Below are 70089 nucleotides of genomic sequence, written 5' to 3' on the forward strand. Positions count from 1 at the left end.
TAGTCACTTTGGTATATTTTTTCAGGCTCCATTGCTCACTAATTGTTTCCTGTCTGTTGGTTTTGTGTCCCCAGCTAGACTGTGCGTTCTTTGAGAGCAGAGCGTCTTTATATAACTCTTGTGTCTCCCACAAGGCGGGGCTCATGGTAGCTACTCCATACTCTGTATTGGTCAATCAACTGGCTCTTTCATGGATTGAGTCAGATCCTGGTACTGACTGTTAAACCTTGTCCCTGGGGTGCCACAGAGGTACAGGAAATCATTGTGCTGAGAACTGTCACAGTCGGAAGCACCCTTAGATGGGAGAGTCCACGAGAGTGCAGCTTCTCTTATCCTCCTACTGCATCCTGTCTAGATTGGTGCTTCTGCAGGAATGAACCTCTCTACACCACATTCTATCACTCTGAAGTCTTTGTGGACCCCCAGAATACCTATCCTACAGAAGTCTCTCCTTTGGAAGACACAGATAACACATGTCTTGGGTCCCCAGCTCCTAGAATAGCTGGCTCCTCCAGAGAAATGGAGCACCCAGAGAGAATCTAATGAGACTCACGAAGACCCCCATCCAGTCATATTTCCAGAGATAATGTGACACAGATATGACTCAATCAGCCTTGATTTCTATCAGAAAGACATGAGGGCTGGGCGTGATGGCTCACGCCTGAAATCCCAGCAGTTTGGGTGGCTGAGGCGAGTGAATCGCTTGAGGTCAGGAGTTCGAGACCAGCCTGGCCAACATGGTGAAACCCCCTTCTCTACTAAAATACAAAAAATTAGCCAGATGTGGTAGCACACACCTATAATCACAGCTACTGGGGAGGCTGTGGCGGGAGAATCGCTTGAACCCGGGAGGTGGAGGTTGCAGTGAGCTGAGATCATGCTGCTGCATTCCAGCCTACGTGACAGAGCAAGATCCTGCCTTAAAAAAAAAAAAAAAAAAAAAAAAAGGCATGAGGAAGACTGTCGATTTGGCTCGTGCCTGTAATCAGCGCTTTGGGAGGCCGAGGAGGGCGGATCACCTGAGGTCGGGAGTTCAAGGCCAGCCTGGCCAACATGGAGAAACCCCATCTGTACTAGAAAATACAAAAATTAGCCAGGCGTGGTGGTGCATGCTATTCCCAGCTCCTCGGGAGCTTGAGGCAGGAGAATTGCTTGAACTCAGGAGGCAGAGGTTGCAGTGAGCCTAGATCACGCCACTGGGCAACAGAGCGAGACTGCATCTCCAAAAAAAAAAAAAAAAAAAAAAAAAAAAAAAAAAAAAAAAATTAAAAAAAAGAGAGAGACAAGTATTTATCAGTAACAATCCAACCTTGAGGGTCAAATCTGTTTAGACGTCGACTAAGGATGAGTTGCTGTTCACAAGCAAGTGGCATGTGTGTGCTGATTGGAGGTGCAAAAATCCAGTGGATTTTTTTTTTTTTTTTTTTTGGTCCTTGGTTTACATAACTTTTTCATTAACCCAAATATCCCTCAAGGCCTTGAGCTTATGGCATCTGACTATAGCAGCAGCCCCTAAAGACACCGAGTCCTGCTCCCCTGACACATTCAGTCATGCGCAGAGAGTGAGCACTTCTTTGGTGACAGGCAAAGCAGGTGCTGAGATGGGGGGCCAGCGCCCACCCAGCCTGTGCTCCCCACCCAGTGAAGGAGAGTGATGTGAAGAGAGCTCAGTGTGAGGTGGCAGCAGAGCCCCCGAGCCAGGTGTCAACACTGCGCTCTGTGCGCCAAGAAACAACAGTGACTGACGTGTGCTGGGGAAGACGGAGTGGGGACGGTGAGATCACCAGTGATATCAGAGCTTGATTTCGAGAGGCAAGTGAGAATTTTCCCAGAGAAAGGGGTAGGAGTAAAGGAAGTAGAGCATGTCAAAAGTTAAAAAGATAGAAGACTGGGTGCAGAGGCTCACACCTGTAATCCCAGCGTTTTGGAAGGCCGAGGCAGGCAGATCACTTGAGGTCGGGAGTTCAAGACTAGCTTGGCCAACATGGCAAAACCCTGTCTTTACTGAAAATACAAAAATTAGCGTGGTGTGGTGCAGCACGCCCGTAATCCCAGCTACCTGGGAGGCTGAGGCAGGAGAATCACTTGAAACCGGGAAGGGGAGGTTGCAGTGAGCCAAGATCGTGCCATTGCACTCCAGCCTGGGTGACAGAGCGAGATATGGTCTCAAAAGAAAAAAAAAAAAAAGATAGAAGCACAAAGTATGCAGAGAATGTTCTACAGGATTCAAGGCGGGGGTGGCTGGAAAGACCCTGGACACGTCTAGCTTTGAGAGCAAAGTTAAAGAGTTAATTTTTTCTAGTAGGCAGTAGAAGAAAAAGCAGGTATCTAATCAGGAGAGGAATGTGAACAGATTGAGATTTTTAGAAAGGTGATGGTTTGGAGAGCATTCCATACCAGGGTCCAGCACTGGAGGTGTGGCGACCAGCTGGACAGCCTGCTGTGAGTTTCCAGGCAAGAGTCGTGATAAGAACAGGGAAGATGGAGAGGAGAGCAGACTTGATATTTAGGATGCAGAATCTATCACACTGTGGTCCTGAGTGGTGTACTGGTAGATGGTGGGGGCAAATGGGAGCAAGGATGGTGAATCATGCCAAAAGTTCGATTTAGGGATGCCACTGAAAGATAAGCAATACAGGAGAAGGAGGAGCATGCTCAGGCGGGCAGCCAATGGTTCACTGTTGAGCGTGTAAAACAGGTGGCTCCGTGCAGTGGAAAATCCACATGGACGCTCGGAATGAGAGGCAGAGTGTGTGCAGGAGGCACATAGGTAGGCGGGACCTGCCACAATGGGTAGGTAAAAGGTAACAGAAAAGCAAGGACTTAACATTGGGGAAGATCAACACTTGGGGGCTGGGCCTCAGAGAGATTACAGAGGAGAACCAGGCATGACCAAAGTTCCAGAAGCCAGAGGAATGGGTTTGAAGAAGAGGCATATGGCAGTGTGCGAAGGGCACAGCGTGGATTGAAAACGGGCCCCAGCCGGGTGCGGTGGCTCAAGCCTGTAATCCCAGCACTTTGGGAGGCCGAGGCGGGTGAATCACGAGGTCGAGAGATCGAGACCATCCTGGTCAACATGGTGAAACCCCGTCTCTACTAAAAATACAAAAAATTAGCTGGGCATGGTGGCACGTGCCTGTAATCGCAGCTACTCAGGAGGCTGAGGTAGGAGAATTGCTTGAACCCAGGAGGCGGAGGTTGCGGTGGAGCCGAGATCACGCCATTGCACTCCAGCCTGGGTAACAAGAGCAAAAACTCCGTCTCAAAAAATAAATAAATAAATAAATAAATAAATAAATAAATAAATAAATAAGAAAACGGGCCCCAGGCAGAAATCTGGTGTATGCGAGCACTCAGCATCACTTTGCTCGGTTCCAACATACCGATTTCAAAAGACATGAGCTTGCAGTCCGTTTTGTTTGGGTGGATCAGACCCTGCCACCCTCCCTGAGTTCAGAAGTGGCCATGTGACTGCGGCCTGACCCAGCTGATGATCACTACTTTCTGGCTAAGTTTACAATTTGAGGATACCAGCTCACACCTGCAATTCCAGCACTTTGAAAGGCCCAAGGCAGATGGATAGTTTGAGCCTAGGAGTTCGAGACCAGCCTGGGCAACATGATGAAACCCCATCTCTATGAAAGTATAAAAAATTATGGTCAGGTGCTGTAGCTCATGCCTGTAATCCCAGCACTTTGGGAGGCTGAGGTGGGTGGATTGTTTGAGTCCAGGAATTCAAGACCACCCTGGACCCTGTCTCTACTAAAAGTATGAAACTTAGCGGGGTGTAGTGGCACACGTCTGTGGTCCCAGCTACTTGGAGGCTGAAGTGGGAGATTCATTTGAGGTTTCAGTGAGCTGTGATAGCACCAGAGTACTCCAGCCTGGGTAACAGAGTGAGACCCTGTCTAAAAAAAAAAGAAGTATAAAAATTATAAAAATTTAGCCAGACATGGTGGTGCATGCCTATAGTCTCAGATACTGGGGAGGCTAAAGGGGGAGAATCACCTAAGCCTGGGAGGTTGAGGCTTCAGTGAGCTGTGATTGTGTCACTGCATTCTAGCTTGGGAGACAGAGTAAGACCCTGGCTCCAAAAAAAAAAAAAAAAAAAAAGAATTTAGAGATAAGGATGTGACTCATGACAGGCTAACAGGGGTCAATTCTAGGACTTTTGAAACCACTGGGAAAGAGAAGTGTTCAGTCTTTTGGGGTTGTTGTCCTGTGAAATGCCAGGGCAGAGCTTTCAGAGAGCAATCTGCCACCCCCTGGGGTTCACTGGCTTGAGAATGTCACCAGCACAGGGGAAGGAAGAGCTGAGGGCTTGACATTCCTTGTTGATATTTTCCCCCCTCTGGATCCAGCTGCGCCTGGATGTTTGAATTATTTGGGCCAACACATTTGCTTTGAAGCTTAACTCCATTTGATTTGGGTTCTGTCCCTTGCGACCAAAGGAGTCTTGAGCCATGCATGGCCACGTAGCTGACAGGAGGCTGCTGGCTGGACAAGCAGCATCTGGAGAAGGCCAGAGCCAGCCCTGCGCCTGCACATCACACAAATGACCACGAGCAGGTCAGGGTTATGGCCATGGGAAAAAAAGACTAGAAACGAGTGACTTGGCGGTGTTTCAATACCTGCTAGCGGAAAAACACAATGATTTCCTTTATGTTTTTCAGGGGTTGAGTCATCGAGGTCAGTCCTGGCTTGGCACATTAGCTTATTGTTCCTGCCAAGAGAGATGGCTAAGATGGGAGGGTTGATTTATTTGAGTACATATGTTTCAACATCATCCTGGAAAAAAAAGAAGTAAAATGCAGATATGCTTTGCTGGCATGTGCTGTGACCCAAGAGACCTCTTCTTGGCCTCAAACACCAAAAGCCATGATGTTAGACATTGTTTCAGTCTTGAACTTTTGACGAAGCATGGGCAGGCACCTGGTATGATGGTGACATAGGTAGCCTGGGAGAGGAGAGTCCTCTCCCCATCCCGTGGACAAGGTAGGAGGATTACTTCCTTTTGAGTGGTCTGAGATAAGAGTGGTGAGAAGGAGCCAGTTGTTTGAAGAACCCAGGAAGGAGGGCATAGCAGGTGCTAAGGAGGTGTGAGGAATCATGAGAAGGCTAGTGTGGCTGAAAACGGGTGAGTGAGGGGACAGGGAACTGCCCTACTCTCTCCACCCATTTTGAGTCTTGACTGTCTGGTGTTCTCTAGCACTTAATACATTTAATCTCACCTTTTGTGCGTCAATCCATCTATTCATCCATTCTGCAAACATTTATTACAGCCGACAGTGGGGGCGCTAAGTCCTGAAGGGAGGGTTCACCAAGCAGGAGGGACAAGACCCACCCCCCGACCCCCTCCCCCTCCACCAGGCAGAGAAAGGCCTGTGAGCCAAGTCCTGGAAAGGAAAAAGCTCACCATTCGGGTAGGGCCTGTTGGGCAGGCCTTTGAGTGCCCAGGAGGCACTCCACCAAGTGGAGAGCATAGAAAACCTAAATGCAGAACTCCAAGAAATACTGATATATGAAAAAAATTGTAATGAAATCCATGATTCTGGAATAAATCAGATCTAGTCTTATACTATATTCTAATACAGCTAAGTGGTAGCAGGGACTGACGGTTTAAGAGGAAAATAAGGGGAGAAACACTTAAGATGGAGACTATTCCATCAATCTGCTTCATTTTTTTTTTCTGCCAACCAAGACCAGACCATCATTAGTTAATATTAGTGATGCCCAGCTTGGTTCAACTTAGAGAGCACCTGTTTTCTGCTGAGCATCATTTGAGATCGGCTGGTGTGGGCCCGAGGGAGCTGTTTCATGGCCTCAGTCGGGCAGTGACACGATCAGATTTGTGCTTTGGAAAGGTCACTGAAGCTGCAGGATGAGGAGGGAAGAGATGGGTGGTTGTTAGCAGGCTGCTAGAAAAATCTGCATGATGAGAACCAGAATTTGGGCAGAGACAGTAGAGTTGTAAATTCCCTGAAGGCAAGAGTTTTGCTCTGTTTCATTCTTTTCGCAGCGACTGGCAAGAGATAGGCACAGCCACTGGTAGATTTTTAGAAATGCCTACTGTCTTGAATAGTCTTGTATTAAAAGCTACTGGAGTCCAGACGAAACAAAACTGTTAACCTCTCTCCGGAGTCTTCCTTCTTAGAAGAGGCGTCATAGCTGAAGACAGACCCAGATTGGGAATTTTCTGTTGTTGGAAATACTCAAGGTTTTGAGGAACTATTTGAGGACACAGAACACACAACTCCTGTCACCTGAACCTGGCCTCAAATCTGCCTGTTATGTCAGATCTGTGCAGACAAGACATGAGTTAGGCTTGGGGGCTTTTGCTGCTTGATAAATGAGCAACCATCTGTCTTTCTATAGGTAAGAGGCCAATGTTAAAAGCTGTCTTTGAGACTGTTTAACCCCTTCTTCCACATGAGAATGCACTGCAGACACATCTGGATTCCCAAGCTCCAGAACAAGAATCTTGGAAATGTGCTTAGATTTCCAAGTGTTCAGTTCTCAATACCATGCCATTCTCTTTGGAGTTTATGATGCCTTCCAGGGAGAGCAGAGCCCACAGGAGCTTTCCAACAGCAAGACTACTGTTGTAATAAATGACATTGCCCATTTGTGGAGCACTTACTCTATGCTGAACTCCTATGAGGGCTTCACAAGTCCTGTCTTATTTAAATTGTTTTCACCAAAGGCCACCATGGCTGGCCTGTTGTGCTAACCATCCCCCCTCAGTACCTGAAAAACTGCCTCTGCCCCAGCCATGGCTTGGCTTCATTGGGGTTCCCTTCTGCACTGAATAAGATGACAAGAAAACAATTAAACACTTGTACCCGAAAATGACTTATTGGATTTGTTGGCAAAATGTTAGAAAGGGTATGAAGCCCAAGAAACAGAACAGTGAACCTCGCCAAGCCCGGGGAGTGTTACAGAATCCTCGCCCAGGCCAAGAATGAGACACAGTGAAAGCTTTTAGAATGTAAGACCATCAACCTGGATTTCAATTCCAGGGAAACACATACTTGGCCTTGGCAGAATGCTTAAAAAAAAAAAAAAAAACCAACCAACCAACCAAACAAACAAACAAACAAAAATGGCCAGGTGCAGTGGCTCACGCCTGTAATCCCAGCACTTTGGGAGGCCGAGGCAGGCAGATCACCTGAGGTTAAGAGTTAGAGACCAGCCTGGCCAACATGATGAAAACCCATCTCTACTAAAAATACAAAAAATTAGCCAGGAATGGTGGTGCGCACCTGTAATCCTAGCTACTCGGAAGGCTGAGGCGGGAGAATCACTTGAACCTGGAAGGCGGAGGTTGCAGTGAGCCGAGATTGCTCCATTCCACTCCAGCCTGAGCACCAAGAGCAAAACTCCTTCTCAAAAAAAAAAAAAAAAAAAAAAAAAAAAAAAAAAAAAAAGAAGAAAAGAAAAGAAAATCAAGCTTAAGCCACTTGACAGGAAAATAAAACAGCCAACGAACATTCATATGTAATGATTTGCATCCTTCCCAGCTCCCTTCCAGTGTGGGTCAGGCAGAACACGGACATGGCAGCAGCCAGGGGTGCATGCCCTGTCTGAGCTTCCTCTTCATTAACACTATTTCGGGCACACAAGCCCATACCTAGACACAGCCTAGTTATAGCTGCACGGTGCTACCTTTGGGCTGCTATGCTAGTTTCTTGGATTTTCATGACCTCCCTGCTGTTGGACTCTTGGGTTGCTTGGGGTGGCTGTTTTGGGAATACGAGGATTTTTCTTCCATTATTTATGTGTGCAAGCAGTGTTCATTTGGCTCAAAGAAATGGAAGCTTGATTGATTTCCTAAATGTAAGGATGAGATTGTCCTGTAATAAATATTTAAGACTGACCAGGAAAGGCGACCACCATCTGCTGAAACACAAGACCAGGAATTACTCTGTTAAGCTTCCTGAACGGAGGGAATGAATGAATAACCATCCTATATAACATTTGTTCAGCACCTGGTAGTTTACAAAGCATTTTCACTTATCTTATTTGATCTTCACAATAACCCTAGAGAGGTAGACAGGGCACGGATTACCAGGATTATGAAAAACTCACATTTTTTTTTTTTTCTTTCTTAACAGATAAGGGCTCTAAAGGCTTAAAGTCACTGGAGGGAGGTCAGAGAGGTTGGGGATTCAATTTCGAGTCTCTCATTCACTCATGCACATATTTAAAAAATGTTTATCCCGAGCCTGTTCCCAGCCAGATGAGATGGCAGTGGGTACAAAGATGAATAAAACACGGTCCCTGCGTAGGAAGAAGATCAGGTTCTAGCCTGGGGGAGAGCAGCAGGAAAAGTAAACAAGTCCCCCTGCTTTGCGAGGTGATGAGAGCTAGGGAGATAGAACAGCGTGGAGACCATGTTTCTAATCTGATTCTCCTCCCGACGACCAGCTCAGCTGTTATTTACAAATACCTGTCCCCTGAAGCGAGGAGCGGGGTGGGGACAGGAGGGTGATAGGGGGCTTGGCGGTGAGACTGGGGTCAGAGCTCGCCGCGGGGATCTGCTGCGGTGGTGCGAGGACACAACTCGTCCTTGTGGGCGAATATTTCCCGGGGCGCTGCGCTAAGCACGCGGGCTCCCAGAACGTCCCTCCCCAGGCCTGTGTCTTCGGAGGGGCCGTCCCCGCGCCCCTGCAGGCTCCAGCCCGCCCGGGGGGCTGCCGCTGTCTGCGAGCCCGCGCGGCGGCCGGGCCCCCTGTCGCCCGAACCTTCCACCGCCGCGAGGCGTCCCCGGGCGAGCGCCCTGCCCTCCGCGCAGCGCGGAAGCCAAAGCCGGTCCTCGCCGTGAACCCCGCAGCCCCTGCTCGCGGCTCTCGATTTTCTGTGGGTTTCGTTGTTTGCGTTTCACTTGCCTCAATGGACATATTTTACATTCCTTTTTAGTTGCACAATGAACGCGCGGGAACATTCTCCGTGCGAGAAAAAGCACATGGAGAGGGGGTCGCCAGCGCTTCCCCCGGCCGCCGGGGGTCCCGCCGACGCCCCACGGGTGCTGCAGCCTCCGGGCGAGCCGCGTCTCCCCGGGAGGGCGCCGCTCGGCTTTGCAGGTGCTCAGCACCCGGGAAACACTCGGCACACACACACGTGTGCCAAGTTTGTTCCACGCGGAAACAAAGGACGCGTGGGAGCCGCTTCTGGGGCCGCGGTCCTTTGTTGGAACCCCACGGCGGAGCCCGGGGAGGGGAAGCCCGCCCTGCACAGGCCCGGGGCCCGCACGGCTCTGCGCCCCCGACCCGTTCAGGCCGCGCGCTGGGCCAGGCCCCGGGGCTCGGGCTTCCGTGGCGGAGCGGCCGCCTGTTTCTAGGCCCCTGCTCGACCCAGCCCCGCGGAGCCACCGCCTGAACCCCGCCGACCTGGCCCGGGGCGGCAAGGTGGGGTGCGCAAGGCGCAGGGCCAGGGAGCAGGCAGGAAACAGAGTTTTTCTTGGGGGTTCGTGGGGTGGGAGGTGTCAAAGTTTTCGGGGAACTTTTCCACTTGAGATTCCACGACCCTGCAGTGCCCCCTACAGAAAGCCAGCCCGGGAGGGCGGACGCCCCCGACGCCCCCCGACTGCCGGCGGCGGCGCGGCCAGGCTGCCTGGAGCTCTCGCTTCCTTTTTTTCTTTTCTTCTTCTTTTTTTTTTTTTTTTTTTTTCTCCTGGTTGTTTTTCGGATACATCTTTTTTCAGAGTTTAAAAAAAAAAAAAAAAAAGCGAGCGCCGCCGCCTGCAGTGGAGCGTGCTCGGCCTGCAGAGGCAGTCGTCTCCAACTTTTCCTCTCCCGCTCCAACTCCCAGCGCCCAAAACTTCGGCTCCAGGGGAGCCCAAATTTGCCTGCCGCACAACTTCCACTCTAATGCGGGGGCCAAAAACCCTGGCAAGGGTTTGCAGCGTGGGGGCCACGCTCCCCAGGCTTGGGCCTGCTCGCTGGCCTACTCCTAGTGTCTGGGCCCAGTTGGGGAAGGCGAAATGGGGCGTCCGAGGAGCACCCCGCGAGAGGGCGGAGCACTCCCGCGCCCTGGGGCAGGGGGCAGGGAGCTCCCGCGCCCGGAACGTTGCGAGCAGGGCTTCCGAGCGTCGCAGGGGGGCACTCGCGAGGGACGGACAGGAAGAGGGCCGGGGGGACGCCAGAGCCCGGGACCACAGCACGGAAACGGCCTGGGGCTGAGCTGCAGTCAGATCCGGGGATGGAGGGAGCCGGAGAAGAGGAGTGAGAAGGCCGGGGAGGCAGGCCCTGCTGTCCTCTTGCAGGCCGGCAGCGTGCTGGCAGTGGAGGACCAGGCCGCCCAGGAAAGGAAGGGGTCAGGAGGTCGGGCAGAGCCTCAGCAGGCTCAGACAAGGCCCGGCCCGAGAAGGGAGCTGCAGGCGCCCTGGTGTCCAGGGCCCACGCCTTGCTCCGGTTGTCCAAAGAGGGCCTAGGCCAGGCCTCTGGTCGGGAAACTGAGTCACAGCCAGACCTCAGGGCACGGCCTAGACGCTTACGAGCCAAGTTAGGGGTAGAGAGCAAGGACCTTCGGGGGTCTCAGGGAGTAGGGGGCTTCAGGGCCTCCCAGTCCAGAGCCGGATTGGCGAGTTAGACGCTTGTAGATCCAAGGTTGGATTGGGGTGGGGTCTCTGGGACGTTGGCTCGCTACTCAAGGATTGGGGGGATTCAAGTGCTTAGAGATCGAAGTCTGGCCCTGGGTAGGGGGAGTCAGACAATTGGAAAGCCTAGGTAGTTATTTGGGGAGGGGTCTTTGCGCTTTGGCGAAGCGCAAAGCTGCGCCTCTTTGGCTTGAGGCCTGAGGCCTCGAGAAGCTTCTGTGGAAGGGTGGGCCGGCGGGCCAAGAGAAAGAAAGTGAATAAATCAGGACTAAGTGGGCTGGGGGCCCCTGAGAGGGGGGTCACAAAGGGTGAGACATGGCCACCAGGCGTTTAACCGACGCTTTCTTGTTGTTGCGGAATAATTCCATCCAAAACCGGCAGCTGTTAGCCGAGCAAGTGAGTAGTCACACCACCTCCAGCCCTCTGCATTCACGTAGCATTGCTGCGGTGAGTCTCCCGGCGGCCTCTCCGACACACGCACGGTGTGCACTGCGGCTCTGCCTGTCTGTCTGTCTCTGTCTGTCTCTCTGTTTAAAAAAAAAAAAAAAAAAAAAGGAATGTAAGAATAATAAGATCTCTTGGCTAGACTCAGGGGGCATCTGTAACCCTGGAGGGGGAAGAAGCGGTGCTACGAGGCGAGGCGCAGCTCCACCTCTGCCTGGTCCTCTCCTCACTTCCGCAGCACCCCCACCCCCCCGCAACCCCCGCCTTGGCGTCACTGCGCGACGGGCCGCCTGTAATTTACATATGTTTTAACGCTAACATTGGGAAGCATTGAGGCTTTCTGAAGCCTTTTTGTTTCGTTTTGTTTAAGGCTCCCCTCCCCCCAATAGTGAGCCTCAGTTTGGTCTTAATAGCTGGGTTGCGGGATCGTAGACCCAAATCCTTGCAACTGAACGACTCCCTCCCCCTAAAGAGGAAGGAGTTGTGTTGTTTTGTTTTGTTTTGTTTTGTTTTGTTTTCTGCCCGTTTTCTTTTAACGGCTTCGCAGCCCTCTGTGTGGCCATGTTCCCTATGAATAATTGCTTCACTGTTTTTCCTGGGGGCTTGCGTTTGTGAGACTCAAGGTGCTAGCCTCTTCACTTTCCATTTCCCAGACAGGAAATTCAGCTTTCCTTTCCATTCGAACTTTTTAAAAAAAGCCTCAGGGATATGTGAAAATTAACCCCCTAAAATAGCACTTTCTTTTTTAAAATTAACCAGAACCAAAGCTTAGCAGTAGCGTTTTTTTAAAGGGTGGTCCTGGAAAAACTACTGTTTTTTATTATTCATTTTCCCTTTGTGAGCCTCAGTTTACTGCTCTGTTAAATAAGGGGCGAGTCTAGATGATCTATACAAGACAGTGCTCGTTAGCTCTGTAATGTCTTCAATTGCAAAGGGAAGTTAGGGAACCAGTGGTGGTGCGGGCTACCTGCTGCAGGCAGGCTGGGCGGGAATAGAAGCAGCGTTGGAGCAGGTGGGGAATAGCCCGGGACCATATTCTTGAGGATTAATTATACTTGAAATAGGCAATTTTGGAAACCCCACATTTATTTAACCTCTTAGGGACTATATTGCTAGGTCATTTTTTTTCTTTATTACTTTATCTAAATGCTTAAGAAAAATTATGCCTTATGTCATGATTATCATGTCTACAAAGACACTTTTTCCTTTTTGTAAGTCACAAGTGGAAAATGTCTTTGGCCATATCACTCATAGAAAAGTGATTTTAAGCCATGCGAGCGGTTTCAGGAATAAAAGCATGTACACTCAGGTCAAAAAAGTGTAGAAACAGGGACAGGGCATGTGTGAGATTTCAGTTAAGCTGAAGGTTTTGTTTTTTTTTTTTTCCACTTTTATAAAGGGAAAGGAATGGCATTATATTGAAATAAATGTCAAGATGTCTGGTAGCATAGAAACGGGCTAATTCTAGTGCTGATTTTAAAGAGTATACTGAAATCAGCCAAGAAATAGAGTAGAAATTGGATGAATACAATTCATCAGTGGAACTTGAGTAACGTAAAATAAGAACTGCATGTTCCTGAAATGACTTGATTTTGTGCTGCCTCAAAAACAGCTGAAACTCATTAAGATTTCTAAGGTATCAGTTTTAATTGATTGAAAAACATACTGTTTATTTTTCAATTTTTAATCATTAAGTTTCAGAATACCCTGAACCTTTGGGTAACGTGAGTTTTTTTTTGTTTTTGTTTTTTTAACCATTAAGTCAGACAGTTTAAAAACCTAGTAGCTGAGACTGGAAGCTTCTTAAAAGTGCATCTCTGAATCAAACCACTTTAGAAAATTATTTTCTAAGGCAATTTAAAAAAAAATATTTAAGCTAAACAAAATAATTAAAAATGGGTAGCTAAAGTATACAGTTTGAAAAATATGTCAGGATATATACAGATATATTTAGCTAACTCACAGTTTTTTGAAAATAGATTTCTAAACCCAACTAAAAATACCTTTCCAAGTCAGAACATTAAAAAATGTTTTCTCAATGTCATACCATTGAAAATGTTGATATTAGTCTGACCATTTAAAAATCCTTCTCAGATCATTGAAAGCAGTCATATAAATTTAAAATATCCTTATAGTCAGTTCATACTATCTAAAAAATAGGTATTGCAGTCTAACAAACATAGTTGCCCAAATTAAATTTAAAAAGCAAACACAGATTTATATATTTTAATTGTGTAGATGACATGTCATAAATTACTGAAGTGTTTAGGGGTGAAGTGTTAAATCTTCACTTTGTTTACAGGTGATTATGAAATCTGTTTCTGCACACAATACGGCAAAACGTTAACCGGACCAAGTAGAGGTTACGATTTTTTTTTCAACTTTTCTGGAAGTTGGAAAAGCTTTATAAACATTTTGGAGGAAAAGGCATGTCTAACACAATTTGTAAAAACTGTATTAACTCTTATTCACTGCACATCTAGCTCATAAAAAATTTAAAGCCTCTGTTTCTGACTCGTAAATTTCAAAGCCGTGTAGCAAATCAAACAATACAGTACCTGTCATTTTGAATATGGACTCGGTATTAGGTGACATTAAGGAACTATTAATTAATTATAATAAATTTGCTAATTTTATTAGAGATGCCTACTGAAATGTTTAGTGGTGACGTGGAGGCGTCTTAATCCCTCTAAAAATAGAGGAAGCAGATAAGGCAAATTGTTACTCATTGTTGAGTAGTGATGAGTATGTAAGGGACATTTTACCATTTTATAGGCTTTTCTGCATGTTTGAAAATTGTTAAATAGAAACTTAAATATATTTGTTATAATAAGTTAAAAAGAGACAATTTGTAAATATATTTCTAACACTCGGGCAATTTAAAAGGAAGTAACTAAACCTGAGATTAACTTAATTAAAAAAATAATAACCTGGAATTTTAAGTTTCTAATTGGAAGAAAAGGCTGTAGACTTTGATCTTGATGCATTTGATACAAACTAAAAATATGCCTACAATAAAAGACTTTAAAAAAAAAATTATAATCCTAAATTTTGACATCTTTATTTGAGGAAAAAGCTGCAGAAATTGATTGCAGAGTGGTGTGTATCTCACACCTCAAAGCAAAGCACACCTAAAACCACGTTAGACATGCATTTTTTTGCATCCTAGTTGGAGGGAAAAGATGTTGTTTGCTGTGGTGGAACCTGTGCGTGCATACAGGTTTTTGTAGCATTCAGGCAAATATGTCAAATAAACAGGAATTTAAGGAGGAATACGCAGTGACCAGATAAACACAACGTCTCACGGGCCAGAAGGGACCTAAAGGTCATTTGGCCCAGCGTCTCCATTTGTGATAACCCCTTATGCCTGTCTTCTGTGGCCACATTCTATGACAATGATAGGAAATGTCAACAGCTCCATAATTTTTACAACCAAAAAGTCTTTGCCTGTTAATCCCAACCGTTTGTGTCCTGGGGTCCTGCTTTTAGTCCTGTCCCGTAGGAACTTCTGTCTGGCCATCCCACAGCCTTGTTACCCAGAGTTCTTTCCCGGCTTAGCAGTCACAGCTCAGAGTGGTTCAGTTTCTTTCCTAAAAATGATGTTTAGTTTTTCTGTATCCTTTTTAAAGTTCAGCACCCAGAACTGAAAAAAAATTCTACTTTTTTTGTGTTCTTAGTGGTGTTAATGTTAGTAAAACTAATTGTTAAAAACGGACTGGGGTTTGACTTTATACACTCCTACAAAATGCAGTTATATTTCTCATGCATTTTGCTCTGGCCTCAGTTTTGAGTGCCCTGTCACGTTCATGCCTCAGGGCAGCATGAAATAAAGGAAAGAGCACTGAGAATTGAATCTGAGAATTGAGGCCCAAGTCCTGTTCTGCTGCAGGCTCAGAATGTGTCCTTAGGCAAGCTTTTCATCTTTTTGGACATCTTTTGCCTCATTTGTAAATTGAGGGATTTGAGTTAGATGATTTCTAGCGGCCCTATCAATTCAACAGTATTTTCTCAACTTCTGTTTTAATACGTTGTTTCTCCTGACTTTCACTTTAATTTGAAAAGGAGAAATTCGTAGTCAACAGTGTTGTGGCTGTCAGTCCAAGGTTACTGACAAAACTCCTTAGAAGTAGCCCCAGTACTGTGCAAAAGTAACTTTTACATTATGATACCAGCCAAGGGCAGGTTTTAAGGTAGCAGCTCATTCAAGCAGCTTGGCTTTAGGAAACTGAAATGGATTTATGAAACTAAACAATCATTAAAAAACAAAATACTTGTAAAGTCAGAAATGAATGAAAGATAGATGTTAAGATGCTCCTCTGATCTGATGAAATTCTGTGTGGATTTGTGTGGTTTCCTTCGATTGCCTGGAATGGATCTGATATGGGGTTTGGAGCTACTTTATTAGTGTTTACTGCCTAATCTATACTCTGCTTTAAAATAATGCATAATCCATAATTGGAAGCTAGAGTTAATTGGTCTTAGATTTCTATAATTGGAAGCTAGAGTTAATTGGTCTTAGATTAGTTTGAAACTTAAACACATTATTTTTAATAAAATGTGTGCTTTAGGGAAAAAAAAAAAAAAGAAATTAAGGATTAACTATGGTTATAGGAAACCTGAAGTCCCTATTCAGGCTTGACTACAATATTAGCTAAGATTTATGGAGAATTTACTATGTGCCTGGCTCTGAGCTAACCCCTTTCCATGTGTAAGCTCAGCTCAGCTTCACAGTGCTCTATCAAATAAGTACTATTGTTTTTCTCAGATACAGATAAGAAAACATTTTAGAGGAGGTAGGAAACTGGCCCAGGGTCACCCACCTGATGAGTTGAGGGCTGTGACTGGAACTCTGGCACACCTGGCTTCAGAGCCCCGTGCTCACCTCCTGGGCCATTCTGGTGTTGGCTGCATTTTCAGAACTTGTGCTGCAGATCCTGCAAAATGGAAAGACCTACTGTTTTAAAACAATTTTTTTTTCTTGCAGTAGGCTAGCATCTTTCTTTATCTCACTTTACAACCTTACATAGTCAGTTTTAACTTGCAGATTGAAGGCTGTAAGTTTTAGTCCAAGCTGAGTCTGTTGGAAAATTAGTTCTGTCTTTAGAATCCAAGTATGAAATCATTATATATTTCTCTTTAGATCTACTTGCTTTTCTGCTTTTAAAGATTCCATGGGAGCAGTGAGGCTTACTTTGAGAATAAGGGTACTTTGTTGGATAAAGTGAAGCAAACTTTTATTTTGGCAGTAACGGAAATAAAGTAAATATCACTATAGCATAGACCTGTGTTTCCAACTAATTTTGCTCAACTTTTCCAGACTTCCTGAGTAAACACAGATGGGTTTCCACTTATTTTTCAGTTTTATGTAGAAAGTTCTTTAGACTATAAATTCCACATGCTGCTTGGAGTTTTCAGTATTTGCTTGATTGAATGCCATTGGCAGGTCAGAAACCTAGATTTAGACATTTTGAAGATTTAGAAGGTGATGATGTGGAATAACGTGTTTTCATTTGGCTGTATTTTGGTCTTTCCTGATGGTAATTCTAAATGTTTTAATTCAGGTCTTGACTGAATTTCCTGGTAATTTGGTGGCAGGCAGAGTTTTGAAAGCCTTCTATTTTTAAGTAGCAGAGTGGTGGGGAGGGTCTTTGAAAAGGTGACCTGAATTTAATATTCCTGATGTGGTGGTAGCTGCCTATCACAAGTAATTACCCAAATTGTTAATAAAATTAGAGAGGCTGGAGGGTGGGGTGGAAAGAGACCTGAACCACCTGGGTCTGTCCCCGTTCTGACCATTAACAAGCTCTGTGCCTTCCAGCAATGCAGTTCTGCATTTTGAAGCTTAGTTTTCTTATTTGTAAGAAAAGAGTTATTTCTAGCCCTAGAATCCCATGATTCTGATTTCACCTCTTATCAACTAATAATTGTAGAAATCAGAAGATCAGGGTGGATGTGCTCGGTTCATAATCCAAGAGCACAGGCACATGTGCCGCCGAGATTTTAACGGAGGCTGAATAGTGCATCGTTCACAGATTAAATGCCAAGGAGCCGCTGCAGAATAGGAAGGAGACTGAGATACTCAAGTTAGGGGTTTTGTTGTGCAACATGTTTTATTAATAAAAGATTTCAATGTTCTCTTAATGTTAAGCTTTTAAAAAAATTAAAAAAAAATTCTTTGTAAAGTAACAGGTAATTAAATCAGATTTCCATTTGATACTATCTTTATTAATATCATCTAGTACTACTATTATGGCAGGGTGTGTATATAGATAGAGTTCTTTTTTGCTCTCAGCAAATTATGGAAGGAATGAAGAGGATTTTCAGCTTTCTATAATGTCATCTAATTGAATTTTTACATGGAGTAAAGTTTGATTACATTTTTATTGCTATCATTGTTTAATAATATTTTGACCCTGATAGAGCAGCTTCATTTACACTATTAATTTTTAAATAAGAAAGCTAATTTTTTATTTTCTAAATTTACTGCTAACCATAAAAAAACACAGTTGATTGTTGAATTTCACCACTGATTATTTCAGTGATCAATACTGTACCCAAAAAACCCCTAGTCATTTAGATTATCTGTCATTAGTAAATGTCTGTCCAGAAGATAGAGTTCCGTGCTGATCTGAAAAAGCATCTTTAGTTTTAAATGGAAACTTAACCCCCTGGTGTCATGCTTCTCCCTTCCCACTCCCCTTAAAAGAAGAAAATTATTCTTACCTTTTGTTTTGTCTTGTTTGCTTGCTTTTATAAGAGCTTTATACATAACTGTGCTTTCTAGCTCGTAATAATACATACCAAGAAATGGTAAGAGTTTTTCTTTTATTTTGCCACCTGTGTCTCTCTCCGGGAAAGAGTGGTTTCTCAGCTCTCTTGTTATCGGGGATGGAGCCGTGTCTGCAGGATGTAATTTGCAGAGGCCTTACATATGTGGTCACTCACATGTTATCTGAATACAGCTCAGACAATTTTTGTGGGTTGTTCATTTTTAAAATTTTGTTGCATTTGCAGGTCTGATTTACATGTTAAAATATACATTTATTTGATATGATAAAATTACATTGTAGCTCTGCTCTCTTATTTTCCTAAGGGAAATTTAAAATGTAGTATTGTATATGATATTTGGTATTTATGAAACACATTAACAGCATATTTTAGTGAAACTAAAGCAAGTTTGTTTTATATGTTTTCAGTGTATTTTAATATTTACAACCATTTTTTGCTTGTTTAAATGCTAGCTCATTTTCAAAACAACCACAGTAAATAAAAATAAAAGCATATATTGATTTTTAAGCTTATTTTTAAAAAGGAAGATCAAAAGGAGTTTTTTTTTAATGCCTTGCTTAGTGGATCTTTATATTTAGTCAGCTTAAAATCTCAGTGTTTTCTCAACTGACCATGCCTTGTCTGTCTGTCTGTCTGTCCCATGCTGCTTTCTTTTTGCTTTCCCTAACTGGATGGGACTGATGGGAACAACATGTCTCTTCAGGAGCTGGACGAGGTATTGTGTTTTGAATATTTTTATATGTTGAGTAATTTGAGTTTATAAAATACCTGCTTTTCCTGAAGTCTTTGCTCATATATAAAATGCTAAGGGCTTATGAATATTTTAGCATTTGTTTTCATTACTTTATAATTGTTTTTAACAGTTTAATATTTAGAATTTAATATATTTTCACACCATGTGAACTGATGATTTGGAAAAGGCTTTGGGAACATTGTTTACTACTCTTGGGAAAGTGTCTCAATTTTAGAAGCAGTAAAGGTTGAACACTTTTTTCAAGAAGCCAGAATGTTTTGGGAATTATGTCTGTAGCTTCCTGATTTCTGAGAGATGAGTCGTGCACGTGCTTGTGTAGACAGTATAATAGGTCAGGGTGTCTGTGAAGGCCCTAAATGAGAAGGACTGTAGCCATGGCAACTGCGGGAGGGTCTTCCTGGTCACTCCTGTCTGGAATGAAATGATAGCCTGTGGATGCACCTGGAGCTGTTGTCACTTGGGCCCAGTTCTGCATCTCCTAGCTGAGGGAGCCTTTGGCCTTTTTATTAGCTAGCAGCATCTTACCCAGACGGTGGAGAGAGTATGTATTCAAAGCACTTTATTTTAGTAGCCCTAGTAAAAGCGTTGAGAAAAAATAAGATTAAACTGTTGTTAATGTTTGTGTCTGTTGTCTGTTTCAGCATTGAAGGGGTAAGAATGTGTTTTAATTTAGAAGTGAGAAAAGTAAAGTAGGATTAGGATTACTGTTTTTAAAACCAGTGGGGTCCTAACTAGTAGATTCAGATCTACCTATAAATTCTAAAAACCTTAACTACTAGCCGGGCGTGGTGGCTCACGCCTCTAATCCCAGCACTTTGGGAGGCTGAGGCGGGTGGATCACGAGGTCAGGAGTTCGAGACCAGCCTGGCCAATATGGTGAAACCCTGTCTCTACTAAAAAAATATGAAAATAAATTAGCTGGGCGTGGTGGCGTGTGCCTGTAGTCCCAGCTACTCGGGAGGCTGAGGCAGGAGAATTGCTTGACAACCAGGAGGTGGAAGTTGCAGTGAGCCGAGACTGAGCCACTGCATTCCAGCCTGGGAAACAGAGTGAGACTCTGTCTCAAAAAAAAAATAATAATTCTTGATAATAACAACAAAGTGAGCACAGCCTAAATATCCTTCATTGGGAACTGGTTAAATAAATTGTGTAGCATCTCTGATCCTCTGTAACGGGTACATAGTGAAGCTCACCATGAGAGCTGCAGTGAAAATGAGCCCCAGACACGTGGCGGAGTAGAAAGACCCAGATGCAGAGTAGCATGGATAATGTGATTCCTGTTCCTTTTTGTTTTTTTCAGGAATAATAACTCATATTTATGCTTGCGTGTGCTTAAAAAATTCCTGAAAAGACACATAAGAAACCATTAACAGTGGATACACCCCAAGAAACATCTGGAATAGAAGAGAAAACTTCCTTTCTATTGCAAACCCTTTTCTTAGGGTAGATATATATTTTTAAACATGTGCATGTATACTTTGCCACTGAAAACAATTAGTTTAAATAAAAAACAACCACTTAGCTGGTAGCTGACTGAGCCAGGTGTCATGATCATGCCTGTGTGGGGGTTTCCTGTCCCATTCAGGAACCTCACTACCAGCATACCATCTGGGCACTGGGCCCCGGAGAGGGCCCAGCTCACACACATGAAGGTAGGGATCTCTAGAGTACAATGGAAGTGGATGGATTTGCTGACCAGTCTTTAAAAATGTTAAGGCTTGGGGGCTCGGAGAACAGGCATTCTGTGTTAAAACAGATGTTGCTCCTGGCTGAACAGTTTGAAGATATGGAGCTTATGACCTCAAAAGAAGTGTATAGGGTGCGGGGGAGGGTAACAAATTGTGGAACCACTTAGGCTGAAGAAGTATTTGAATAATGTTCCAAGGAGGGGCACATAAGTGGTCATAATTACTTCGGGTCTGCTGTCTGAACCAATTTCCAGTCTTTTCTACTTCCTTTTTCAGGCAGCAAGTTCTAGAAACTGGCTACACTTGGCAGGCCCTCTTGATTTTCTTATGCTTCACCTCTCGGAGCTTAAAAGGGAGTCTTCAGGCTCCGTGATTAGAGGCCCTTGCGCAGAGAGCACTGTCTCCCCCACACGCAGCCTGGTGCTGTCAGAAATGCAGGCTGCTGCTCAGCGTGGGCGCCCGTGGCCTCCTCATTTCCTTGTGCGTTGCCCCTTTTGCTCTTTTGTCCAGCACCATTATCTTTTTCATGAAGTGTGGCTTCCAGAATTGTCTGTGACGTACATTTTATTTACCTCATTGATTCATTCCACTCGTTTCTTGTCGGCTCACGCAGCTGGTTGTGATTGTGCATTCAGGACTCTGCAGTGCCAGGTACTGGCCTCGGAGCTGGGGGTGTGGTTGGGGACAGTGTCCAGAGGCTTCTTTGAAGCTGAAGCATGCCTTTGCATTGACATCTCCTGGACATAGTAAACACCCAGCTCCAAGAGTGGATTAGATGGTAGCCACCACTTTATAGGTGAGGCTCGTGCAAGTGTCCCTGAGTGTGTATCACTGGCGCCTCCCAGAGTAAAGGCATCTGACGCCCCCACTCGCTTAGAGGCTTCTCGCAGTCCATGTTTGATTGTCATTCTCCTCCTCCAGCCTAAGTACCCTGGAGATGTCACTTTTCCTTCTCAGAAAACACTAAGTAAGCTGTTCCCTGAGGAGGCAGCTGAGCCCACCCTTGGTTCTTTTACCCAGGGAAGTGTCTGGCCCTCTCCTTTGCTCTCTGTCTTTAGTCTATTTCCCATCTTATGACAAAGAAATCCCCCACGTTTGGGAGTTTTTACATTCGAGATAAGAATTATTTTTAAAGTCACAAGATACAAATGTTAAGCCCCCCACACCACACTTCCTGAGGACCAGTGATTGGTGCCCATCTGGGAGAGGCTGGGCCGGGCCCCAGTGTCCGTGTTGGTAAAGTAGAGAGTGGCACACCTCTGAAGGATTGTTATTGGGACTGGCGTGGGCCAGGCCAGTAGCAGTGCTCAGTACAGTGCTCGGAGAAGGCAAGGAGAGACGGGCGGCTCCCTTTTGCTTCTCCCCAAAGAGTATATGTTACTCGAGAAAAAAGGAAAATCCACGCTGACAACAGTATCAGGATGATGTGATTCTCAAGTGTGTTATCTCTGTATTTTTTGTACCATTTTCTTTGTTTATTTTTATTTATTTACTTTTTTGAGACAGTCTTGCTCTCTTGCCCAGGCTAGAGTGCAGTGGTGTGATCTCAGCTTACTGCCACCCCCACCTGCTGGGTTCAAGCAATTCTCCTGCCTCTGCCTCCCAAGTAGCTGGGACTACAGGTGTTGCGCCGCCACGCCTGGCTAGTTGTTTTTTGTATTTTTTAGTAGAGAGGGGGTTTTGCTATGTTGCCCAGGCTGGTCTCAAACTCCTGAGCTCAAAGTGATCTGCCCGCCATTGCCTCCCAGATTGCTAGGATTACAGGTGTGAGCCACCATGCCCATCCTATACCATTTTTAAAGTATTTATTTTTACCATTTATTAATTTCATAATCAGAAAAAGTAAACATTACTTTAAAATTAACACAGGTTTAGAAAAATGTAGTGCTGACATCACTGTTTTCTTTTATCCACTTGCTTGTTCCTTTCTCCAGCAACTGAGATCTCCTAAGCCTAATTGTCTTGTTAGCGAAGTGCTCTGACTTTTTATTACACATTGTCCCAGAGTTTTACCTGGAAGTGTGAGTTGCCAGTCTGTTGATTTTCAGTGTCCCTTCTGGACTTTTTAAATGTTCATTGCCATAGATAGTACAGAATTATCAGTATTGTTCTCAATACCAATGTGTTATGGCTAAGCTTAGTTGATTTTTTTAGATGGGCAGGGGATGTATCTGATTTTTCCAGTCTCCACAGAGCCTTTCCTAGTTCTGTAATCTTAGGCTACACTAAATTAGCCTTCAGGGAAAGGCAGGGTTTTTAACAGTAGAAGGGCCATAGATTTGGAACGGCTATATTTATAAGAGAGAGTATGTATGTTCCTTCCATAGATTGAGAACTTGTTCATACTGGCTAGTACTCTTTAAAGGGACAAATGTCAATATCTAAAGTGGATCAAGAGCAAAAGATCCCTTTAGTGAGCCTGGCAGGAGAGCAACTGGGCTGTGCTGTTTTGAACATCTGTTGAAATTTTTTTGCATTTCTCTCAGGAAGGATGACTCTGGGTTAGGCTAGTGAACCCTAGTAGTTCTTGGAGAGAGGAACTCCGTATCAGAGAGACAAGAATTCTTAATTCTCTTAAGTACAATTTTTATTTTAAAAATATGGAAGGATTTTTTTACTTTAGAAGCATGAATTTATTTATTTTTTATTTTTTTGCGATGGAATTTTACTCTTGTTACCCAGGCTGGAGTGCAATGGTGCAATCTTGGCTCACCACAACCTCTGCCTCCCAGGTTCAAGCAATTCTGCTTCGGCGTCCTGAGTAGCTGGGATTACAGGTGCCTGCAACCACACCTGGCTAATTTTTTGTATGTTTCATAGGGACAGGGTTTCTCCATGTTGGTCAGGCTGGTCTCGAACTCCCGACCTCAGGTGATATGCCCCTCCCACCTCGACCTCCCAAAGTGCTGGAATTAAAAGCATGAGCCACCGTGCCTGGCCACAAAGTTATTTTTAAAGAAGCTTTAGTAACCAACATCATATATTTGGAGGGGCACCATGTTGAAACTCACCAAGAATAAGCAGAAAGAATTAGAAATCTGGCCGTTTTTAAAGATCTAAATGGCATAGGATGGCAACTTGAAAATTGATATGTACATTGGATCTTCAACAAATAAGACATGTTTTTAAATGGGAAGTGATGTTTCTGAAGTTAAAAGTGTACTTACTTTGCACTTAAAATTTTTTTACGTCCATATTTGTTCCCATTTCAAATAGTTGACACTTATCTTCAACAATTGTTTCCCTTCCCAAAACATACTGTCGTCTTTTTTAGTAGTACATAGTGTGATACACATTACAGATCCATACTGATGAAAGAAATGAAACATTTCTCCTCAGTGGGTGGTGTTTCTTTATTATGATGTTACACATATACATAACTATAGCTATAGACTGTATCATAAAGGACACAAATTATTCACTATTTAAAGATTTCATTCCCAAAGAATCAACTGTTCTTTCTTACTGGCAAAACCCTGATACAGTGTGTGGGAATGCTAGTACCAGCTGAGCTGGCCGGCATCTGTGCCGTGTAGGGATCTCTTAATTAGAAAGCTTCCTTAGGACCCTTAACGAAGAGTGTGTTCTCCCCACTTTTGATTTACATCTAATTTGGGGGGAACACATGGCGCAAAATCAAGTACTGCTTCAAAGAATTGTATTTAAAGCAGCACCCACTTTTCATATGTGGTTTATGATTGTTGTTTCAGATAAAATGATACTAATCCCAATGCAGGTCAATTTAGATAGATACCATCTCTCTATCTTCTTTAGTTTAATGTTTATTTGTAAACAGTAAAAACAGTACAAAATAAGATTGTGAGTTTAAAAACTATAAAATCACTATAAATAATTACTGTATTGAAATGTGGGATGATAACAAAATATAGTGGATTCGATAATAAACTGGGTTGGGGGAATTCTAGGACCCACGAAGAGGTACGTCAGCAATTTTAGATTTTACTTTGTATAAACAGCTGGAGTTCAAGTTTTGTTTCAGTCTAGCAATAATTCTGTAGACAGCACCTGATGTGTGGCTGGCAGGGCGCTGGGAACTGGGCCGCTGCGTTTTAGTCAGTGTGTCTTCCACAGAGTTATGTACCTGTTGGTGACTTGGGAGCAGGATTGTTGAAGAATAAGCAAGTCTGCCTCTGATCACTGGATGGAGGCCTCCTCTTTGTCCACAGATGGTCAGCAAGAGAGGACGATCTTTATTCACTGGGACCTATCCTATAGTCCCCTGGTACAGTTGGTGGGCAATGAATCAAACTACTGTATGTTGTTGTTTTAATTGGATGGCTTGTCTTGATTCATTTTCTTAGCAAATAGCAGTGATAGTTCATGGGCCTGCGGAGTGATTGGCACGTTCTAAGGTGGAAGGGGTTTCTGGAGTCAGCCGACCCAGGTTTCAGTCTGTCACATAAGAGCTCTGTGACCTTGGGCAAACGACTTTTCTGGGTTTCCGTTTCCACATTTATATGTTAAAATAATAGTTTCTAGCTCACCTAGTTTTTGTGAGGATTAAAATAATGTAAAGAATATAAAATCCTATTAGTGGACTCTTAAAACCAAACAAAAGGAAGGTGGTGGTGGTTGAGAATGACCACTTCACAGCCTGGGAGCCCCGGACACTGTGGGTTTGGATGACACACTATTTGTTTAAGAACTGAAATGACACTGGGCCTGCAGCATCCGTGCTGCGTTTGAGCACTGTGGGCTTAATCACGGCTCCTGGATGCACTGGGAGCAGTTAATGGGGCTTGGTCCCTCCAGTGTGGTCACTGCACAAGATGCGCTCCCTGAGTGGACACGTGCCCAGACTACACAGACAGCCTGAAGCAGATGGTGGCAGAACCACCCCAGGATGTGTATGCAGAGAGGTTGATGGTGAAGATACTAATTGGCTTTTAAGAGTTTTACTATGAATGCTTTAGGATTTAGGGCCTATCACTTGAAGTGTCCTTTTAATCTAAGTTTTTCTTTATATGATATTTTCCCCTTTTCATTTGTAGATTTTAAAAATTTTGTCTTGTTCCTCTATTGTTAGAAAAGCAAATAAGTACTGAATGATGGAAAAAATAAATTTAGATAAATGCAAGGAAGAGGGAAGAACAATAAAAAATTTTCACCCAACTCTACAGCATGATTTAGAAGATTTCCAAAGTATTACCTATTTTTTTATAGACTATTTTCCATTATATTTTGATCATCATTTGGATCTTTAGAAACTGGCATTTAAAAATTCTGAGCTCTGGAGCCTTTCAACCCATTCACTGCCTGCAGGCAAGAAAACACCTTAACCATGCTAAATCCATGATTTCCCTTCCATTCTTTTTTTTTTTTTTTTTTTTTAAATTTGAAACGGAGTTTTGTTCTTGTCACCCAGGCTGGAGTGGAATGACACAATCTCAGCTCACTGCAATCTCCGCCTCCTGGGTTCAAGCGATTCTCCTGCCTCAGCCTCCCGAATAGCTGGGATTACAGGTGTGAGCCAGCACATCCAGCTAATTTTTGAGTTTTTAGTGGAGACGGGGTTTCACCATATTGGCCAGGCTGGTCTCAAACTCCTGACCTCAGGTCATCTGCCCACCTCATTCTCCCAAAGTGCTGGAATTACAGATGTGAGCCACCATGCCAGGCTGATTTCCCTCCCATTCTTAGAAGCTTTCTACAGCAGTGTCTTATATAGTTAAACAAGAACCATCAGTATCATTTTAAAATAAGGGGAAATGTTGCTTGTCGATACTTAACTGAAGAAAAGAAATGACAGAATAAGATTGCAGTGAGATTTTAAGGATTGCTTTTGCCAAATGGTAGATAATTTGCTAGCCGTAAAGGCAGTTGTTTCACACATTTTAACACATGGTTGATGATCGTGTGACTGAGATAACTGGATCAGCACTATTTCCAAAATAAGCTAAGTGTATTTAAGTAAACCTTGCTACTACTGAGCATTTTGTAGTTGTTTCATTTACCACCTAGTTTTCTTTTTTCACTTGTAACTGATCAGATTAATCATTGAGGTTCATGATATTCTACCACAGTACTAGTTCTAAGAGGTCTTCATTTTAAGGACCTTTTGTTGACTTTTTCATTACATTTCTATAGCCAGATCAAGTCAAATTCATGTTCTCAAGTATGTCCAAGGAAATTAAGAGCTGGTGCATGAAAAGATAGGAAAACAATTCCAAATCGTAGCAGTTATCAAAAGCAAGTTTATAATACAGGCAAGTGCATTCACTCCTTTCTGTATCTTCAGGGAGCAACATTTAAGAGGGATTAAGAGTATTTGTATCTAAATTGGATTGGAATAATTTTTTTTCCTGTCCCTTTACTTTCTTGTAGCTTGCTGATGACCGTATGGCACTGGTGTCAGGCATCAGCTTAGATCCAGAAGCAGCAATTGGTGTGACAAAACGGTCACCTCCTAAATGGGTGGATGGAGTGGATGAAGTAAGTTGCATGATAGTTTCATACCACCTTTTTATTAAGTAATTATGCCAACGTATTTTAAGATGTCTGTCATATAAATGAATTTGGCTACACTTGAATATATATCCCTAGAAGTACTTTAGCTTTAGGTTAAGTTGTCTATGTGCGTTAATTTTTGCTTTAGTTTTAATATTGGTAGTAACTACCTGAATTATAGGAAGAAATGGAAAACCCATGCAACAAGGAAGAGTGCTATGTGATTTTTCTGGTAATTTGAATTAAAAGCTGCTCACACATCAGCAAGCCAACAAGTTTGCTGAAGACTGAACTCTGTGTGCTGAGTGTAGCTGGTTGTCTCAGAGGCAGACCGATAGCCTGCCTGGCATCAGTGGAGTTCTATGACGTCATTTGCTTAGATTCAATATGATGTTGGCCGGATTAAGCAGAAGATGAAAGAATTATCCAGCCTTCATGACAAGCATCTAAACAGACCCACCCTGGATGACAGCAGTGAAGAGGAACACGCCATCGAGATAACTACCCAGGAAATCACTCAGGTGAGGGTGTGTTATTGAGTCCTGGGGAAACCAGCAAGCTGCCTCATGGCAATCTCAAAAACTAGGGTGCTACTCAAAATCAGTCTCCTGGAGTCCACTTCCCAACCTTAATTTCTCAAAGGGACCTCAGGAGGCCCTGACATCCTCCAGCTGTCAGCAGAGGTACCTGTGAGGCCTGGGAGGTGTGGGGGCTGGTTTTCAGTTGTTGGCAGATACTACTGTGGATTAAGTAAAGATGAAATTTCAAACATGATTGAGTTCAATCATTTGATTTTAAAATGTATAATATTGTATACAAGTGTTAAGAAATTTTAATGCTAAAATATAGTCCTTATAATTGAAAAGTAACCTAGACATTTTTTAAATAAAATATTAAATTTGACTAATTTAAAAATAATAGTACTCGTGTTTAAACTTCAGTGTTTACATCTTTTATTTAAGTCTCCTGGGTGCTAATTATCAGAGGAGTATGGTGCTTTGGGAAAAACCCTGGAGTGTTGGAATGTTTGAACCTTGGCTCTTAGCAGTTTAACAGTTGCGTGATTCTCATTTAAGCCTTCTGACTCTAGTGTTCTCTTCTGTAAAATGGGACTAATATTGTACCATCCTCATAAGATGCTTGTTAGGGATTAAATGAGAAGAATGCGATAATAATACGATATGTGATAATATAGGTTGAAGATTTCTAATCTGAAAATCTGAAATCCAAAATGCTCCAAAATTTGAAAGAGTGCCAATATGACACTCAAAGGAAATGCTCATTGGAGCATTTTGGATTTCCAATTTTCAGATTGGGGTGCTCAGCTAGTAGGTATTCTGCAAATACTCCAATCTCTCAAAATTTGAAATCCCAAACATTGCTGATCCCAAGCATTTCAGATGAGGGGTACCCAGCCTATCTAACGTACTGATATGTGCGCAGCTGGGCACACAGCAGGCCCTACACAGCAGGAGTTGAAATCCAGTGAAATCTTTCTGTGTGTATAAATCAAGCCTCAGATTCCTTTTATCTGTTCACCCTTCTCTAAACCAACCTGAGTGAACAGAGTCCCTCACCTCTCACTCTGGGTTGTGATGATGGCAGTGTTAGCGGAGGGGCTTCCCTCTCAGGCTTGCCCTGAGCCTCGGGCTTGTTCTCTTAGCTCTTCCACAGGTGCCAGCGTGCCGTGCAGGCCCTGCCGAGCCGGGCCCGGGCCTGCTCCGAGCAGGAGGGGCGGCTGCTTGGGAACGTGGTGGCCTCGCTGGCGCAGGCCCTGCAGGAACTCTCCACCAGCTTCCGGCACGCACAGTCGGGCTATCTCAAACGTGAGTGCTGCCCGGGCCTAGTGAAGGGATTTTGAGTAAGAAAAGCACTTTCTGTTTTCTCTTTTGCGACTATTTTTCCACGTAGTCCAATACCTTGCATTGTTAGCTTTTGAGCATGTTCACACCTTACACAATAAAGGGAAACCTCTTCCCCACGTGAAACTCCGGCTTGGAATGAAAGCACAGTGTGGAGTACTGATGCAGCATCGGGGAGGGCACGCAGATAGTTCAGCATCTCAGCAAACAAAATTTGTTTTGTTGAAGGTGCAAGAATTTGAAAATCAATCAAGCACATTTGAAAAACCTGTTGTTTTCTAGATGTTCGGGTTTGGGAGAGCTGCTACTAAATAGGTAAAGGCAGTTGTTATTAGGGAAAGCCACATGTTTGCATGACAACCAAAGTATTTGAGAGCACCTGAGAATCCCTCCCCAGGGTCCTCGAAACACTTCCTCTGCTGGCACCACCGGTTTCACTCGACAAATAGCCCAGAGCCCGATTTCAGCTATCTCCGCATTCCAATCACCCTGTAAGCTGGATTTTAAAAATGGCCATTGTAATCAATAAAGTCCCCACAGTCTCCAAAAAAAAAACTTCAGTTCTCCCTCCCTCTTTCTTCCTTCCTCTGACAACTGGCAGATTTGTATTTTAATTTTATTACTTCCAAAATTTGATTAGGGCCATTTGGAATTCTTACTAGAGATGCTTCTAGAGAGAAATATTGATTTTTTAAAATGTTTTGCAACAGCAGTTAGATTAAATATTTCCGTTTCACTTAGAGATTCTCAGATGGTTGTGTCATTTTTGTCTTGGCATCAAGTGAATTGTGCACATTTGCACTGTGACTTTGTCTTGAATCATCCCAAACGCCTGCATATTATTGTGTGTTTGTGATCCTTTCCTTTCCCTCTACCCCCACTGGAGATAGGCTTCTTTAAAGTGGCTAAGAATGTCTCCATTTTGACTGTTGAAGTTTACTCTAGAATTCCCCTTTTTAATGGTAGAACAATAACCAGGGTGGTTTACATATTCAAGTAAAATGAATTCCTATCTGTGGTAGGCATGAAGAATCGAGAGGAAAGATCCCAGCATTTTTTTGACACATCAGTACCACTAATGGATGATGGAGACGACAATACTCTTTACCATCGGGTACGTGAAGGGGCCGCAAAGCCGACTGCTGGGTCCGTGCACCCCGTTCTGCTGCTGCTTTCTCCTCCTAGACCTCGAACGTATCTGCAGTGTCAGTGGATTGGTACAGCTGATTTGTATATTCATCAAGTTGTTTTTGCAGCAGGTGGAAGAACAGCTGTACTGTTTCTTCCTTTGCAAAGGCCACAGGGAAGGAGACCTTGCAATCTGCTTTCCAGAACATTTGGGAAAGTGGTCAACACCCTGCCTTCTTAGGAAGAACACAGAGCAGCAGAGGGCTATTTTGGGGGTTTTGTTCCTGTGCCCTTGCAGAGCTGCAGACGTGGGCTTCTGTCTTCCCTGCTGTGGCCTCAGAGCTTTAGATCCTGCTGAGTTAGGGAGTTTGAATCTTTCCTGTTAGGAAAAGATAAGTGTTTACTTATTATTTATGTGCTTTATAGAAATATTTTCTTTAAATTATATTCATTTTCTTTAACTTATATTTATATCTAGACTAGTACACCATAGCTTTCCTGAGAGGGGGAAAAAATTCTAACCAACAAACTGTACACTGTTTTGCTAGGGTTTTACCGATGACCAGCTAGTGCTGGTGGAGCAGAACACACTGATGGTGGAGGAGAGGGAGCGAGAGATCCGCCAGATTGTACAGTCCATTTCCGACCTGAATGAAATCTTTAGGGACTTAGGAGCCATGATTGTAGAACAGGTACGTGTGCTGGCCTTCCTTGTGAATAGGCTTTCCTGCGATTCTATCTGCTCCTTCTTTTTCCTGTACTCCTTTCAGGGCAAAAAACTGGAGCCATTTCCCCAACGTGTGTGTGTGTGTGTGTGTGTGTGTGTGTGTGCCTGTCCTTTTGTGTTTACAAATGTATATACACACATACACATATGTTTACAAATATATACTTAGCATCCCTAATCAGAAAATACTAAATTCAAAATGCTCCAGAATCGGAAACTTTTTGAGTGCTGACATGATGCCACAAGTGGAAAATACCTACACAAGACCTCATGCAACAGGTGGCAGTTAAAGCTTTGTTTTACGCACAAAACTATTGAAAATGTTGTGGCTGGGCGCGGTGGCTCACGCCTGTAATTCCACCACTTTGGGAGGCTGAGGTGGGTGGATCACTTGAGGTCAGCAGTTCAAGACCAGCTTGGCCAACATGGTGAAACTTCGTCTCTACTAAAAATACAAAAAGTAGCTGGGTGTGGTGGCACATGCCCACAATCCCAGCTAATCGGGAGGCTGAGGCAGGAGAAGCACTCGAACCTGGGAGGTGGAGGTTGCAGTGAGCAGAGATTGCACCATTGCACTCCAGCCTGGGCAACAAGAGTGAAACTCTGTCTCCAAAAAATAAAAAACCAACTCTCTCTCTATATATATAAAATAACTTTTAAGCCATGTATATAAGGTATATGGAAACATAAATGAATTTTGTGTTTAGACTTGGGTCCCATCCGGAATAAGCATTTCAGATAAGGGATACTCAGCCTGTATATGTGTGTATTTACAAATTATATACATAGGCTACTGGCATTCCCTATAAGAATATTAATCTCTTTTAGAAGTTCTAATTTTCTCTTCCTATCTTTCCAGGGTACTTAATGTGAGCACCCTACTTTAGAGACCTAGTTGACTCTGACCAAGCTCAGCAATGATTCTGCCAATATATAAGATTTCCCTTCTAATTTTGGCAGGTTATTGTGTAATGGCAGTTGGAACCACTAGCTTTCAAGTAGAATTAAATTGTTGTTCACTGTTAAAATCTGATTAGGGAATTTTATTATCTTGCCAGCAGGGATTTGGGTCCTGATCCCCCTGAAACCAACTGCAGAATGGAGCGTTCAGGCTCTGAAAGATCCAGTTACATTAATTACTCCAGCAGTTCTCAGTGAACTGCTATCTCTTCTAATCCAGCATGTTTCCAATAAAAGCCCTGTTCTTCCTTATAGCCCAGTGTCCCCTTCTTCTTATTTGTATTAAGAGATTAAACAATTAAACATCTTTTCTTTGAGGCCAAATTTTTAATTTTAGATGGTACATTGTCTGCTCTGACCCGTAGAGATGTGCATTCGCATTTGTAGACGTGAGAGTTTGTGGTCTACTCCTAACAAGGTTGTGCTGCTGTTCTCTGCCTACATGAGTCCAAATGTGTAGGCACAAAATGGGTACAGAGCCTCTCTGCTGTTCAGAGCCTCTTTCCACTGAACTATATATTGTTTGTAAGGCCCAAGTAAGTCTGAATATGGCATGTTGTATGGTAGTGAAAACCAAAAAAAGAAACCCCGGTCTGTCAGTACTTCTTTCTTATGAACTAGACGTGATGGCACCAACCAGCACTCTGCCCTGGAGCTCCTGACCCTGCTTGAGGGGAACTCCAGAGCCCTCCGTGTGTACCTGCAGCACACAGGGAAGGAAAGCATCATCTTCTGGATGATGATGTCTGTAATTTGTATATCTCATTTTTGATGTCCAGTTTTCCCAGTTGCCATTGTTGATCGTCTGTAACTGTCATTTATTATCTAGGGTACAGTCCTCGATAGAATTGACTATAACGTTGAACAGTCCTGTATCAAAACGGAAGATGGCTTGAAACAACTTCACAAGGTAATGACACATCTTTGAAGAATTGGGAATTTTAGGAACTATTTTCAAATAATCAGGAACTGGTAAGAGGATTCTCTTCCACCATAACTGCCTTCAGCATTCTTGCCTGTGTTGTCCACTTTCAGTACGGTAGTGTAAAAAGGGATTCATTTCATTTAAAGCCAGTTGTGGGGGCTGTTGCCATTTTATTGCAGTTAATGATTCCAGGTGTATCTCACACTTAGATCCAAAATTGCTAAGAATTCCTTTTTATGACACTAAATTCTAAAGGGATTGGAGTTTTCTTCCTTTTAGAAAATATCTCATCCTTTTCAGAGGCTTGTTTTAGGAAATCAGTTGAATGGGCATTTGCTAAAATATGTGTTGAAAATCTGCTTGTTGCCACTGACTCAGGCCTCTCTTGTTGTGACACATTTCTGATGAATTGCTGGTGTAAAATCATTCTGGAGAAGATAAAAATCTAATTTTCTCTTTAATTGCCACAGCGTATCTGTAGATTACCTTGAGAAAAGAGAAGTTTGTTGAAGCGAGAGTAGTAGTTCTTCTCTTCTGCACTATTAAGGTAGCTATTTCAGGGTTTTTAAAAATGATATTTGTTCTTTTAGAAAAAATAGATGGAAAGCATCTTGGGAATCTTATAATCAGTTATGAGAAACGCATAAACTGGTGAGTGGCTCTCACATATAATTGGTTACATATTTTCTTTAAAAGGAATATAACAGTACTTCAAAGGTAGTGTCCGTTTTCTTGGATCTTTGAGGCCCAGTGGAATTTCTAGCCATATAATGAGTGTTTTGCCAATTCACTATTGGACTACTCTACCGTTTTTCTAAAACCAGTTGCTTCCTATACCAGAGATCACCCCATCTAACAGCAGCATTGGGGTTTACAAAGAGTCAGCCCTTACCCTCGTCTAACCCAAAACCCTGAGCTGTCTTTTCAGGGTGCTTGTTGCCACGTGCTGGGTGGGTATGAGATTCCAGCCTGTGGGGGGAAAGAGACATCGGATCTCGTCTAAGCAGCGACCCCTTAAGCATTTAGATTAATTTGGTTGCCAAGCCCTATCTATTAAAAGTGAAAACTAACTAGTTTCTCATTCTGTAATACCCAGGTTTTGATGTGCTGCTGAATTATGCATTGGTTTTGAAGTTTCTTAAATAAAAACTAGTGAAACATGTTTTGTAATATAACAGATAAAAGAAAAAGCTTTCTCTGCGGGAGTGAGCAAATCTAGTGGGAACTAAAAATTTTGTTTTAGGTTCTACTTTATAAATCATTTTGAGAGGTTTTACAGTATATTATTTAGTACTGGCTTCCCTGGTGTTCTGGGTTACTTATTAGAAAAGTCAGCGTGCTCCGTCTTCCCTCCAGCCACAGGGCTGTAGGCAGCACCGCGGCTGGCCGGTGCTCAGCAGTCGGTTGGTCTAAGGGTGATTGAGCTTTGGGAGCTGCTCCCCATGGCCCGACTCTCCAGTGGCGTTCCTCCTGGTGGATGAGGGGCTCCCCCGCGGTGGGCGGGCAGGCTCGCTTCGAAAACGAGGGGGATGGAGTAGAAGGAATTGCTATTCTCGCCCGGGCTGCCTTCCCGCTGTCCTTCCTCCTGTGCCGTAGCAAGGTCTGGAAGAGGGCAGCGCATGCTCTCCCTGGACTTGCTTTCCGACTCCCTCTGAACTCTTCTGCCCTCTGGCTCTCCTTTCTCAGTGCTGTGTGTCTTTCACCAGCCAGGCGGGGCCCTTCGGCATTTCTGTACCAGGCATGGTGGAGTTCCCGCGCTCCCGCTGAGCTTCCAGGATGCCGTGTTCGGGTGAAGAGACAGGCGGGGTGCAGCCTTGTCCCCAGGTTGAGCTTGGGAGTGCCTTTGCTGTATTGTGTCTATTTTTATTTCAAAGGATGAGTTCTTGTTTCCAAATTTAGGGGAGGCCGAAATGGGGCCTCTCTGGGGGCATCTTTGCCTACCTGCCATTTAACGCTTCTCCAGCCCGTTGTTTCCTTCCGCGGTGAAGGAGCCGTGCATTCGCTCAAGGAGCCGGGATGAGGAACGGACGGCCTGTGGGAGGAGAAGCGAGGAGAAGCAGGGTGGAGCAGGGAGAAGCAGGCCCAGCGGTATCTGGAAGCATGAGCTTTGACTTCCCTGTCAGCCTTTGTCTTAGCAGTAGCTTCCCAACAAGTCCATTTCCACGCCCAGGGCAAATAAGCAGCTCCGGGATCGTGGGGCTCTTCCGCTCCTGGTGACAGAATTCCCTGGGATTGATGGAGGGATTACGATCATGTAGCCTGTAGCAGAGACCTCAGTCACTGTGCAGACAGATCCAGAAGCCTCAGTCTGGAAATGCGTGGGACCTGATTTGGGATTTTGGGGAAAATGACTGCCTTTTTTCCCCTCCTCTTTTTGTAGGCAGAACAGTATCAAAAGAAGAATCGGAAGATGCTTGTGATTTTAATATTATTTGTCATCATCATTGTGCTCATTGTTGTCCTCGTTGGCGTGAAGTCTCGATAAATGGCATTGGGTTCTCGTGTGTGTCGCACGCATGCATCTCCCGGTGTGAGGGGCTTGGCTTGCGCGGGCCAGCTGCCGTCAGAGGTGCAGCCCCGAGGAATCCGAGGGCGTCGGGGCAGAGAACCTTTCCATCCACGGACTCCTCCTCCACTAGTCCTGCAAGCGGTTCGGGGAATGGGCTTTTGTTTTTCCTTCATTGTTGAGAATTTAAGGACCTTTGATACTGCTGCACAATAGAGATTTGAGTTCTGTGATCAGTTATAAAATATATTTTTCTTAGAGAAAGTGAGCTGAAAGTTTACAGGGACTGCAGAAGCTGTTCAGTGTTATATGTGTATATGCTATTTTTTTAGCAGCCATGTCTGAGCAGAATGTTAAAATAATTTTTGGAAAAATTTTCTTTAAACCATCTGGTTTTTAAGAAATTTGGTACCAAAAATTGATGAGTAGAGGCAAAAATGCCTCTTCATCTTTCTCTATATATTTTCCAGTTGAAAACAACCAAGAAGTCCTTTAAGAATTTATAATCCGTTCCCCATTAACTTAATTTAGCTTTTCCATCACTGTTAATGATCAGAGTAACAAAGTGTGAAAAATAAGAAACCATCATTGATGTTAATTAACACATTTAGATGGGCCAGTTAAAACAGCTTCATAAGTTTAAATTAATTGTAAATGGAATATTCCTTATTTAAAATTTTTGCACTGCATTTTCTACTGTAAACCAAAAGGGGTTACTAAGCAAAACCACCTCAAATTAAGTTGGCGATTTGAATGAATCTCGCATTAAAAGAAAGCTTGGCAGTGTTATAAAAGCCACCAGTCTCAGCCAGTGTGTCCCCGTGGGTATCCCCAGCCTCCTTGCTCAGTCCATTACTTATATGCTAACTACATAATGACCTGTTCAAACCAGACTCTATTTAATGAACTGTGAATTTACACAGAGGCCATTTTAAATGGGTCACCCCATTTAGGATTAGTGGATCTCAAATTATTAACCAAACATCACTCCATTTCAAAGTAAAATATCCCACCAGTGATTTGATTTATTGGCTCTTCCATTGCCACTGAGCAATGCCTAGGAAGCAGGCACATTGCCAAGGACTGTGGGCATCTTGACTAGGACGCTTCTCGTTTGTGTGAGTGTGGGTCAGATCGCCAAAGTAAGACTTCGTCATTTTCCTACCTGTTATAAATATGGTGCTCAAATACATTCCTACAACTGTAGAATCGTGTGGAAAGGGATGGGAAGTTTGAAGTTGTTCATGTTTTATTGGTCTTGTTTTAATTGATACCAGTAGAGTTTTAATGGTCTTTGTGTAATTTTTAATGGCTTTTCCATTGTTTTTGCTTCTCTTACAAAGTGTAAGAAGTGTATGACCTCATTCAATGTACTGCATTTTATTTGGACCAGTCACATAAAATGTCTCTCTAGAGTTGACTTTGAAGTTGTTTCCGAAATTGAAACTCAAGTCCAGAGATCGAAGCTGTCCCAACAGCTCATGGGCTTAACATCCAAACCCCTGCCCCAGCCTTCCCTTTCCAAGTTGGTGCCACCTCTGGCAGCCACTGGTGTCCTTATTACTGATGTAGCTGTGGAATGGTAAAGACCTAGAGCAGGCGTCCCCAAACTACGGTCCGCGGGCAGCATGCGGCCCCCTGAGGCCATTTATCCGCGCGCCCCCCCCCCCCGCCCCCACCGCACTTCAGGAAGGGGCACCTCTTTCATTGGTGGTCAGTGAGAGGAGCACAGTATGTGGCGGCCCTCCAACGGTCTAAGGGACAATGAACTGGCCCCCTGTGTAAAAAGTTTGGGGACCCCTGACCTAGAGGTTTACCTGGCATTTTAGGAAGCAACCCTGGTATTCCCTGACAAGTATTGTTTAGGAAAGAGGGCTGGAAAATAAGAAGCCAGCACCTCATCAGTCACCCCTGAAATGCTGAGGCTTCCATAGCTCTTGAGGTTCACTGGAGGTGTTCTTTCATCTCAGCTGATTTTAACCCATGGTTGAGACGTTCCAAGTTAGACCTGCTCCTTAGGAGTGGGGCTGTCCGAATTAGGGAACTGGCCTCAAAAACGGTCTGCAGTGGCAATACCGGATTCCTGTTCAAGCTTTTTTAAAGTGCTGAGTCTTAGAAACCCTTGAAGGAAACTGACCCTGTAGGAGAAGATCATTTGTTTATATTTATTTTCACCAAATAGGGTGATAAAGGTTGGTTTCTGTCCCCTGCACCTATTTGGGTAAAATAACAGACCTGATTACAGATTGTTTTAAGGATGTCCTCCAAGTTGGGGAACTGTCCCATTCCACCTGAAGCCAGGGCACTCGTGCCGTGACTGTTTTCCCAGGGTGGGAGAGACAGAGACCCAGCCTGGAGCTAGCTGACCCCGGGCCTGCGTGCTGACTTCTTGGGGTCCTCAAACCACTGTATTTTTCTGTTGAGCCTGTACTTGGGGAGAGATCAGCAGCATTTGAGGAAGTAAGAGAAAAGAATCATGGTACCTCAGGGTTTCTTTCCCTTTACTCGCTGACAGCCGGTATCTGTGGGCACCTCATGCTTCTCCGCACTCTGTTGGCCTATGGAAGTAACGATCACCCAGGCCAGTCTCCCCTGCCTGGGATGCACTCTTGGAGAAGGGACTTAGCAGGGCAGGCTCCCTCTGGGCATCCCTGGGTGCAGCCTCTGGACACATGCCTTCTCTTTTTTCTTTTTCTTTTTTTTTGAGATGGAGTCTTGTTCTGTCTCCAGGCTGGAGTGCAGTGGTGTGATCCTGGCTCACTGCAACCTCTGCCTCCCAGGTTCAAGTGATTCCCCTGCCTCAGCCTCCTGAGTAGCAGGGACTACAGGTGCGTGCCACTCCGCCTGACTAGTTTTTTGTATTTTAGTAGAGATGGGGTTTCACCATGTTGGCCAGGTTGGTCTCAATCTCCTGACCTCATGATCCTCCCGCCTCGGCTTCCCAAAGTGCTGGGATTACAGGTATGAGCCACCATGCCCAGCCCACATGCCTCCTCTAAAGTGTCCAGGGGTGGCTCAGGTTGAGTGGAGGTAGAAGGAGAAACAGACATGTTTACCATCAGTTTTCCAAAGCTCCTGATCTTTCCCAAGATTGTAACTGAAAACTGCTGTCTCTTGTGTGCGTTTTTTGGGGGGGGTGGTGGTGCTGGCTGGGCCATGCCTGTGAAGCGGTGTGTGTCTCTGATTCACCCTCTGCTAATTGAGAGAGCGTTATTTACATTATTTATTTGTTTTGACACGAGTGGTTTCAGTGTTTTATCCTAATGGCTCCTTAAAGGTAATAAAACCCTTCCACCCTAATTGGTCAGATAAGACACTTTTTCTTGTATGCTTAAATAAAGCAATTAGTGAAGTGCTTCTATCCAAAATGACTTTTTTTGTCCTTTTTAAAAACCAATTTACTGTTACTGGAAACTTTTTTATACAATAAAGCAATCATGCAGATTAAAGAACACCCTGCAATCCTCGTATTAATCTTGACAGTGGGCTCATGTTTCTTCCAGTGTGCTTGTGTTAGCGGAGGACCCAGCCAGTTTTGTGATCTTGTGGGCCCCTGACTCTCTGTTTTGTGCCTGAGGCCTTTGCCTTGGTGTCTGAAAGTTGATCTATCTATTGGCTGCTTTCAAAGGGACAATCTATTTCCTGTCCAATCTACAAAAAGGAAAACTGCCTAAAAGGCAGATAATTATTTTTCTTATGAAAATATATGCTTTACATACATATCAAAAAACATTTGGAAATCTTCACATAAAACTGTGGTGTGCTTGGTTGAGAAGTAATTCTTACACACAGGCCCTAGGAGACGACTTTCTAAATGACTGTCTCCTACTCTGTTACACCAAAACTTCAGGGACAGTGTTTGCCAGTGGAACTCAAAGCCAAGACTGTTTCCCCTTGATTGTGCCTGTCCTGGGGTCCCCCAAGGAGGACCTTTGTCCTGAAGCTTGACTTTCATGCCTACGTACGCTGGTGGGAGATGTGGACCTGAGTCACAGTAGGGGTATGTGGTTTCATCACCAGAACCTATACATACAAAAGAGAGCAGCTGGCCTGCCAGGTCTCCTTGGTACGCTTGGCGTTTGGTCCTGAGGCGCTGCAGTGACTCACAGCAGTTCCCTTCAGAGCCTGTTGACAAACCACACAAAAGAAACAGCCGCCTCCTCTTGTGCTCTCACCTTGTTTTTTGTTTAGAAATTACATTTCCCCAAGTCGCTTGTTGGCCACTGGCTCTGTCCAAAAATCAAATCCGTTTCCAAAGGAGAGACGTCTGCCATAGGATTTAAGAACACTCTGACCAGCAATGATATTTTAATAGCATTAAAGAATCCTCCATCCCGAAGGAGACCACATAAAGGTGCCAACACCCGTGTGATTGGTGACCTCTTGGGTTATGTTCTCGGCTGAATCTTTGGTGGCCCAGTCTTGAACCGGCACTGCAAGAGCATGCGACACAATCTGAAGAAGCATTGCCGTCAGTGGAGAGCTGCAGGATGCCACCAGTGACTTGGAGGCATGACTTGACAGGAGGCCTGGAAGTGGGGGGCCATTGGGATGTCCCTTTGAACACTCACTTTGACAGTAGGTAAACAGGCTGGATATAGATTCCCTCTGAAATTTAGTGACCATTCTGTAAAAAAATCTGATCCTGATCTGATGTTTGAGCAATCTAAAATCCTTCCTGGTCCATCTGCCATAGTTCTGCAGCCGCATCAAAATTTACCTAGCCTAGCACCACCATTTGTATCCAAATCTAATGGGATAGCATGTCATTCTACACGCGGCCGTGAGTTTGATCATAGGCACCCTTACTCTAGTCAAGCCATGTGGAGCCATGTGGAGAGACCTTTTCACCGAAGGGATGTCCCTAGTTGGGTGTAGGGAAGACAGCTCATCACAAAGACTTCCTGCTTCCCCATGGTTATAATTCATCGATTAGTTATGATAAGTTTCCATTTCTTCTAAGATTTAGAACTTACCACTGTGTATGCACATACATGCATGCCTACAATTTGTATATTTTGGTGTGTATTAGCTCTGAAAAACTACTTGTATTGGCCAGACAAGGTGGCTCATGCCTATAATCCCAGCACTTGGGGAGGCCAAGGCAGGCGAATTGCTAGAGGTCAGGAGTTCTAGACCAGCCTGGCCAACATAGTAAAACCCTGTCTCTACTAAAATCTCTACTAAATACTGAATTAGCTGGGCATGGTAGCACACATCTGTAATCCCAGCTACCAGGGAGGCTGAGGCAGGAAAATTGCTTGAACCTGGGAGGCGGAGGTTGCAGTGCGCTGAGATCACACCACTGCACTCCAGCCTGGGCAACAGAGTGAGACTCCATCTTAAAGCAAAAAAAAAAAAAGCTACTTTTGTTTCCAAATTTTCTTGACCACCCAGATGCCACTTAACCTTGTTGCCTGACGGTTTTGTTTAATTCTGTTTTGAAAACAACCTCCTCCAAAGTGATGGGTATTAGAGGAACTCATGAGAGTCTTGGGTGCAAACAGAGACTTTCAGCACATGTGAAAGTGCACACGTCCAAATTAGCTCTCTGGACTGTCCTGAATGCTCAGGGTAACTGTGTGGTTCTTCACTTCACCTCCGTCATCTGGCTAAAATGGACCATTTAAATGATACTCCGTTCAACACAATGCACGTTTAAATCAGGCTCAGTTAAAAGACACCACTGGGCTTAGCATTTGCTGAGTCAAGGATAATTCTGTAATTGCTGTTAACGAATCATCCAAATTCTGCCCTCAGTAGTCACTACTGCTTTCATTTTATAGGTCTTGTAATGGAGGCAGAAGATCCTCTATGCACCATTGGTCTCTTCTTCTCAGAGGAAGTGCTGAGGGGATCAAATGTTTTCTTTGTATTTTTTTTTTAACTTGGTGTTCTGACCCGGGACACGATGCTAGACTTCCATTTTCATCAACTATGGGGGAAAGAGAACAACTCCCCCGTCCCAACATCCCCCTTTTCCAGATGGGGAAACTGAGACCCAAGTTTTTCTCTTGCCAAGGCCACAGGACTAGAACTAGAATTGTCAGTGTTCTGATTTCCAGACCAGGACTATTTCTGCTTATGCCATTTTAATTTTTCATTTCTTTCCATAAAATTAAATGACCTTCCTCAAGAAAGATTTAATGGTCAAATGCGATTTGGTAAAAGCTTCCTCAAGGATTTTTTTCTTATTACAAAGATGAGACTGGCTGAGGCTGAGAGAGATTTGCAAATAGTGGTATGTCATTATCCCCAGCTCAGTTTTTTGTATAATTGGTGTGAAGAGATTGCTGCTGATGAATCAGCCTGCTGCTCAACAGAAAATAATGATTCTTTTGTGACGTGACTCAGTGTATGTACGTGTATGTTTGTGGTTGTTTATGAAAGGTGTATGTGTACATAAAATGCTTATCGAGATGTATAATGTCATTTTAAAGTTGCAAATAATAAAAAATAGTCTTGAGCAAAACTGATTTTACAATTGCCTGAGAATGCAGCATTCATTTCAACACTATGTAATGGCTAGGAAATTGATTTTTTTTAAAAATCCAATTAAGCCTCAAGGTTGGTTATCCATTTAAAAGGTTGGATGAGTTAAACAATGACAGTACCTTCAGTTCATGCTAATAATTAAATCTGCACAGAACTTCAGCACTTACATATTGTGCCCCACAGAGGCATACATTTTGTATCTTTGCACAACACAGAGCTACCAAAGTCCCCAGCAGTGGTACAGATGAAAGAGCACACCCTGGACCCCAACTGGGGGAGTCCCCTAAGCTGGCCACCAGCCCCATCACCTCTTCTGCTTAGATCCCCAAAGCACCCCCCACCAACTCAAGAGTGCTGAGTCCTTCCAGCTACCTGGCACCAAGACCACTGGGAGACAAAAAGTAGCCTTTCATTTAAAGTGGGGAGAAAAGATGTATTCACTCCTTGGTTTCATGTGCTGCCGAGTTTATAATGTAACAAATAAATCCTGTGTTAAAAATAGTACTTTATAAGTGTGTATTTACTGTGTATTCCTAGCACGTTAAGAAAAAGACTTCAAAGTCTCTTTTTATGGTTCTCATAGGTAATGTTTAAGTTACTGGATTTATGAAGATGTTAGGAAAACCACGAACCTGCTTGGAATGGCTTTTACTCTGGGTTATAATGTCACTCAAGTTTTATAAATCATTGAGAATGGATAGGTGATCTTGTTTCAAATCTAGCATTTTAACCTGCATTGTAATATAAATAAGGTCGCTGCATTTTAGTACTTTCCATCCATTAGTAGGAACCGGCCCAAAATGTGGAAGCTTCCAGATTTAGTGAGAAAAAAAATACTGAATTTCTTTCTCATTGTCCTTTAAAAAAAAACTAACAATTTTGGGTTAGTTTTTCCTTCCCCCACCCTTTCCTGATACTGCTTGGCTGCCACAATCTTCAGCAACAGATTTATGATTCTTTCTACTTTTTTTTTTTTTTTTTTGAGACAGAGTCTCACTCTGTCACCCAGGCTGAAGTGCAATGGCACAATCTCAGCTCACTGCAACCTCCACCTCCTGAGTTCAAGTGATTCTCCTGCCTCAGCCTCCCGAGTAAATGGAATTACAGGTGCCTGCCACCACGCCGGGCTAATTTTTGTATTTTTAGTAGAGACAGGGTTTCACCAAGTTGGTCAGGCTGGTCTTGAACTCCTGACCTCAGGTAATCTGCCCGCTTCAGCCTCCCAAAGTCCTGGGATTACAGGTGTGAGCCACTGCACCCTGATGATTCTTTTAACTTTTTAAAAGATCTACATTCAGATATTACAGATAGATGTATAATAAACACAAGTGTGTTTCTGGGGGAAAAAAAGGTGACTCAGGCTTTTGAAGACTGAATCATTTTCAGTGCATTAAGAAAAACATACAGGCCGGGCGCGGTGGCTCAAGCCTGTAATCCCAGCACTTTGGGAGGCTGAGGCGGGTGGATCACGAGGTCGAAAGATTGAGACCATCCTGGTCAACATGGTGAAACCCCATCTCTACTAAAAATACAAAAAAACTAGCTGGGCGTGGTGGCGCGTGCCTGTAATCCCAGCTACTCAGGAGGCTGAGGCAGGAGAATTGCCTGAGCCGAGATCGCGCCATTGCACTCCAGCCTGGGTAACAAGAGCGAAACTCCGTCTCAAAAAAAAAAAAAAAAGAGAAACATACTATTTAAAAGGATCCTATAAGTGAAAGTTTTCCTAAAGAAAAGATTCCTTGATCAAAATAAACATTTAGCCCCTATTTTGCTTTTCTATGAGTCTCCATTTTCTTGAGTTTGCTTAAAGGAATGTGGAGCCACATTTAGTCTGTTAATTATTTCTCGTTTCCCTCTCCCAGGCTTCCTGTCCTAAGGCTCCAGGTCTTCAACATGCCCTTGAAAACTTTTGCAACTGCAAAAATAATTTTGCTGGTGTTCAGAAGTAAATAGAATTTCGTTCCTGAGACATAAGGGTTATTGCTGTCTTACACTGTGACCTTCCTGGGAGGATAATTTAGGCTGCTAGAATGGCAAGGGACCTCAGAGAGCAACTAGTTCAGCCCCCTCATTTTATCGAGAAGTCCTAAAAACTCATGCTAGGAAAGACACTTTTTGTTGTTAATAAATGGTTCTGCTGGTATATTTTTATCAACACATTCTCTCATCCCATTGATGAAGACACAGTATGTGCATATGAGGCTACCGAATGTGCTTTTCAAGCAAAGTGCAAAAGATGGCATGTAGTTTGCTACCTTTTGGTTAAGATCCATGAATAATCTTTTTTTTTTTTTTCCCAGATAGAATCAGGAAAGATACACCAAAAGTTAGTAAAAATGGTAACCTATGGGGGTAAGAAAGGTGACCAGTGGAGGTAAAAATGCATCCTATGAAGGATGAATGAGAGAAGGGGGGGAAGGGCAGCGATGGGGAGACTTTTTTGAACATTCGTTTTTACTGGTGTGGCTTTTGAACAATACAAAATGTTGTACGTCGTCAAAAAAGAAAATGTAGAAAATGGAAAATGGCGAACCCTTCTGTTAAGTACAGATTCATGAAGCTAAATCTGTATCAAATTAGTAAGCCGCACAAAAATCAAGTCAATGTGGCAAATGTCACTGGGATACACTCTGAAGAACAAAAAGTGAAAACATCTCGAACTCTGTGTTGAGAGTCCGTTGTCGGGAGCAGAGGCTATTGGCAAGTGTGGTGGGAAACTGAGAATCTCTAGGAGGGGTAGAAAACGAGGGTCCTCCCTGTGGCAGAGGGAGATGCAATTCCGGAAGACAGGCAGGTGAGGAAAAGCCCTGTCATGTGGATTTGAATGGGAGGAATCAGTATCAACTATGATGTTAAAGAAAACCTGATCCTACCTGATGCAACAGGACCAGGAGCAGTGACACTCAAGTAGCAGCAGCATGCCCAGCTCAAGAGCTTGGTCTCTAACTCTGAAGCTCTTGGCTCTAACCAACCATTCTCCCCACTGAATGGAGCTAGGGTTTCTTGGAGAAATGACTGACTCTAGATTTGGGTCGAGGAAGGAACAAAGTGAGCCTGTGATGATCTTACTGTTCCGGAAAGGACAGGGTCCCTGAAAACAGATACGAACACATCAAAAAGGAGCTTGCCTGATGGGGCTGTCACTGGCCTAAGTGGGGACGCTTGGGAGCAGTGACACTTGATGAGATGCAATACATCTGGGCTGGGACAGGGCCGGCTTCATGGGTGTGCAGCCACCGCGGCACACGGGCCCTGTGTCTGGTTAATGCTGAGCTGTTGCCATGTTGAAATTGTTTTTTGAAACAGGCTCTGCATTATCACGCTGCCAGCCCTGGGGACAGGGGGGAAGGTCTTTGCTGAAGAACACCAGGTAGTAAGTGTAGACAGGAGGCTAGAGCTGGAAAATCACACAGCCAATACTTGATTCAGGCAGAAATCATCAATGGATACTAAAGACGTTCAGGAAAAGGTGGCTGGGACCCAGAAGATTCTTAGTCTCAAAGTGTTACTTCATGGATTATAAAGAGGAAATTATTTTAATTCAATTAATTATAAAAGGGGAAAATACACTTTACCATGAAGAGCTCTGGCAGACCCCACTTGCCCAATGATGGGGGATACTTAGATTATGTGCCTCCTGATGAAGTTCGATGGGAACCACAACCCATATTTTTGCCAAAAATTTTCAACCCTCATCTAATGAAACAGACAAACCCAGATGGTGAGGGCTTCTGTAGGACATGCCAGCGCGTGAAAGAGAAAGGCCAGGACTGTTCTGAATTAAAGGAGGCCAAAGAGTCTTCACAACCAAATGCAATGCCTTATTTGGATTCTGGATTGAAAAAGAAAAAGCCATGAAGGACAAGGGGACAATTAAAGTTTCATTGCAGACTGTATATTGGATAACGGTACTGTCTCAATGTCAAATTTCCATGGGTTTGATCAGTATATGATCATGATTATGTGGGCTGGTGTCCTTGTTCTTAAGAGATACACACTGTGGTAGGGATGTATACAACTTACTTTAAATGGTACACTGAAAAATATGTGTACACACATACCTACACGCATGTGTGCATATATACAGGCATACCTCGCTTTATTGTGGTGGTCCAGAACTGAATCCAGAATATCTCTGAGGTGTGCCTGTATGTGTGTGTGTGTGGGGGGGGGTGTATACATATATGTGTGTATATGTGTATCTGTATCTGTGTATTAATGTATGAATCTAGGTGAGGGGTATACAAGTGTTCATTATACTAGATTTTCAACTTTTCCAAAAGTTAATGAACTTTTCAAAAACGTTTCTGGAGAAATGTGCTTTTCATGGCAATGCATTCTTTTTCATCCCTTGAGGGAACGTTTCGTGCAAATCTAGGTGGTGTGTCTGGTGCCAGTTGCAGAAGGGAACCGAGGCCCTCCCTGCTGTGCGGGCACTCAGGTTGTGGTGAGGGACAGCACAAACCTCCACAAAGCAGGGCAGCATTCGGGCGCTCATGTGGCTGTCACAGTTTTCATTAGTTGTGGGCTCATTTCTCAGCCAGCAGCTCCAGGACCATGTGGTAGAGAAAGGTCTTTGGAGCTGACCCCACCTCTGCTTCCCCTGGGCTCATGAAGCACAAGTCATTCTGAAGCAGGAAGGAGCCCTTCCTTAACTTCACTTTAGGCCTGCCTGAGGCATTTCCACTGGTTTCCAGTTACCTTCAAGGTCAAGTCCATTTACTTGCAAGGTGAATGTATATTTTATGCACACTTTATGTCCCGTCACATGAGCTTTTTTCTTTTTTGAGACGGAGTCTCTGTTGTCCAGACTGGAGTGCGATGGTGTGCTCTTGGCTCACTGCAACCCAGGTTGAAGTGATTCTCGTGCCTTAGCCTCCCGAGTAGCTGGGAATACAGGCAGGCTTAACCAGGCCCGGCTAATTTTTGTATTTTTAGCAGAGATGGGTTTTCACCATGTTGGCCAGGCTGGTCTCAAACTCCTGGCCTCAAATGATCCACCTGCCTCAGCCTCCCAAAGTGTTGGGATTACAGGCGTGAGTCACAGGGCCTGGTCCCACATGAGCTTTTGACAGTGCCAGAATGAACACGTCCTGTACTACTTCAGTACTTTGCAGGAACAATTCCTTGGTCAGGGATCAGAGTGCCTGACACACTTGAACCCATCCCTCAAGACCCAATTCAAAAGTCTCATCCTACTCCTAGGGGCCTTCTCTAACCGATCTTCTCCCAGCGACTAGATCTCTGGATTTTACTGTTCTATTTGCTCCCCTTTCCTTTTCCTGGCCACATATACATATGTGCCTGCACACACACACACACACACACACACACACACGCATGTGCACTATTGCATCCCCAAAACCTGATGGATCCTGGAGCTTTTTAGAACCGATGTTCAACAAATGTATGTCAAATGAATAAGTGAAGGAAAACACCAGAAAATAGGAAGCAGATGCACCAAAGAAATGAGTGTTTCTTTTTCTTTTTCTTTTTTTTTTTTTTTTTTTTGAGACGGAGTTTCGCTCTTGTTACCCAGGCTGGAGTGCAATGGCGCGCTCACCACAACCTCCGCCTCCTGGGTTCAGGCAATTCTCCTGCCTCAGCCTCCTGAGTAGCTGGGATTACAGGCACGTGCCACCACGCCCAGCTAATTTTTTGTATTTTTAGTAGAGACGGAGTTTCACCATGTTGACCAAGATGGTCTCGATGTCTTGACTTCGTGATCCACCCGCCTCAGCCTCCCAAAGTGCTGGGATTACAGGCTTGAGCCACCGCGCCCGGCCCCTAGAATTGGGTGTTTCTTTGAAGTATGGGGTATAATGGAATCTGAGAACCTCATGGTGATCAGCTGAATCTAAGCAGGCATTAGGTTTTATATGGGTGAAGTGTGACATGAAATTAACATCTAAATACACATTTCAAACACCTAGAGCCATCTTATACGATATGATTTGAGAAATGTGTCCTAGGATGTGACCTGTACCAAAAAGCATCCTAATAAGTCCTAGGAACTTTATTCTGATTTGTTCCAGAAGTGTTTAGTCTTTTCTTCAACTTTTGAGCTAAGACTGGACATCCAGTTGAATGTGGAGTAGGTTTCAAGTCATCAAAAACATAAGTTGCTTTTTGGGTTGCATTAAAGATCTGGTAATTTGTTTTAAAGTTTCATTTCTTAAGGAAAATTAAATAGAGGTGAATTTTTCATTGACAGTGAAATATATGCTAAGCCACGGATTAATACCTTCATAAAAATTTATCTAAACAAAGTGCTGCCTGTCTTATTTATGTTAAAGTCTGTAAAGTCAGCAGTGAAAAGGGGAAAGTACTTTCCTGGAATATATTTGTATCTGTCACAAGCTGCATCTTGAGGAAATTGGCAGGCATTTGAAGTGGAATAATTCCTTAGCGTTCTGTTTAGTTTGGATTTCTTCAATTCAGGGGTGGCTTAAAACCAGAATCACCAATATTTGCTTTTAACAAGCGTTTAACGTTTTCTCTTGCTTTGTGTATACTAAGTGCTCAACAAATGTTGGTTGAATTGAATCATCTTGTTCATCCTTTCTGGGGGTTGTCGGGGTTATTCAGGCTATTCTTAAATATGAAACAATTCTAAAAGGAGAACATCTCCAAAATGGCCTCTCCACCAGCAGTTTATCTCATTTCCAACTCCTTGTATACAAAACCGCTAGCTCTGGTTATCTGAAATGCTTCTTGGATTCCTCTTCAGTTTGCAAAAGTCTATAGAGTGAACCAGACTCCCCAGTCGATCTCCTCACCCACTCTTCTCTTTTCCAGGAACCTTCTGTTCTAACCACATAGGTTTCGGAGCCTGCTGGACATATGTGCGTCTGTGTTTCCTCCCAGGACTTCTCCCACGTGGAATGCCTTCTTTCTCCACCTCTTCGCCTGTGGAAGTCCTATCACATCTGTCAGGGCACGGCCTTCGTGTCTCCCCCTCTAGGAAGATCCTCCAGCTGTCTCAGTCCCCTGGAGTGCTGTGTGCCTGTCTGCAACGTATTTGCAAACAGAAAAAAAGAGTGATAGATCTTCATACACGCTCTTAGTACCCTTTACAAATGTGTGAAAACATTCAGCTGCTGTAAAATCTTTTGAAGAAAATAAGATCCAATTAGCGTTGACTTTTATGTCGGGAAAGCAGAGGGTTTCAAAGGAATTCCTTTCGTTGTTCAACAGCCTTTTTTTTTTTTTTGGCGTGCCAGGCTTCGGAGGGAAAAAAAATCAAAACAAACCAAAACAGACAAAAAGACCTGCCTTCAGGATGCTGAAGCTCTAGTCTATGTGGTGTTTCTGAGGGCCTGCCCCGGGCCAGGGACCACGGCTCAGAGCTCAGCAGGGAGACCTGGGGCCTCTGGGAAGGGAACATGAAAGCGTGGCTTGTGGGTGGGCTGCAAGCCCGGGAGGTGGGGGCCCAGCTGGGAGGTCAGTGGCGGAAAGCCTCCCACACCTCGCTAGGGAGTTGACAGTGCCTTTTTTTTTTTTTTTTTTTTTTTTTTAAGGTGGATAATGAAGAAGAAACTGAAAATAAGAGGAGTGGCTTATGGAACTAGATGGAGGTAACAGAGTGCCAACCAAAGGCCCCTGAGCAATCAGGATGTGGGGTAACAGATTTTTGCTTTTAAATGACTCCTGAGCAGAGCTTACCCGATGCATCCTCATTCCCTGACCCCTGCATCTGACCCTGTGCGTGGGACCGTCCACCACCATCCTCCACTCACCACTCACCCCTGGCTCCTCCACCAGCCGGCATCTGCCCCACACCCTCTGACAGCTTGTCCTCCCCTGCAAGGCGACTGAGGTGACTCGGGTCATCCTGCTTGTTCCTCATCCCCTCCCTCCTTCCCTGCCTAGACTGTGCCAGATGGCCCTTCTTGCAAAAGGGTGCGCGAGAAGGCCCCGCCACGCAGCCAGGCAGCGCCCTGGCCATCCCAGCAGCAGCGCCCTGGATGGAAAGCCTCGTCCCTGTCACCCTCGGACACCCAGGCCAGCGCCTGGCGCAGCGAGGTCTGATCCACGGCAGGGAACCTCCGATAAGTGAGGAGGAAGCGACCGTCCGCGCCGTGCCCACCATGCCGGGCAGTGGGACAGAAGGGCCTGACTCGGGTCAGGAGTCACTGGGCCCCTCTGGCCTAACCGATGGGTGGCTAGGGTGCGGGATCCCCGGGGACCACCAGCGGCTGCCCAGGGACCTCGGGGGACCTGCTTGCGGCCGGCCTGGGGCCTGATCTGGCCGGAACTGCGGAGGGTGGGGTCGGGCTCACGTCGGCCCAGGCCCCGAGGAAGGCCCGGCCGGTCCGGAGGCGCTTCCTGGCGGGCCGCGTCGCCCCGCGTGTTGGGCAGGGCCGCCCGGGCCGCCGGGCCAAGGGGCGGCGCCGCCGGAGGCCCGGGGCGCGCGCCCCGTTCGTTGGGGCCTGCTCGGGCCGGCCCGCACCCTCCCCCGGCCTGGCCGGCGCCCCCTCGCGCCCCGGGCGGGCCCTGCACGTCTCGCGAGCGGCCCGGAGCGGCGGGGGAGGCGGGGCCCGCGGGCGGCCGGGCAGGGCTGGGGCGGCGCGAGCCCGGGCCGGAGCGGGGCGAAGTGGGCCGAGCGGTGGGCCAGGCCCGGCCGGGCAGGGCCGGGGCGCGGGCCGGCGGGAAGATGGCGAACGTGGGGCTGCAGTTCCAGGCGAGCGCCGGGGACGCGGACCCGCAGAGCCGGCCCCTGCTGCTGCTCGGGCAGCTGCACCACCTGCACCGCGTGCCCTGGAGCCACATCCGCGGGAAGCTGCAGCCCCGGGTCACCGAGGAGGTGAGCGGGCCGCCGGCCGCCATGCGCCCCGCGCCGCGGAAGCCCAGGCCCGGGCGGCCCGCGGAGGCCCCGCCTCGCCAGCCGCACTCCCGCCGCCGCCGCCGGGCCGGGCCGGGCCGGGCCCAACGAGGCCGGGCCGCCTCCCTGACGGGCTCAGCCGCCAGGCCCATCCTCGCCCGCGGAGGCCCAGTCCCGGGCCCCGCCGCTGGTTTGGCCTCTCGCCCTCCTGTCAGCCCAGCCCAGCGCCCCCACACCCCCACCCCGCGACACCTGTGGACGGGGCGGGGAGACGCGGCCGCTCCCGGGGCGGCGCGTCGGCCCTGCCTGGCGACAGGCCCTGCCTTCCGGAAGTTCCCGTGGCAGTGTCCCCAGCTGCCTCTCCTTGGGGACCCCCGGCTCCTGCCCCTTCTCTGGTGGAAGTCGCCTAAGCCCCATCAGAGTGTTGGAAGCAAAGCAACCCCCGGCCTGGCCCTTTCAGTCTTAGTGGCTTCATCCCACCAGGGGGCTGCGAGGCAGCTAGAGACACTTGGCCCTGCAGAGAGGCGACACGCCTCCCTAAGGATGGCACAGCAGTGGTGGGGAGCCGTGCTGTGCCCTTCCAGGACTGCAGGCGTGGCCGTGGCCGCAGAGCAGGGCCTCTGGCACGTGGCCGCAGTTGGAAGCCCGTGTCTCTTGTCTCTCCCTTCTGATCTAGGTCTGGCAGGCCGCCCTGAGCACCCTCAACCCCAACCCCACGGACAGCTGTCCCCTCTACCTGAACTACGCCACCGTGGCTGCCCTGCCCTGCAGGGTGAGCCGGCACAACAGCCCCTCGGCTGCCCACTTCATCACGCGGCTGGTGCGGACCTGCCTGCCGCCCGGAGTGCATCGCTGCATTGTGGTGAGTGCTTCGAGAGCAGGCAGCCACGCGGCTCCTAGCGGGCGGGAGCTCTCAGCCCTGCACAGACCGCAGCCACGCCGCCGGGGGGCCGTCGACATTACAATCCCTGCTCTGCAGATAGGGAAACCGCTCTAAAGAGACCCAGGGATTTGCCCCAGATCCGTTTCGGTGGGAAATCAGAGACTCAAACCTGGATTTCCTGAGGCCCATCTAGTGTCTGTCCCTCTGTCTGTCATTTTCCTGGCTGGTCAGGCTGTTGGCATCTGGTGGCCAATGTGTTACTTTTCTTGGAGGAAGACTCATGGCGGTTCCATGGTTCCAGGGATGACCTGAGGGATGGGACATCCCTCCGTCTAGGTGTCATCTGCCAGGGAGCTGATGTTGGGAGGGTCAAAGAGCAGCTCCCAACACTTCCTGGCGGTGGCTGTTGAACCCTCACTCCATCAACCCCCTGTGCCACAGATGGTCTGCGAGCAGCCTGAGGTCTTTGCCTCCGCCTGTGCCCTGGCCCGGGCCTTCCCGCTGTTCACCCACCGCTCAGGTACCTCTCGGCGCTTGGAGAAGAAGACGGTCACTGTGGAGTTTTTCCTGGTGGGACAAGACAACGGGCCAGTGGAGGTGTCCACACTGCAGGTGGGTGTCTGGAGGGACAGACCCTGCCCCTGGGCCCGGGCAAGCTGGGGCAGGTGGGATGGAAGTCTGGAGAGGGAAAAGTGTTGTTGGAGGGGTGGGAGGGTGGCTGCTTTGGTTTCTGGGAAGCTGCAGAGGCTTTTCCACACCCAGGCCCTCTCCCTCTGCCTCTGCCTGGTCTTTGACTTCAGGATTCTGTAAATGCAGCCAGCGTTTGTTGAGCACCTAATCAGTGCCAGGCAGGTCCATGCTGCTTTCCAAATAACCCTGGCCACTTATGTGAGATGTGTGTGTGTGTGTGTGTAGTGTGTGTTGCTGTGTGTGTTTGATTGCTGGTGTGTGCATGAGTGGTGTGTGTGTGACGTGTGTATATGTGTTGTGTGTTGCTGTGTGTGTATGAGTGTTGGTGTGTGAATGAGTGGTGTGTGTGTATTGTGTGTTGCTGTGTGTGCATGTGTAGTGTGTGTTGTGTGTGTATGTGTGGTATGTAGTGTGTGTACATGAGTACTGGTGTGTGCATGAGTGGTGTGTGTGTGTGGTGTTTACGTATGTGTGGTGTGTGTGCATGTGTGTTGTGTGTGTATGTCTGGTGTGTGCATGAGTGGTGTGTGTGGGGTGTGTGTGGGTATTGTGTGTGGTGTGTGTGCATGAGTGGTATGTGTGTTGTGTGTGTGTATGTGTGGTATGTAGTGTGTGTACATGAGTGCTGGTGTGTGCATGAGTGGTGTGTGTGTGTGTGGTGTGTACGTATGTGTGGTGTGTGTGGTGTGTGTGCATGTGTGTTGCTTCACCCTTTACAGGGAGCACTTCTACGTGTGTTATTTCACTTGATGCTGAGAACGAGCCTTTTGAGGGAGGCAAGGCCAGAAGTGATTCCCACCTCCAGATCTGTGGATGGTCCTGACCTCAGGTTCCCTTCCCCACATCAGCAGTCCCAGCCTCTGTGCCTGCCATCTGCAGCCCCCGTGCCCACAGTGCCACCCAGGTTGTCATTTCTTCTGTGTCGGAGCTCATTCTCCACTTCCAGCTCAGGAAGGCTGTCAGCTTCACCCAGACGAGCTCTCCCACCTGGGGCTTGGTCCACACCTCACTTCTTTCACTGTATCCTCTCTGAGACCTGTAACCATTGCCCCTCAACCCAAATTCTTTTCCTTACCAGGAGAGAATGTTTCCACCTTCACCAGCATGAGGTAGCGCCTTTTTCCTTTTCCTTTGTCTCCAAGCTTTTAAAAAGTCTATTTGCCTTTCTTAGTCCTCTTTTCTCTGAACATACAGAAACATAGTTTTTGCCCCCATGCTGACATTGTTCTCTAAGACTGATAGATGGGCCATTGCCGTCCCTCCTTGAAGCGCGGCTGCTCCATCCTGAGGCACCCCTCTCTCCCACTGCTCCCCAAACTGCCCGCCACCTCTTGGCATCCCTTCACAGCTTCTCCAGCATTCCAGCCAGCCTGGTCTTCTCTAGGCCAGACACCAGTATCCGCTGCTTCTCTCTGTCTTTAGGGATTTCCTTCTGAGCTCCAGGCCTGCCATCTACCATATCCCACCTGGGGGCTCAAGCATCACCCTTGATTCCCCCTCCTGCCCTCTGCTGCCCTTGGCCCCTTCCCTCCTGTGGACTTCCTACTGTCCCTTAGACTGGCCAAGCTCACTGCTGCTCATGCTCCCTCACCTGGCCCTTCCCTCTCCAGCCCTGCATGGCCTCCATCTGGCCTTTGCCCACATTCGCTCCCCAGGGAGGCCTGGCCTTCTTGGCCAGCACCACCCTCCCATTTGTCAGCTAAGCCGTCATGACTGGACACGTCATATCTTTGTTGATCTCCTGTGCTCCCCCCTGGCGTGGGGGTCCCCAGAGGGCAGGGACCTGGTCTTATTCACAGTGATCCCAGCACCCAACCCTACCTGTGACAAAGGCCCAGTAAACATCTGGTGACGGAACCCATGGGGCAGTGAGTCCCCATGGTCCCTGACCCCATTGGTCCTAGCTTGCCAGTGTGTCCTGTTTCTCGCCTTTGCTCTGCCCAGTGCCATGCCTTGAGGTGTTCTCCTGGGCTGTGGCAGCAGTCTCCGGGTCACCCTGCACAGACGGCTTCCTTCCAGCCCCCGCTTTACTCGCCTTCCAAATGCACACCTGGGTGTGTGCAAGCTGGCGTCTTCTGAGTGCTGTCAGCTGCCAGGCCCTGCACGGAGGTAGGAGTGTGCACACAGCCCATGCCGGTGCACTGAATTCTCACTACAGCCCCGTGAGAGGCGGCCTGTTGTCCCCATGTTAGAGCTGAGCAAACTGCTTGCCAACACTGACTGACTTACTGGGTCTGCCAGCCAGGGGCAGAGCTGGTGTTAACCCATGGCTACCACCACTCAGCCCTCTTGGGTCCTGAGCACACCAGTGTCTGACACCCATGTGGCCTATACTCAGCTTCTCCCTTCTCTTTCCCGTGGGCACCTCCCAGTGCCCATCCAGGCCCCGGTCCCCTCAGCGTCCCGTTCCCTCCTTCTCTTCTGCAGCAGGGACTGGGACTGTGTTGTGAGTCTCTGCTGAGCTTGACTCCCTTGGATGTCTGAATTCTCAGTCTCGCATGGCGCCTGGCACACAGTAGGTGTGCACATAAGTGTGGACAGAATGGGTGACCCTCCTCTCGTGGTTAAGGGATTCCCCTTCCCCAGCGTGGTGTGGCTGTGTGGTGGTGGAGGGCACCAGCAGCCCTGCCCCTGCCTCCCGTAGGAGCGCTCTTGCATCAGAGCTCCTCGCTTGCTCAGGTCTGGGGTCTTTCAGGTGCCACCTGACCTCCTTGTAGGCGAGTCACACAGCATTGACGCACTTCTCAGACAGTCCTTGTCGGGTCCCTGCATGCCCTCACAGACAGAAAATCCACTGACAGGCGGCAGGGACAGCCCAGGCACATTCATATCAGAGCTGTCAAGCTCCAGGTTTCTACCTTTGAGGCTTTGGGGTTTAATTACCTCAGCAGGGCGGGGGAGGTGGCCGGGCTGGCGGTATCGACCCGGCGCCTGCTGCCCTGACATTATGAGACTAGAGGCAGGGATGATAAACTTGATGCTGTCCTGCACCCCCGCAAAACGTCGCTGCTTTTCTCTTAATATTGTCTTTGTGGTGAGCGAGGGAGGCCGAGGAAGCAGCCAGCTGTCTGAAGCTTCTGCGCCTGGGGGTGCATGGTGGGGGACAGGGTGGGAAAGGATGCCTGCAGATTCAGCTAAGAGAATGCAAGGCTCCCAGGGCAGAGGTGAGACCCAGAATGAGAAGGCAAAGAAAGGCCAAGACCAGGGCTGAAAGATGCGTTTCTGGGACCCGTGTGATTCTCGCTTCGGTGCATACGCCCCTCTGTGCCCTGCCTTCGAGTGTGGGCTCTGAAGTCCTACCAGGCCAGCAGGGCCCATGTTTTCAGCTTCTGGGTGGACACGTCAGCTCCAAGAGGCAAGACCTGCCTCTGTGTCCCTCCCCTCTGTGCCCAGAACCGTGCTATGTCAAGTGACAGCACGAGGGCAGCCAGGCCCCCATGTGTCTTGCAGAGTTCGTGGCACAGTTGCAGGGGACTCGTGAGGAAAGCAGCAGGCCAGAGAGAGGGGGCATTCAGAGGGCCAGCAGGTTCAGGCACTCAGCATGGAGAGTGCTTGTGCTTGGTGGGGCGGAGCTGGAGAAGCCATTGGCGTAGATGGCCTATGAGAAGTACCTGGAAGGATGACTGGGACCTTGGTGGGAGGGAGAGTTGTGGGCTCTGCGGAGGTGAGGGTGGGAAGTTCAGGGCCTACTCGGGCCAGTGTGAGGGCCACCTACCTTCAGCTGTAGCTGGGACGAGGGAAGGAACAGGACCCGGGGGTTGGAAAGGCCCTAGACGGGAAAGGCCAGGGCCCCCCGCCAGGCTGGGGACTGCTGTATCATTGTGGAGGTGCAGGGCGGTGGCTGTGCTGAAACTTCTTTCTACAGGTGGCTGGCGGCCCTGGGTTGCTGCGGGTGGCGCTGGCAGGGACAGCCAAACTCCCCCTCCCGTTGCTGCCCTGTCAGTAGCCCTGTGGGTGGCGTTTGCCTCTGATTCCTTTGGGTTCCTGGGGGATGGACTAGCGGGGAACATCTGCCTCCCACCTGGTCCCAGGACCCCAGTGATGGCCTCTTTTTTCCTAGTGCTTAGCAAATGCTACAGAAGGCGTGCGGCTAGCAGCCCGCATCGTGGACACGCCCTGCAACGAGATGAACACCGACAACTTCCTTGAGGTTTGTGGCATCATCAAGCCAGGGGTGGGGCCAGGCTGGGGTGGGTATCGTAGGCCCCCAGGAGAGCCAGAGGAAACCTGGGGCTGTCCACACACTGACCTGGCCCAGGAATCTCAGGCTGCCATCGATGGAGCTCTGCTGTCCACCCAGCTCCAGGAGGCCTCAGGAAAGGGTGTGTGGGGAAGACAGCCTCCTCTTCGAGGCCCCTCGGCAGGACTGCAGCCAGAGCTGCAGGAAATGGGAGTGTGGAGGGTGAGCCCCTCTCCTGGGGTTCATCACGCGTGAAGCTGGCTCCCAAGCCTGGCTCCCCCACCCTGCACAGGCAGCCGCTCCTCCCTGGCCTCAGCCTCGGCCTCGCCTGTTTCCAGCCATCTTCATGTGTTGTTGTGTTGTTTTTTCCATGAACACGTCCAGGAGATTAACAAAGTTGGAAAAGAGCTGGGGATTGTCCCAACCATCATCCGGGATGAGGAACTGAAGACCAGAGGATTTGGAGGTGGGTGGGGGCTGCGTCCCTGTAGTTCTTGGCCTCAGGCAGTGGCCAGGGGCATTTTGGTGGCAGTGGGCTCAGCAGGCCACATGGAACATTGTCCCAAACTTCCTCCTGCTTGTGACCTGAAAGGAATCGGCCTGTGTCCAAGCTCAAGGCCGGACCCTGGGAAGCAGCCATCCCTGGGGAAGAAGTGGGGGCGGCAAGCCAGACTCTGATTTGGATTCTGGAAGCTGCAGGATCCAAGCCCTTCCCTGCCTGCAGCCTCTCCAGCATCCTCACGTGCTGCACACCCTTTCTCCTGGGACCGGCTCAGCAGGGCCTTTCTGTTCCTCGAATACACAAGTTCACATCCACGGCAGGACCTGTGTGCAGATGGCTCTCCCTAGCTGGAATACTTGCCCTCAGCATATTTTTTTGGTGAAGGCCCTCTCAACCAGTGCATCTCAGTTCAGATGCCCCTCCTCAGAGAGGCCTTCCCCAAGTCCCCAGACCCACCTTTCTCCACTGCCCAGGAACCAGAGGGGCAGATAAATATGACTCAGCTGCCCCATGGTGCTTCTAGACTGGTGAGAGGAAGGTGGCTGTTTCCGTTACTGAGAAGAGAGCAGCTGAAAGCAGCCACGCTTATCCCCGTCCCGTGCTGTGGGTGGGGGATCCTCCCCGGGCTCGGGGTCTCTGCCTGCTGCTGTGAGGTTGTTGGCTGGGGCTGCAGTCATCCTAAGGCTTGCCTGGGGCTGGCGATGTGCTTCCAGGCTGGCTCACAACAGCTGCCAGCAGGTCTCAGGGTCTCACAGGTCATTAGCTGGAGACAGCAGTTCTGTGCTGGGTGAGCCGCCCTCCCAGGGAGGTTCTGAGCGAGAGCTAGGTATAAAAAGTGAGACAACTAGATGGAAACTCCCGTCTTTTTCTGTAACCTAATCCCAGAAGTGGCATCTTATCCCTTCTACCATTTTCTTCTGGTTAGAAGTGAGACATTAGGACCTGCCCACATGAGGGGAAGGTACTATACAAGGACGTGAATGCCCAGACATGGGGTCACAGGGGCCATCCTGGTGGCGTCTACATAGACAGAAGCCATTTAGAAGGGCAGGGAGAGGCAGCTTGTGTCAGGGAAAGCTTCACAGAGGAGGTGGCGTTTGCTGCGGATCTTGCAGGATGAGTAGGAGTTTGTCCAGCAGCCATGATTAGCTCTCATCATGGTTGCTATGATTGTTTGACTCAGTTATTGCAGTGCTTTGAGGCATGGACTTGGCACACACATGGCCACAGCTTTCTTGAGATGTGTCATGTAAAGCAAAGAGGCAATAGTGCAGAGACTATGGGAGTCAGTGTGAAAGGGCGGTACAGTCCCTGAGTGCTCAGAGGATTCAGGAAGTGGGGCCTTGAGGCATTATCCAAAGATCATTTCATTCTGCAATCTTGTTCTTTTCTTTCTGGAAATGATACAGTATTTTTTTCCCTCAGCGGGTTTTCTTGCCTAACAATACTTTGCATAGAATTTGTTTGCAGTCTCAGGCATTGGAGCTAATTTGCATTCCCCAATCCCACACTGGCCAGGGGCAGGAGAGGGAGCAGGGAACCCCAGGCCCAGGTAGTGTGGCTCTCCAGGAGAAAACACCAGCCAGCCAGAGTGGGGGGTTTCCGGGAACCTCTGGGAGTTCCCTGCTCAGCTCAGCCCACGCCTAACACCATTCTCCCTGTGCTTTCCATAGGAATCTATGGGGTTGGCAAAGCTGCCCTGCACCCCCCAGCCCTGGCAGTCCTCAGCCATACCCCAGAGGGAGCCACGCAGACCATTGCCTGGGTGGGCAAAGGCATCGTCTATGACACTGGGGGCCTCAGCATCAAAGGGAAGGTGAGGTTCGGGGCCAGCGCTTCAGGGGCCCCTGGGAGTATGGAGGGGCCCAGTTTGAGTTGAGCCAGCCCTCTCAGAGGGGTCTTGGGGTAGGAGGCAGTGAGGTTTCTGGGGGTTCTGGGTTGGGGTGGGTTCAGGGAGAGTCCAAGGGCCAGTCCCCATGCTGGGGCAACAACTTCATGTGGCCTCTGGGTTCCATGGCCACCCTTCGGAAGGGTCTGGAACAAGAGCCTGGCCAGGGCCCGAGAGCTGCCCCGGAAATGGCCGAAGGAAGGGCAAGCAGAGCCGGGGAGGCAGGACTTGGAGCTGGGGGCTTTGTCCACAGAAGGGAAGGGCAAGGGGATGCCCATGTCTCCAAGTCTATCCTCGGTCCCTACCAAGAAAACACTCAGGGCGGCCCCACACAAGACCCTCTGAAGGCACGTGACCCCCGAGAGCACGGGGAATCTGGACAGCACAGAGGCGAGCCACCCGGGAACATCCCTGTGAGGTGTCCTAGTCCCGTGATGCGGCTTGCTGCCCTGCCATCCCAGGAGGACAGGCGCTTGTGGAGCCCCCAGCCCGACCAGACACTGAAAACTAGCAGCCCGAAAGGCTCACAGAGGCCTGGTGTTTTTAAACTTTGAATTAGCTACCAACATTGGAACTAATGTTCTGGCTTTGCGTCTTAGCATCTCCAGATTTGACAATGGTTTCATTTCAATGGAACTTCTTTACTAATGGGTGTTCAATAGGCGAAGGAATCAAGTTTGTGAGTCTGTCTTCACTCATAGTGGGTCGAAGTATACTATGTGTTAATTTTGATTTTGAAGAGCTCCAATCACATGAGGCAACAGATACACAGAAACTCAGGAGCAGTCTTTAATATGGGATCTTTTGCAGAGACACCTAACAATCCCATTTCACAGTAAACTCCAGCAGTCACCACACCGTCCACGTGTTCAGTTCTTCAGGATAGCTTCTTGTGGCTTTCCGGTATCTGTAAACCAAAAAACATTTTGGGCACAGAAACTCCCAGGGTTCACACAGAATGAGGGAACCGAAGGAACGCTGGTTTTGCATCATCATTTTTACCGTTCCCTGTGCTCTCGTTTTTTATTTTGGGTCCTCTATTTTGACACAGAGAGGTAGAAAATCATGGGCCCTGGAGGCCCCGCCTGTGCCCAGAGCCGGCCCATAGGACCTGACTGTCAGAGCGATTCTCAGAAGGAATGTGGAGAGTAGACTCCGCGAGTGTCAGGGCCAGCCATGTGTCGGGTCGTTGTTAACATCCATGTAATGTTATTTACAGGATAAGTAATGAAGATAGGCGAATTTGAAGCTTTTATGTGTATGATTAAAGTGCAACGGTAGCCACGGCAATTTTTAAAACTTCAATGAACAACAGGTTTTTGGAGGAGGAATATGTTATCGTTGACATTGTTCAGAGATACCAACACACCGTGGTAATAAGCAACTGACTTTTAGTCGCTTTACTATGATTCCTAGATTCGCCACAGATAGTGCACCCCCTAATGCCTGCGCCTGGCACTGTCTGCCCCCACCCTTGCACCCTCAGTACCCACAGTCGCCCTGGAAGCCGCTACATTCTGGCTGGTAGAGTCGTGGACTCTCATCTCCTTGGATCAGACGCTTGTTTTTGATGTCGGCTTGTTGTGCACCAGTGTGAGAAGCTGGACTTCCTGGGGATTCATTCTCTTGCTTGTGGCACTAACTCTGGTCACTTAGGGAAAATATCGTTGCACCCGACGTCATCTCATGTGGCCGTGGGTGCACCTGTGCAGTAAGGCAGCTCCTGGCCTGGAAATTAACACAAAGGGAAAACCTGACCACACAGGCCTTCCCTGGAGGCCACAGGGGCACAGCCTCCAGGGAAGCTGTGGTCTGAGGGTGGCTGGTAGAGCTGCCAGAGAGTAGGAGATTTTCCGTGGTTCCAAACCACCTTCTGAAAATGAGACCATAGCCCCTGCCTATCCCCCAGGGTCCACCTGGTCTGCAGACCCCATAATACATGGAATAGCTGGGCGTTCTGGCACCAGCAAAACAATACCTGGTTTTCTATTTTAAACCCACCCATCTTCCCTGCTGTGCTTGGAACTGTTCTGTGTGGATTTGGGATCAACCAACAGGCCTTTCCTGAGCTGTTACTGTGTGGAGTGGGCACTGAGGCCCCAGCCATTGATGGAAAGACCCAAATCCTGACCTGAAGGCGCCCAGAGTCTCACCCAGGGGCCTGGTGTGACACAGGAACGTGGCGCGCATTCTCCCCAGTGGCTGCCTCGAGAGCAGATTGTGCAGAAATGGTCACTCCTCAAAAAGCAAGCTGGGTGGAGCCAGCCAGGCTCCCAGTTTCGCAAGAAAAATTACAGCTCCATTTCCAAAGATTTCAAGGGCAGATCAAGATCAGCCTGGACTGATCTGCAGGCCTCAAATGCATTATTGGGGTCCCCTTTCCACTCTTTGCAAGTATCAGCCCCAAGGAGGCTTTGTGTATGAGTGATGTCTACTGATATTTACTCTACTTGAAATGAAAGTGAGAAATTTGTAACATGTATAATTCATTAAAAATAACATATAAATCCACTGCATGTTACCATAAATAATGTAATTTTACGAAGATAACTATTTTCCAAAATGCAAAAACATTTACTGAGAGTGCAGCATTGTTGTATATTTTCATAAATCCTGTCAGTGCCTGGCTTAATAGAAGACTTACATCTGCTTCTGATTTAGTCTATGGAAATGTGCTGTTTCAGTTGAACTGTATCAAGAAAATCTGGCCTCACACATTTTATAGTTGGAACAGGGAAAAGGATTTTATACTACCTTTTTCACTAACTATGAACATTCTTTGTTATTATACCAAAACTCACCAAGTGGTAGTTTCTTAAAGGCTGGTGATAACGTGGAATCTGAAGCGTCACAAGTAGAGTTTTGTGCCCCATGGCAATTAAATCTACTGATTAAATCTACTGTTCTCTCTCGAACTGTGAACATGTGCTTTTTGCAATATGTATGTTCACTTGAGAAATATTGGTTCACAGAGTTCTGGAAATTTGAATTTTTGACACCTCTCATTATATAGTATCAAAAAATCACTGATATCACCATTCATCTCATCAGAAAAGTCACTGAGTATGAGGAAGTTGTCATGGTGACAGGAGAAAGTTTTTCAAAATTCTGACTTTTGCTTAAAAGCTCAAATGTATACCATTGGCAATAAATAATGTCAGCTGTTTCTGGAAGTAAGAGGCTCAGTTTGTTCCTTTTCTGGGAAATGTCTGTCAGATACCTAAATCCAATTAAGTGCCATTCGTCTGTCAGTTTTTCTTTCAAATAAAAATGGTGCTGGTGGTCGGAGTGACTCGTGGAGCTCAGTACTTCCCCAGCAGTCACGGCTGAGCTGCTGCTGTGACTAACCACTGCCCGCAGCAGCAGCGGGAGTGCGTTATGAGTCACACAGAATATGGAAAATGTTTTGTACCCAAGGGTTGAGAGTTTTAAAAATTAATTTTACTGCTTCAGCAGGGAAATTCTAACGTGAAATTGGCATTGGTTCATTTTCCCAGAGGGCATGGAAGTGAATCCAGTGGCTCCCCAACCTCGTTGGGGCTGTGGCCTGATCCTCCAACACAGAGTGTCAGTGTCAGCCCAGTGGAAAAGGCAGAGGCCATCTTAAATCACTCTGAAAATGGTTTCTTCCATAGAAACAGAAACAACGTATGGGAGTGGTGAGACTGCACAATCAGTTGCGCTGTATTTGCAAGCCCAGTCCTGGCTCCACCTGCAACTGGGAAGGAGCTGGCAGCTGCGACGGGGAGACTCAGTGTACAGTGAGCAGCCGTTTCCAGGCACTTCTGTGTGACCTGTTTTGCACATGGTTTGATTCCAGATCGGAGGCCCTGTTTTTCCACTTAAACAATCCTGTGCTTTCTTGCAGAGTAGCTCAGAAGAGATGGCTTATTTTTAGTAGTATAGGACGGGCCATTTCCACTCAATTATAAAAGCAGCTCAGTTTATGCCTAAAAATACTTTGCACTAAAATTCGGGGCTCATGTAACACGATACGGGTTCAAAAATCACTCAGTAAACTTCATACCCAGACCTTTGCCTCTGAGGACCTGCTGTTCATTTAAAATATGAATTTGTGACTTAAAGTCGGGAACCTATAAAATGCACAAATGTATAACACTCTCAACCAGCGGACAGGAAACAGTGTGGACACCGGGGGAGGAGAGTGGCCCCTCTTTAGACCCAGGTTAACCAGGAGGTGTGAACTAGCCGGAGGGCAGAGGTAGCCTCTTCACCTGGCAGCAAAATGAGGGAGTGACAGGTGTCCTCGCTGCTGGTGACGTCGGTGGGGGGCGGATGTGACTGATTTTGGTGAAGAGTTCACGTTAACCCTTACCACTGTTGAAGGTTGTGATGAGGAGCAGAGAATGCCGAGCCTAAGGATCTTTAGGTGGTAAAGGCCTCTAAATGCCAGGGCAAGGAAGCTAGGTGCTGTTCCAGGGTGTGGCAGTTGGCCAGGGCAGGTTTGCATCACGGCAGTGGCCCCTCAGGCCCCCTCCCCACCATAAGCAGAGTAGGAATCTGCAATAGGTGCAGGAAGCAAGTGAGCTCACCCAGGTCCCTGAGGCCCTGGCTGGGGACCTCCAGCAAGCCCCAGAGGCTCCCAGGACCTCACCTTCCTCCTCCTGCTCTGCAGAGGATTAGAGAGCGAGCAGCCCTGCAACAGACCCCCAGGCGCTCGGTAGCCCTGAGACTAGAGACAGGGTGCCCGGCCTCAAAGCAACCCTGTGGCTATGTTAGAGCCGAGCCGTGGCAGATCCTACAGCTCCGGGAATCTCTTCGGGTTCCCCCTCCACGCAGTTACTACTTGGTAACCCCAAAGTTCTGTCAAAACAAAAGGGAGCCCCACCCCCTATAGCCATGACTCCCTGTTGCTTCTGGAGAACACTCTGCTTGGCCAATAGGTGGTTCATGAGCTCTGTGGGTGCCCAGGAGGCCTGGTATGAGGGCCGCCCGGGCCTGGGAGGCTGAGGAACGTGGGGCTGGTGTGGGGCCAGGTGGTGGGTTGGGGGCCACTGCTGCCGGGCTTGGACCTCACAGTTCACTTTTGTCCTGGTCCCTTTGTACAACCCACAGACTACCATGCCGGGGATGAAGCGGGACTGCGGGGGCGCCGCGGCCGTCCTGGGGGCCTTCAGAGCCGCAATCAAGCAGGTGAGTGGGGCCCCACCCGCCCTCTGCAGGGCTTGTCCTGGGTGTACCCTGTGGATGCTCCCCTCTCCCCTACCCATCCTGCCACAGGCCCCCACCAGGGTCCTTCCCGAGTCTCCCCAGCTGGTGCCTGTCCCTCCTCTGCCCCCAAGCTCTCCTTGGACCCCCAGAGCTTCCTGCCTTCATCAGGGCTGCTCTGGGAGGCCCCGAGAGCAGGATCCAGCCATGTCCTCTGCTCTGGGCCTGCTCTGGCCCCAGAGCTCCATAAGCATTGGGTTCAGTGAGGAAGCCCGGCCAATACCACTTGGCATGTGGCCGGCAGAAGCTCAGGGCAGGAGCATGCGTTGTTCTGCGTGTCCCTCCCAAAACCCTTCTCTGCAGCAGAGCCGCCTCTGGTGACTGGTCTCACCAGGTCACCACCCGGACTCCCAGGTCAGGCTGGGCGCCTTCCTCTCTCCCTGGCCAGGGCCCCAGAGCTCAGTTCTTACTCAGTGGCAGTAATCACCAAGGGAAATAGGGGTGGGTGGGGTGACTTGGGTGACTTTCCCATGGAGCTCAGATGTCCCTGGGACCATAAAAAGTGCTTATTAAACAAATGAAGAGGCCAGCGCCTGCTTGTAATCCCAGTAGTTTGGTGGGTAGAAGTAGGAGGATGGCTAGAAGGCCAGAAATTCAGCATTGCCCATAGCAACCTTGTGAGACCCCGTTTCTACAAAAAAAAAAAAAAAAAAAAAGAAAGAAAAAAAAAATTAAAAACCAGCCAGGCGTGGTGGCATGCACCTGTAGTCTCAGCTACTTGGGAAGGCTGAGGCTGGGGAGGCTCGACTGAGCCTGGGAGGTTGAGGCTGCAGTGAGCTAAGATCCTGCTGCTGCACTCCAGCCTGCACAAGCCTCTGTCTAAAGAAACAGGCCAATGAAGAGTGTGCACTGACTCTCGTCAGCCCGGGTTTACCTCCCTAGCCTAGCTTTCTCAGGCAGGCAACCCAGTTCCTCAGGGTAAACTTGAAATTGGAAAACAAAAAGGCCCTGGCAAGTAGTTTCTGACTTGGAGGGTCAGGCATTCAGCCTGACCCTGGCGGGGAGGGAGGAGCCCGAATGCCGGGAGGGAGGAGCTCATTCTGCCAGGGCTTTCTAGCTTGCTGTGCACATTCCAGACTGCGTGGTGGGCTTCTGCTAACAGGGCCAGCCGGTGGGGACACTGGGGTGCCAAGGTGAGGTGGCCTGGGCAAGAGGGGCTGGCAGGCCTTCACCTGTGCTCTGCACAGGTTTGGAACCTGCCTCTTAGGGCTCACGGCTGAGTGTTTCTCTCGTGCTGAGCACACAGCTGCGGCTGTACGCAGCCTTCGAGCCCCATGCCTCCATGAGCACCTGCCGCCTGTCAGAAGAGGCTGGAGGAGGAGCACGTGTCCTCTGCTCTTGTCCTTCACTGGTTCGAAACTAGCAAGGGACACAGCCAGCACTCGAGGAGGCTTTTGACTGGCCCAGCATCACAGGCCATGGGGCACGGTGGCCCCAGGCTCTTGATACCTGGTCCTCCTCCCTCCCTCCACCCAGGCCCCAGGGTCCTGGCAGATGCGCTCCCTGGAAGGATGCTGAGGCAGACGGACTGAGCTGTGCGATGCTCATCAGGCAGCTGTCTCTGAAGGGAGCAGCTGCTGCCCTGGGGTGGCACGGGGCACGGGTGGGCAAGGGCTTCTTGGGGAGCCATGTGGCCAGCCCTCTGTGGCCATCTTTGTCATTCACCCCGCAGAGGGTCTGTCTTGCCTCTGGGACAGGCTGGCTGGGAACTGCCCCAGCAGGTAGACTCTTCTGGGCTTTAATTCCCTGTTCACAGGAAACCACTTGGCAATTATCGCAGATTCATCAGGCAGCAGCCATGAGTGTTCTCAGCACTCCTCCACCTCCAGGGGTGCTGCGGCCTGTGATTTGAGGGGTGCTGAGTATACCTCACCCCCACTCTAGACAAAGATCCGCCCCCCTCCCCCCCCCCCCGCCACAAGAAGGGCTCCAGCCTGGAGGCTCCACTGTGAGCTCTAATGTCCTGCTTGGCCTTGACATATCCTTTTGGCCTCTTAGAAAGGAATATGCCTCTTTCTGAGCCACAGAATAAATCCTGATGGTAATGAATTTACCCAGAGAATAAAACCATAATCCACATGTCCACACTGGTAGGACTAGATCACTGAATGAATAAATGAGTGGGGGAGAATCGTTTCTCACCGTGAATCCAGTTTCGGGCTGCAGAGGTAGTGATGGAAACAGGAAATCCTCACCTGGCACCCCACAGCCAGGTCCCATTTCAGGTGAGAGTGACCCACAGCACTGGAACTGTAGCGTGAGAATGGGATGGGAACAGGACAGCAAGATGGTGTCCAAGTGCCTCTGGTAGCTTTATAGTGGAGACACTTGTGACCCAGCTCAACCAGGTGTCCCAGAGCATGTCACCAGGACAGGGACAGAGCCACTTGACATGTCTCCAGAGGCAGTACACAGGGAAGGACACAGCATTTCTGTAGGATTCCTGCCAGAATGCATGGCCTGCTGGTAGTCATGAGGAAACATCAGGCAAACTCAGCATTGAAAGTGCCAAGGTCACAACAGACGAAGCCAGACTGTGCAGTTGCCCAGATTAAGGAGAGCAAGCAGGCAGGGCAGGTAGGCAAGGTGTGCTGCCTGATCCGGTCTGGATGTCTGAAACCTGGGTGGGCCCGACAGGTGACGGTCACATATTGGTGATTACTAGCCCCTGCTGCCCGTTGTCCCATGGCTATACAAGATGCTAACATTGGCAGAATCTGGGTGAAGGGTGTTGAAGAATTGTTTGTGGCTATTTTTTTTTTTTCTTTTTTTGAGACAGAGTCTTGCTGTGTTGCCCAGGCTGGAGTGCAGTGGTGCAATCTTGGCTTACTGCAACCTCCGCCTCCCAGGTTCAAGCAATTCCCCTGCCTCAGCCTGCAGAGTAGCTGAGATTACAGGCATGCACCACCACACCTGGCTAATTTTTGTATTTTTAGTAGAGACAAGGTTTCACCATGTTAGTCAGGCTGGTCTTGAACTCCTGACCTCAAGTGATCCACCCGCAACTTAGCCTCCCAAAGTGCTGGGATTGCGGGCGTGAGCTACTGTACCCAGCTATTTGTGACTATTTCTGCAAATTTTTTGGTAAGTTTGAAATTATTTCACAATAAAATGTTTAAACTTTTTAATGTTTAAAATGTTTTAAATGCCAGGAGCCAGGTGGCACTGGGCTCTGGGGGTGTTAGCGACCTTCCAAGCCTGGCATAAAAAAAAGCTCCTGCCTCACTGAGTGGGGCAGGGAGGTCTCAGGGACTCGAAGCTGCCCCCCGCTCAGCACCACTGCTGCAGTTTCTACCACTGGCCATTCCTTGCCCTGCTGGCTGCCTCTGCCCCACCGTTCGGAGCGTTTGCCTTTGGTGAGGGCTCTGTGCTGGTGGTGGAAGAGTTGGCTATTGCAGGAGATGAGAGAGATGCTGGATCCTATAGAGCTGTGTGTCTGTGCCCTCAAGTCGTGCTCCATGCTAGGAGGATGTATCCTGGTTAAAGACTCCTGTCCAGGAGCAGAGGAAGGGCAGGGACAGGGGTCTGGGAGCTCTACTCCGTTTGACATTGCCGCCCGGGCACGGCCCGCTTGGGGATAAGGGGGCCATTAGAGCCTCTGCAGGGCAGAAACCACCACCACCACCTGTTGGTCGCACTTTTCTCAGGGAACAAATGGCTTTCATTTTGGCTTCAGAAAACTATAATTTCACACCTAAACTTCCACGAGGCTGAACTCTTCCTTAGTGCACGTGTGCCCGTGTATTGAGGGGACGTGGCTGCTGGCCACCTTCCGTCAGCACAGGCTGGTGAGGTTTCATGACTGCCCAGCCCATGCAGCCCAAGAGTCCCACAGCCCAGCCTGTGCCCAGGCTCATCCACTGCGGTGAGTGGGCTCTGGCAGGGGAGGCTGGGAAACCCCAGCAGTGAGCCTTGGCCTTGGGATCTGCCAGGACCATGCCGAGGATGGCAGGGAGGGCAAACTCTGCTCCCTGCACCTTGGAGCCATCCGTCTTCTGCTGTCTGTGGGTCTGAGAGCCCCCAGCTCGTCCTTCCCCCTCCCCAAACCTATGACCTACAACTGGATCCCCTGCCCATTTCTCCCGCCAGGGTTTCAAAGACAACCTCCACGCTGTGTTCTGCTTGGCCGAGAACTCGGTGGGGCCCAACGCAACGAGGCCAGATGACATCCACCTGCTGTACTCAGGGAAGTATGTCTGGCCCTCCTGCTCCTCCCCGCCCACTGTTGAAATTCACGACCCCTCCCCTGACTGCAATGCCGGCTCACTCCAGGCATATTGGGAGGGGACCCAGCATTGGGGTCCCCCCGGGCAGCAGGCTCCTTGCTTTCCTGAGTGCTGGGAGCTTTGTTAGCAGGAGCACTGCACATGGAGGGGTCATGGCACCAGGATGAGGTTCGAGGCTCCCTTGCAGTGCCTGGCCCAGGAGATCATGGTCTACCCTGCCTTACCAGACAGGCCTTTCCAACATTTAGGCCTGAATTCTTTGGGCATATGAAGCCCTGACCCCCAGACTCCCTGCTCGGGGCCCCTCTCTGCATCTCCCCCTTGAGACTGACCCTGGAAAGTCAAGGCTGGGCTGGCAGCTGAGGAGCTGGTGGCTCCAGGATTCAGAGGAGAAGAGCCTTCTTTGCCAACCCCACATGCTGGTGCCTGAGTGGGTGCTTCCCCTCATCACCTGCTCTTCCTCCTCATCTGCCAGGTGCCAGGCACAGTGTATTGAAGGCCAACCCAGCTGGTCATGCCACCCACTTTACAGATGAAGAAACTGAGGCACAGGGGAGCCAAATGGCTGGCCCCTGGCACTCTAATCGAGAGAAGTGGGGCAGGGATGTGACCTGGAAGCCCTTTGCTTCTGACCCAGGCACTGCATTGCCGTAGGGGCTAGGGGCATCCCAGCCTTCCCAGTGGGGGGAATGTGTTAGGATTTGGGGAGCCACAGGGATGGGCAGCTCCAAATAGGGTCTTCCCAGTTCCAAAGGGACTCACGCCAGTGCCCCAGGGAATCCTGGCCCTCAGCAGGGATCTCTACCATACCCCAGGACAGTGGAAATCAACAACACGGATGCCGAGGGCAGGCTGGTGCTGGCGGACGGTGTGTCCTATGCTTGCAAGGACCTAGGGGCTGACATCATCCTGGACATGGCCACCCTGACTGGGGCTCAGGTGAGTGTTGCCTGGATCCGCCCCTTAGCTGTGGCCCCAGGGAACCCCACCTACCCCTTGACCTCGAGGTGGGGAAAGCAGCGGGCGGCGGCTGCCTTCAGGAGTTTTCCTAACTGGGCACGAGGAGGCAGGAGGAGCCGTCTGCCGTGCTTGGTGTGGGCAGCGCTGAGGCCCAGGCTGGACGCAGAGCCGGGACCACCTTCTTTGGCCATGGTCCTCTCTCCCGCATTTTTTCTTTTTAACTCAGCCTTCTCTCTTCGGGCTCCCTCATTTCTCTGCCTCTTGGTCCTTCTTTGGTCATGGGTGTTTCTCTCCTGTGTTCCGGCCACACACTTCCCGGGTTCCCGCCTGCCCAGGGCATTGCCACTGGGAAGTACCACGCCGCAGTGCTCACCAACAGCGCTGAGTGGGAGGCAGCTTGCGTGAAGGCCGGCAGGAAGTGCGGGGACCTGGTGCACCCGCTGGTCTACTGCCCCGAGCTGCACTTCAGCGAGTTCACCTCGGCCGTGGCTGACATGAAGAACTCGGTAGCGGTAGGTTTGGAGCCTGGAGCCTGGAGCCTGCCCCGTGGGTGGAGCTGGGTAGGCAGAGCCCTGCTCTTGGTGGTGGGAGGGGGGGTGTGCACCCAGGGAGCTGGGGCGCCCCACAAGCAGCCGCAGTGCAGACAAGGGCCGGAGAGGCAGGCGTCAGGGCACAGGAGCCGTCCCAGGCGGCATGGGCCACTCATTGGCCTCCTTGCCACACAGCTGGAGGTTTCTTCCCCAGTCTTGGGTCTGACTCAGTTGCCCCATCAGTCCCTTTGCCAGCTCCCCCATTGGCCTATGGTGGGGCAGACTCCTTGGCTTGTGGTCAAGGCCCTCCCAGCCCAGCTTCAGACACTGCCCCACACTGGCTCCCTCCCAGCCACCCGAGGCTCCTTGCAGACAGCAACAGTGAGAGGGGATGGGGCAGGGTGGAGAGGGCTCAGCCAGAGCGACCACGGGCCCTGTGTCCTCCCGGCCTCCCTAGGACCGAGACAACAGCCCCAGCTCCTGTGCCGGCCTCTTCATCGCTTCACACATTGGCTTCGACTGGCCCGGAGTCTGGGTCCACCTGGACATTGCTGCGCCAGTGCACGCCGTGAGTGTCCCGTCCGCGCCAGCCTGGGCTGCTCCCACCCTCTGGCTCTGGAGCTGCCAGCCGAGCTCATCAGTAACATTCCGTGTCTGTGACCTAGCCTCCAGCCCGCTGTCCCCCTCAGGTCTCCTCCTCCCTGGGAACAGAGAGGCTGCTGTGTGTTACCCTTCCCCAGGCAGCCTGTCCTCCGCAGGGGGCTGCGGGTCCCCAGTCTCACCCATCCTCACCCTGAGGAGCTCCCCGGGTTAGGGCAGAGCATACAAGGCCTT

At 47.9% G+C, this 70089-nt stretch overlaps 2 protein-coding genes across 8 annotated transcripts in view; both read left to right on the forward strand.

Moving 5' to 3' along the window:
- Nucleotides 1-10132: 10132 nt before the first annotated feature.
- Nucleotides 10133-48267, forward strand: STX16 (syntaxin 16). 7 transcript variants are annotated; one of them, XM_010343151.3, is made up of 9 exons: nt 10133-11044; nt 18534-18545; nt 26618-26725; nt 27121-27261; nt 28404-28566; nt 29625-29716; nt 30279-30422; nt 32247-32327; nt 48142-48267. In XM_010343151.3, the coding sequence occupies exons 1-9, from the start codon at nt 10913-10915 to the stop codon at nt 48163-48165; spliced, it is 897 nt and encodes a 298-aa protein (XP_010341453.1). In that variant the 5' UTR covers nt 10133-10912; the 3' UTR covers nt 48166-48267. The 7 variants fall into 7 exon arrangements, with proteins under 7 accessions (XP_010341453.1, XP_003932682.1, XP_074262807.1 ...); XM_003932633.4 differs by lacking the exon at nt 48142-48267 and adding an exon at nt 34723-38328; XM_074406706.1 differs by lacking the exon at nt 48142-48267 and adding an exon at nt 32933-34716.
- A 1660-nt stretch (nt 48268-49927) lies between these two features.
- The window catches only part of NPEPL1 (aminopeptidase like 1), a 20591-nt gene continuing 429 nt past the window's right edge, over nt 49928-70089 (forward strand). Inside the window, exons 1-11 of the mRNA XM_039479401.2 lie at nt 49928-50149; nt 50844-51029; nt 51492-51662; nt 55801-55890; nt 56305-56386; nt 58096-58238; nt 63387-63464; nt 67629-67729; nt 68581-68704; nt 69061-69237; nt 69713-69823. Of these exons, the coding sequence (XP_039335335.2) occupies nt 50000-50149; nt 50844-51029; nt 51492-51662; nt 55801-55890; nt 56305-56386; nt 58096-58238; nt 63387-63464; nt 67629-67729; nt 68581-68704; nt 69061-69237; nt 69713-69823 (1413 nt within the window). The 5' untranslated portion in view covers nt 49928-49999. The remainder of the gene's footprint in view (nt 50150-50843; nt 51030-51491; nt 51663-55800; nt 55891-56304; nt 56387-58095; nt 58239-63386; nt 63465-67628; nt 67730-68580; nt 68705-69060; nt 69238-69712; nt 69824-70089) is intronic.

Source organism: Saimiri boliviensis, chromosome 9, assembly GCF_048565385.1.
Source record: "Saimiri boliviensis isolate mSaiBol1 chromosome 9, mSaiBol1.pri, whole genome shotgun sequence".
In the NCBI taxonomy this organism is placed as follows: Eukaryota; Metazoa; Chordata; class Mammalia; order Primates; family Cebidae; genus Saimiri; species Saimiri boliviensis.

Excerpts from the sequence above, each read along its gene's own strand:
- STX16 (XM_003932633.4), top strand. The coding sequence starts at position 10,913 with ATGGCCACCAGGCGTTTAACCGACGCTTTCTTGTTGTTGCGGAATAAT. Across the intron at positions 28,567-29,624 it reads ACAGTCGGGCTATCTCAAAC|GCATGAAGAATCGAGAGGAA; the intron begins GTGAGTGCTGCC and ends TATCTGTGGTAG. Across the intron at positions 32,328-34,722 it reads GCTTGAAACAACTTCACAAG|GCAGAACAGTATCAAAAGAA; the intron begins GTAATGACACAT and ends CTCTTTTTGTAG.